We start from the raw sequence: 72,089 nt of genomic DNA, 5'->3' as shown, positions 1-72,089 counted from the left end.
ATTTGTGGGACACATATGTCCCTTGAACTTTAAAGGGCTAAGCTACAATAATAGTTCAACATGGCAGATGTGACAGAGGTACAGTCATCAAGTGTGACAGGCTTTTTGCAGCTTCTGAGAAGAAAATAAGTGTTTCTTTAAAGGTAGCCCACTTCTAATATCAAATTTTAAAAAATGAGTTAAGAAAACAGTTACATGCAGACTTTAATTATGTCATGTCAAAATGTCCCAGGGATAACTGCGGTGGGTCTAGTGTTAAAGTATTCAAATACCTGGCAATATTTTACCATATATATCTTCCTTACCCTTCTGCATAAACCCTGATCATTTTGTTTTTGTATTTGCAGCATGCTACTTTCACCTGCACTATTGAATGTTAGTGTAAGTTCCATTCCACAGGTACCGAGCATGTGTGTCAGATTTATTGAGCATCTGTTGCAAGTAGTGCAATGAATATAAACAATCTTCAAGTGTGTGGCTGGGCAGAAGAAAAGACCTGTACATATGAAAACAGAACCATTACGAAATCAAAATAAATGAAATCACAGCAAACAATGTGATACACACAGCCCATAAACTTAGTTATGTAAATAGCCTTATTGATTATTTTTTAAAAGTTTATTCCTGTGCTAATCTTAGCTGTTAGTAATTACCTTAAACCACTTCTACAATTTATTTTCTTAGCAGCAGAACAATTTCAATTGTAAAGTATAGCAACATGCAAGCGATCAATCAAACAAATTGTTTTTATCCTAAGGACAACTTTTTTCATTTAAATGGGCTGTGAAATAAACCAGCTACAATTTTTTTTTTTTTTAAATAAAAAATAAAACATTTATCGTTTCCCACACCAATTGCTGACTTTCATTTTTTAAAATCTCCCATCACATTTGCATAATGCACTAGTGCTGTTGAGTACTAAGTAATGAGGGGGAAAGATGCCAATCTTAGGGGTTTACTTGACATATCGTGTCATGCCGCAATCCTGCACAAGCATCATTCATTAATTTCATTAATTGTGCAAGTGCAACAGTTAAATACTGTACCCATACATTCATAATGGCAAAAGGGTAAAAGGCTGCAGTTATATTATATATTTATATAATATATATTATACATAATTAAAAATAATCAGCCATATTAACATTTCAATAATTGCAACAGACTAATTCACTAGCCTTTTAAAATGTGGCTCATGTCACATGTGAAATGTAGCACTCAGTGGACAAAGCAACCTGCCCATGCAGTTTGAAAAAATAAGATGTGCCTTAGTGATGTTGCACATTCACCTTGGCAAGCCGTTTCGGTTAAAAAACACCTCCATGCTGTGAAGGGGCAGAGTAATCTAATTTGCCAAGATATAATAGTGTACTTACTTGCACAGGAAACACATCATGCGGTTCTGTGACATGTTCCTCAATGCTCTTCACACAAACTTCACACAACTAGTCTGACTCTTGAGGACTGATCATCAACCTAAGAAGAGAATGCTGCCCAACTACAGACCTGCTCCACTTTTATTTCTTATGTCTTGGCTTCTTTCCATCTCAATATCTCAGAGCACCCGTTACAGAGGTCCAATTTTCCATTCGAAAAGAGGAGCAAAAAAGTCTAATAAGCTCCATTATTTCATATCTATTTCATGGGGTGTGAAACGAGGAGCAAGCTTTAAAGGACAGTATAAATCATTTTTGGACAGTCCACCATGGTTTTCTATTAATTTGATATTTCATTTTTAAAGGAATTAATTTAATTTCACCATTTCTGGCACTATCTACTACAGGATGATAGAGGCAAGCTGGGGTGTTTGGTTAAAACATGAAAACCAATAGATTATTGAAAACATTGCAGAGGCAGCAGCTCACATGGGTGCTTCCCCACCCCTGGAGTTGTTCATTTGCTGTTTTTACTTCATACTTCATACTTCAACAAAAGTTGTGTAACATGAGTATAATGACTGTACTGAATTGTCATAAGCAAGTGTAAAGCTACAAAGCTAAAACAGTGTTCATATTAAAAAAAAAAGTCTACACTCACAGTTTACCAAGAGAAACTTAGAGCTCTTTCTCATTTGTTCTTCGCCACCTTGTTTTAGGTCTTCCAGTTCTGCATCATCCTTATAGTGCATTTCAGAGCTGTCTCAGTTGGGATGTAGTCTTCCATGTGCATAACGTGACCCAAACAGTTCTATCTTCTCCCCTTCAAGATGAAGGTGAGGTCTTCTTGCTTTGTGGTTTGGTTTAGCCAGAATATGCAGAGTATTTTCTTAGTCAGGTGTTGTGGAAACTAGAAAGTTTGTTCAGATCCTCCTGAGTTGTGCACCAGCACTTTGAGCCATATAGGAGAACATGTGAATCAGATGTTTAACAAGGGATTTTATTACACAGATTGGACAAAACACAAACACAGAATCATCCTTATTTAAACTTGTAAGATAATTTGTATAAGAAAATTAGAGATAAACAATAAAGTTTTTGTATGATTTTCAGAAATGGCTTAGTCGGAATTGATGGTAGCCCTACTGTAGGATGGAGGTCGATTTTTTTTTTTCCCACTATAGCTAAAACTATGGAAACTTTTGGAATCAGACATAAAACTAAGATGTCTTTAATATGAAATATTATATGAATATTGTATTATATGAAGTGTTTATATTAATATTAATAGTACAAGCAAACTCTACAGTGATGTAATTTATAAAAAAAAAAAAAAAAAAAAAAATTTGGAAGATGAAGAGCCGTTTTGAAAAGCCAAACTGCGAAATCTCAACCACTTTCTTTTTCTCGTACTATGAGCAATTTAAAAAGGCAGTTTTGTTTGGTCCTTCCTGTTGAAGAAGGTCCAATTTAGGCTTTGGACCACCTTTATTGTTATTTTTTATTCTTATTTTTTCCTCAATTGAAAGCAAGGAAAATGACATATTAATTTAAAAATAATTGAAACTTAAAGGGTACCTGTACCCAAAAATAACAAAGCTCTCCCTGTGCTCCATATTGGAGCCTTTCAGGCAGCAACATGACATCACTGTTGATTTCAATAATAGGCCAAAAGTTGCGCTCATTGGTTGATGGGATACAGCCGTGAAAACCCATAGCATGCGACATGGTGGAGTGCAAAGCTTTCAGGTGCTTGGATAATAGGAGCAAAAATAAAACAAAAAAAAAGTTATTTTGTGTGCCAAAGCCTGTTAAATCAGAACAGGAGATCATAACAAAAACAATGACTAAATAATCTGAGAATGGGGAAAACATTGACAACCTTTCCTTTCAGTCGAAATTCTTTCATGTGTGAGGACCACTTTGAACCTGCATAGTACAAAAGGAACATGCAGGCAGAGCTTCTGGAGTATGAATGCAAGATGAGGTTAAAACCTGATGCAATGCCAACAATATTTCTCCACAAGAAGAAAACTTCACACAGCATAGGGTTGGAATGAAAAGCAGAAGACACGGGGGGTCCCCAGGACCGAGTTTAAGAACCCCTGGTTTAGCACAATGAAATTATCAAAAGGTAGGTCATTGTATATAACTCAGTAGAATTTATTAAAAATAAGAAATAAACTGCATCAAAGTGGGCAAGATAAATGACTAGACCAAAGGTCAATGTCACAAGAAGCCCTAAATAGTAGTATTACAGGCTTTTTATTGCACACTTTGATGTTCTTTATATTGTATCAGCTGTAGTTGTTTACAAAAGCTTGAAAAAGAACATTTGTATGAATTATAGAAAGAGCATTCTGCTTTCTCTTTGTTATCATCTTCCAGTTTGGAAATTGTTACACTTCAGTTTGTCACTGTTTTTGCGAATGTGCGTAGGCTCGCCTGCTGTTTTCCCTGTTCTCACTCTAGAGATTATCATTTTCTCTCTGTTGCAATTTTACTCTGACTGGAGTGATATTATTGCTCATTGTTATCTGTTGTACTGAAATAAGTGGTTTTTGTAATTTTGTACCAATTACAATGACTGTATTTTTAGGTTGAAGCTGCTTGCTTGTGTGTTTCCTCCTTTCTCTTTCAGGCCAGTACTTCTCCCTTTCTTTTAGACCCCGTTCACACTTGCAGTTTAGGCCAGCCCAGGGTAGCCTTATCTCACGTGTGAACGTTCGGAAAATGAAAAAGCGGCCCTGGGCCGGGTAAAATTTAGACCAGCTTTTTGATGCGGCCTAAAGTAGGCAGTGAGACCTCAGGGCTGGCCTATCTGTATGTGTGAACCCAGCTCAGGCCCTGGGCTGGTCTTATTGCGTCCATGCGGTGAAGTAGCTCAAGCCACTCCCCTACTAGGTCAAGCGTGGTAGATCAAACAATGTCGGTTTTAAGAGGTAGCAACTGTGACGATGCAGAAATTAACCCTTAGAGATCCATTTATTCAGCAGTTGTCAATGTGTCAGGTCCAATTTATTTTCACACGCACTGTTAATTTTACACGCGCTGTTTTCATTATTTTTTTCAGAGTAAAACAGGTTTAAAAGTAACTGAATCACAAAAGTACACTCAGTACTGTGTCTCCAGTCAAGCCCCACCCCTTGTTCGCTGTATTTTTTACATACCTCTTTATAGATGTAAACTCTTCAATAAGGCAATCCAAGTTATTATTTTATTCTATAACATCTCATCTTTGAGTGCTGGATGCAGAAGCAGCTATCTCCTTTATGTCTGTGTTATCTCTTTGGTGCAAGGGGCTATCAGATACGACCTTTTGCACATTTGAAACAATGCACATTTGTTTGTTTTTATTGTTTAATTATCACCCGCACCTGGGGATCATTAGAAATTAGGACCAGGTGCAGGGTTTAAATAGTCAGCAGCCAGTATACTCGGGGCTGCTGAGTAGAAGGAGGCAAAAAGTGTGCTTTGTTTGTTTATTTGTGTTTTTTGTTATGTGTCTATTAAAAAGTTAGCGGAAGCTCTGCAAAATTCTGTTTCCGTGTCTGGGTCTACGTTTTTAAAGGGGCAACGAACCTTGAGAGTTGCAGGATATATCACAATATATGTGATAGATCCTGCAACTCTCTCACAATATTATCAATATTAATAAATAATGCATACGACGTTGCATATTCAGTCACAATTAATATAATAATCTGTAATTGTGATTATTGTAATGTACACGTCTTTGTTTGCTGCATTTACATATGATCCAACACGATCGCTTCTTTCCACAGTAACCGACTGCACTGTCAACACATGCCTTTATTGTATTTTATGCAATAAGTACAGTACCAACAGTGTTGCTAGATATAAGATGGCCATATTTATGTTTGCAAATTTCCCAGCACAATCTCTTATGTTGACTTCTGAGAATTTGATGTTTACTTCACTGTTTGCATTCTCGACAAATACTTGGATGCAATTTAGGCTTCCTTCTCAGCCACATATGTGAAAGCATTCAGGCCCCCTAAAACCGCAACTGTGAATGGAGATTTGAGGTGGCCCAGAGATGGCCCAAGGCCGGCACAGTAAATGTGAATGGGGTCTTAGTTTCAGGTTAATAAACCTTCTTACTAAGTAGCCTATATAAGGCTGTAAACCCCAGGAGTTCTAAAAGAATGTATAGGGCTATAAACAGCTACTACTGATTATTATAATAATAATAATAATAATAATAATAATAATAATAATAATAATAATAATAATAATAATAATAATAATAATGTCTTGTCCAGTTACAATACAAAGTGATTTGTTATGTGTAGACTAAGTACCTTAAAGTACAAATCTAGAGTGATATGATATGGAGGTTTTGTATTAAAATAATTGACACACAGACACAAGTTAATGCAGCATTGTTTCCATAAAACACAATTACTACAAGTGCACGAAGTATCAATTTGGAACCACCTTGGTTCAGTTTTCTTGGATTAGGCTGGTTGCAGACTAGTCCTCTTATCCTCATTTGAATACTGCCTGACAAAGTTAAACTGGGGCAGTCAGACCTCAACGGTTCATATAAGTATCCTTCTATTTTACTTTTTTTCATCCACAATAATAAGATAAATGCTGTCACAAATAATTTTGTTAGCTGTGTTCGGAAATAGGGAAGTCAACAACCCAACATCATGTCCTGTGCACATATGAGAAACCCAATGCATAGAAGCTTAGCTTTGTTTTAATGCTTTTATATCATAAATTGGGGAAGCAGGGGCTTTAAATTATGTTAACAGTTTTCAGTCACGTGTTTTCTATTGAAACTATTCTACATTCACTACTACGGCAGATACCCTTTAAGGGAGTAGTCACACATGACCCAAAACCTGCCTGTCAACAGACACGTCAAAAGTCTAATTATGAGTGTCAGAGTCTATCTGCAAGCTTGCATCGTGTAGCCAAAACAAATACAGTAAAACTTGACAGATAGAAATTGATTGCAGGTGAAATGCACACAGCATCCCACCCATTTGGAGGTAACATTAGCTAATAACAATACAGTAGACCTTGGAAAGCATGACATAAGGGAATGTTTTTTTTTTTACTTTTACAACATTTCACGTAGGCTTAACCTCTAGACTCTTATTAAAAACCACCACTGATGTACACAGTTCTCTTACAGGACAATATACTTTTTTTTTGCTTTTCAACAAAATGTATAATTAAAAACAGTAGTCATTTACACAAGTCATTTTTTTCTTTGACAAAATCAAATGCAAATATTTGTATGGATGTATGCAAAAAAGCATGTTTTTAGAAAGTACTGTATATCCTTGGGAAATAATTTTTCATGGTGAGAAGTATATAAAAATGTGATGACCACAGCTTTGCTTTCACTGTCCTCCACTGAGATTATGATGGATTATATGATGCTTTTCTTACTTCCAAGTCTGATGTATTGCTTCCCACGTGGATTGGCTGTACAGTGTTGATATTGCCCTACTGGAACTAGGAGCTGATTCAATGCATTTTTTAATACAGAAAATTGCCATACTCGTTAAGATATCCGTTTGTACTCTTTGCTCGGCACAGTCTTATCCTGGACACTTTCAGTAGCATATAAAATATGCTAGGTTTGAAAGTGCATAGCAGATAATTAATGCATAACATATGTAAATATTGTGTTAGCTTCAACCACTTTAAGTTAATATATTGGGTCCAAAGGGATCTCATTCAACCAACAGTGGTTTAGAAGGAAAAAAAAAAGCACTTATGCATAAAATGAAACACAAATTCAACCTCAAACTGCAAAATTATTTTAGAAGGGTACATGTGTTGGAATAATCTTCTAATTGGAGTGGTCATGCTATCCATCAGATTAACTATGTTTATGTTGTTTATAGCCAATGTGGCATATTTTGGAATTTCACAGTTTCACAGAAAATAAAGCAGCCTCGAGTGGGCTTAAACTAATCTGCATAACTGTTAATTAATATAAACTTAAAACCAACTTAACATAATATGATAGTAGCTGAAGAGTTCCCTTCAGCTGAAAAAAAAAAGAAAACCTTTGGGAAGAAGAGTAGCATACAAAAGATTAATGGATTTGCCCATCTCAACCAATTTGTACTCAGCAATTAAATAGTTTTGATGGTTTCTAGAGCTTGTATGGCAATGGGGAAATATCTGCTATACATGTGCTTGGTTTGGTCTGGGTGAATAAAAAGGGTTCCATGGAAAACATCTCTATTACTGCGATAGGCGTGGTGCGTGATACTGGAGTGTGCTGCAACTTACCTGTCATTGGTCTGTGGAATAGATCTTTCTGCCCTATGAATTAGGCGCCGATGGCGTTGTTTAGATCTGTCACTGTTTACGTCAATTAAATAGACCCCATTATCTCTTAACTATATTGTTTAAAAACAATAATTTATTTTTGTTTCATAGATACATAAAATAAACAATAAAGCAGAGACTTGTATTTTGCTTCATTTTATGTTAATTTTATTCTTAGTGACTTTCAGAAACCAGTTTAAGATTCTGGGGCTATAAAGGTTATTAGCATGATGCTAACAGAAGTGCTGACAAGCAGTATTTGAAATAGAGGAAGGTTTGTTCTTAAATTATTAACACAACTACAAAGGCACAATCAGATGATTCAATGCATTTCTAGAGTTTAGGGATCAGATGCATGTTTTTCAACTTAATGAAATCAAAAGAAAAAAGAAAAAAAAATTAAACCTTCAGAGAACCTCAGTTTAAGGGAACTGAAATAACATATTGAATAAAAACATTTTAGTATAACTCTACACTTGTATTAATTCGCCACTGTCTGTATGGTAGGGGCAACTAGAATAATTCTTCATATAACTACAAAAACACACACGCACACACACAAATGACTTGTCTTAAAGGTGCAGGCAAACATTTTTCATTTTTGTGGTGCTTGAAAGGGTGATTGAATTATTAAAAATACTTGCAGTTTTAATAAAGTTAACGTTCCTGGCATTTCAAGGAACAGGCTTACATAAACACTAAGCTGACATTTTGAAATATTCCCATGCCTTCTGAAAAAACAACTGTAATTGCCAGAAATGTCATTTTTGTCACAGTTCTTGATATTTTACTTTTGATTGTGAAAAAGGATAATCTAATGTTAGCACACGTTTCCTTTCCAGCGCATGGGAAAGTAAACCAGTCAAACGTGTCTATTTGACTGGTGAGTAATTCCATTCTGAAAGCTTCTGATGGCAGTATTTTTATGTACTGTTTTTTTTTTTTTTTTTGGTGGTGGTGGGAGGGGAGGGGTCTTGAAAAAGAACACGCTATGTACGCTTGATAAAACTGATATTACCATTTAATTTGAATGCATAAAAAAATATACCAGTATGGTGTTGCCAGATATATATTTTTGCTTTGTTTCGTGTAACCCGTTCACTCACACACAAGCATCAATCAACCTACCATTGACCACTGTATAACTGTGAGACAGAGCAAAGGGTCTGCACATGGGGGTGCACATGTTTGTGTGATGGATAGCGGCCATCTTGGTGAAGGAACACTCTGTAACCAAGACGGTCACCGTTTGCACAGCCACGTGGTTGTTGATTGATTGATTGAATGATTATTTGCTTGTGTGGAAAAGTGTGGAATGTGGCCAGGGGTGATTGAATGATTATTTGTCAATCAACACCTGGCCACATGGTATAAAATGAGAACAAAAGAGTGTTTGTTTGAGTGTGTAGGAGAGAGAATAGAGTGAAAAAAAGGTTTGTTTATTTTGAGTTTTGTTTTCTAGTGTTTGTAGTGTTTTTTTTCAAAATGTTTAATTGTACCTGTGTTTTGTTTATTTGTTTTTGATATAATGAAAGTGTGCAGATAGCACTAAACTGCAGTTCCTGTGTCTTGGTCTAATATTTCAAAGGGCATAGACTAGCTTTTCCTGGGACACTACACCACAATCTGCAATGTATTTCAGAAAATTCCACATAGATTAGTGATGATATTTCAACTGCAATCTTCCTCTAAAGCAGACCTGTATGACAGCGTTTGTAATAGGTAGGACTTAAAAGACAACAGGCAGCGTACAGTGTTAAAATAGCTGCTCTTTAAACCCGTTCAGTTTCAGTTTTTCTCTGAGACAGAATTCGAACCACATGCAGTGGCTACAGCCTACAAACACAGCATAACCTTTTGCTAACACAACCCAGCTTCATTGCTTCATACATATCTATGAGTAAAATAAGAATAGCATCAGTTTGTGATTATCAGCATAGAGATTGACAGAGGTTGAAGTTATGTAAGTTAAAATTAACTTACATTTTAAAACAATCTTAGTTGTAGGGTGAACTGATCAAAAGACTATCATGGGCAGCATAATACACGCTTCCTTTGGAGAATTACTTGTTGGATTTATTAGGTCATGCAGAGCATACCTTGGATGATATCCTTGAATGAAAATGTATTGTTGTAAAGGATGAGATATCATAAATAGAGTTGATAGGGGCTTCTACAGAAAAAAAAGGGTAGAACAGTGAGAGTAGATCAAAGCATGGCCCTAAACTGTGTGATTCATTAAAAACACAAACACAACTTATCCCACCTGCATTCCTAATGTAAAGTTTGAATGTACAACAGAACTAATGTTTTTTTGTTTCCCCTGGAAATGTCACGTCTGATGACAGAAGAAGGTTAACTGCTGTAAATGCAGAGAGAGGCACCTCTTTAAAGGTCATTCAGAATCAATGTAACAATGGTTCATAAATGCTGAGATGGATAAAGGACAAAAATAGAAACAAAAAACAGGAAATTCTTCATTCTATGTACTGGCGTAATATCAACAGGATTCCATGAACTTCGTGGTGTTAACTAAAGTTCATCGTATAACCATGCTAATTATTATTATTATTATTATTATTATTATTATTATTATTATTATTATTAAAATGTTGGACCAGGTCTGACATTACAATTTTTCCTTTCCGGTCCGATGTCGCACTCTGTCCGACATCATCAAAAAGACATCAAGCACAGGTCCCTAGGCATTTTTTTCTCCGGAAGAAGCCAAGAAAAGCTTTCAATGGCTGAGTGAGGCCGATAGAAGCCGGAAAAAAGGAGGCGGATCTGAGCAATACGCATAGTCCCTTCACCACAGACACAACACGGACATAACCAAACAAGATAACTGCTTCCGCATCCAGCACTCAAAGAATATCACAGACATTTGCCAAGCTTTTTGAGATGTTATAGTAATAAAATAATGACTTGGATAGCATTATTGAGTAGTTTGGTGATAAAACAAGTGATCAGGAGATGATTTATCAGTATGCACTGCTATGAAGAAATATGTGTTAAATACAGTGAACAAGGAGTGGGCAGGGCTGGAGATGCACTATTGAGTGTCCTGTTGATATGCATTGCATTTAAACCTGTTTTACTGTGAATAAAATTATTTTTAAACAGCATGTGTAAAATAAACAGAGCGTGTGAAAATAAATTGAACCTGACGCGCCTGACAAGCACTGAAAAAATGGACCGCAAAGGGTTAATAGCCCACAATGCAATGCTCCTGGCATATGTTAATATGTGTGTCTTCTCACCTTGCACGTCTGCAGGCTTGATTTGTCAAAACCTGCTTGCTCGGGCTCCCAAATGATGCATCCAGTAAAGCACTCTGCATGGAGTGTAGGATGCGCTTTATAGTTTGGACGTCGCCAGTTCGAGTCCAGGCTATTCCTTTGCCGGCCGAGGACGGGAGCTCCCAGGAATTGGTGCTCAATTGGTCGAGTGCTGCCCAGGTGGAGGGAGGACTAGGTTGGCCAGAGTGTCCTCGGCTCAGTGCACACTAGCGACCCCTGTGGTCTGGCCGGGCACCTGCGGGCTTGCCTGTAAGCTGCCCAGGGCTGCGTTGTCCTCCGACGCTGTAGCTCCGGGTGGTTGCATGGTGAGTCTGCAGTGTGTAAAGAAGAGCGCGGCTGTTGACAGCACATGCTTCAGAGGACAGCGTGTGTTCGTCTTCACCACTCCCGATTCAGTGAAGGGGTGGTAGCAGGGGGGCTGAGCCTAAAAATAATTGGACATTACTAAATTGGGGAGAAAACAGTAAAAATACATGGCGACTACTAAATTTATTAAAAAAAAAAAAAAAAAGACAAAAACCTGCTTGCAACCGGAGTTGTGTTTTCCAATGGTGGATTTTTAGACATACTGCTATTCTACCAGGAACACCAACATGTTGGTCAATGCAGCTACTGGTCTAAACTATTTTATTGTTGTTTGAAAGCTTTCTCACATTGTAATAAAAACATTTTATCCAACATCTAACTTACTAATACCAAATGTATTTAATGACCTTTTAAACACAACTTAAAAAACATGCAAGTAATTGTTCATAAATCTACTTAAAAATGTACCAAGACAAACACAGCTGTACAAAAGAACACCATAAATATGCTAATGTTGAGTAAATGCACAAGGGGCATTGTGTAGTACAATGCCAAATGCATACACTTTCAAATTCTGATGAATGAAGGTGTAGAGTTTGGCACATTATTGTACCTGCTGTTTGAGGATTTAGACAGTCTCATCAGCCAGGGCAAATGCTGTCCCTAGAACGTACATGGCAAAAAATGATAAATGTGGATTATTGTTAAAAAATGATCTAGAGATACTTTTTTTTACCAGTTGGGGTTGGTTCTTAATGAAGTATTAACAATAATTTTGTGAAATGTGTTTTCTGATAACAGAAAGTTGATACAAATTACACTATTTGTATTTTGGGTATAATTTAAGATCATAGCTGCATGAGTTTTTTCCAGCTTTTAATGTGATTTTAATTAGACACATCTGTTTAACTAAGCATAACATGGATCTTTTGCCTCACAGTTTACCGGGAATAGCCCAGATAGCTAGTAAATGATTTTACAAATATATGCTTTTACATTTTTGTTCCATATAAATATTGAATATTGTGGAAGTACACTTTTCATTGCAAATGTGATTTATAAATTATATTCTGTGTTGATCCTACATCGATAATATAGATTCAGCTTCAGACAATGTGTAATCTTTAGACAACTTAACAAAATATATTTTAAGATGGCTCTCACAGACCTGAAAAGCTGATCATAGACAGCATTCCAAATTTCACAATGACTCAGTAAACAGACTTTTCTTAAAATGTCCATCCCAATTAAGAAAAGAACAGTCATGCATTTGCATCACAACACATTACTTTCCCTAGCCCTCTGCTTTGTTGTATGTATTCAGTGTAATTTTCAACATAATTGTGATTGTCAAAATGTCTTCTGAATTCATAACATTGGCCGCTAAAATCCAACTTGTTCAATCAGAAACATTTCATTGGTTACCGACTCCTCTTACAAAGTTCAGCATTTTGATTGGTTCATCAGCCCTATCTGCTACCTGCGTAGGAACAGGTTTATGAACATGCATGATAAGCCCTGTGTAATCACAGGATCTGATTTACAGACTCTGTCCAGTTGGAGCAAAGATGCAAGATGTACAAGGATGCACCTCCAAGCATACAAATATGCATCAATCAATCAATCAATCAAACAATATTTTATTAGTATTATTTAATCATTTATCAGACACTTTTATCCAAAGCGACTTATAGAGACTAGGGGGTGAACTATGCATCAACAACGGCTGATGCAGAGTCACAATAGGACCTTGGCAGGTAGGACAGATCAACAAATCAAAATGTTGGACTTTGGGAGAGATCAGGAACCAATTAAATGGGAAGATGAGCAATTAGACACAGAAATGTAAATTCTGCTGGTCTGGAGTCAGGTAATGGCTAATTAAAAATGTTTACATGCTTAGGTCTCAATAACGAAATGAGAGAGAGAGAGAGAGAGAGAGAGAGAGAGAGAGAGAGAGAGAGAGAGAGAGAGAGAGAGAGAGAGAGAGAGAGAGAGAGAGAGAGCGAACAGGATGACAGAAGAATTCAATCAAACCTAAGAATTTTTTTCTTCACCTAATTATCACATTCTATTTTGATGGATAATTAGTGGGACCTAAAATATTTGCTTGGACTAACAGTCTTTCAAAGGCTCCAACTGTAGCCTCAAAACATAGTGGTTTACAAGTATATATATATTTATCACAAGGGCCAGATCATGCATTAGTCTGTTTAACACTGCACAGAGGGTTTCTGCTTATATACTAGGACTGACTGAACTAATTTGCCTGATTATAATGGGTGTAAATGCAGCTAGTGAAATAAAATTGGATTTTTCTTAAAGCTATTTTGTTAAATTTATGAAATCCTATATTTAATTCTGTTAGAAAACCAATAGCACTGGCAATCTCTGGCATATAGATTGCACACTTCCCCTTCAGGCTTATCAACTCAACTGTGCAACTTCTCAGAGCAGGGACATGTTATATTTTAGGATTGGCACCTAGTCCCCAGTAGTAGATTAAACAAATTGCCGTAACTTTCCTGAACGAATAAAAGTAGGTGATTCTGGAAAATAAACAAGTGAGACTGCAAAGATTTAACCAAATCACAATCATACAAAACTTGTTAAAACAATATAACAATGACAAGACAAAAAATCAATATCCTAAAACACACAGGCATTTATATGTTAGGCCCCAATATCAAAATACGCCCCATCTAGGTTGGGTTGACTCCATCAGGTTGGGGTTAATTAAAATGTTTAGAACCCCGAAATCTTTTCATGTTTGGGGCGGGGTTGTCTTGAGAATGACCCCGTCATAGTGATGCAGAACATTCACTTAACTCAAACTCGCTCTTCCAATTAAAGCCACAATACACATTAACTGTGCAGTAGACAACAGAGTACCGTCATTTTTGCTGTATTCAGAATAAAATAACACGTGAAATAGCAACCTAAATATTCTGGATTTGTCTAATTCTAACAAATAACAATATTAATAAAATAATCTGAATAATACAACAACTCTACATTGTTGGAATGCATGTTCTATTGTTTTGGCCAGATTGCAATACTTAAATCAGTCAGTTAATTAACATATTTTTATATAGCACCTTTCATGCACACAAATACAAGTATAATGTCATAACTAAAAAAAAAAAATCATGCCTACAAACACTGCAAAGCAATTTACATAAAAAAACCTCCCTATTACCAAAAGCTAGGAAAAACAAATGTGTTTTTAGCAGTGCTTTACATTTCTCAAGAGAATGAGAGCCTCTCACAACTAATAGCAATGAGTTCCAAAGTTTAGGAGCACTGGAGAAACTCTGTCCTCCCAGCTGGTCAAGGGAACAGCCAGCAGCCTGAACTTGAAGAGCGCAGCTGACATGCAGGGATGCAGCAAGCCCGACAAATATTTAAGGCCAGTTCCCCAGAGAGCCTTGAAGGTCAACAGAAGAATCTTAAAAAATATCTGATATTTCCAAGGTATCCAATGTAAATTTTCCAAGACAATGTAAAGTGTTCAGTTTGTTTTGTACTGGTCAGTATTCTTGTAGCAGCAGCATTCTGGACCAGTTGCACTATTCAGATAATTTTATTAATGTTATTACTTGTTAGAATTAAACAAACATAGAATACATAGGTTGCTGTTTGATGTTATTTTATTATGCTGTTCTATGTACTGCCCAGCTAATGTGGTACTGTAGTTTTAATAAGAAGACAGATGAGCACTGTGACATTGCTGATCATTGCTTGAGTAAGGCTGTGTTTTCTGATGATCTTCTTTAGATTGGGTTCAGGTTAAGTGAATTGTCTGCATCATGATGACAGGGTGTCACAAAGACGACTGCAGTGGGTGACGTCAGACCAGAAACAGGAACCGACTCAGAACTGTAATGGTGAAGGCACTGATGGTCAGATTAATAATTAAACAGACAGAAAATAAAAGGTTTGTAACAAAAACAGCACACGTCACGTGAGGCCAAAATAAATAGACAAACAAAACAAGTAGATGCTAACAGAACAGGTTGGACGAATGCTACACAAAACAAATACAGTACTGGTACTTCCAGCACTCATAGCAATTGATATTTAAAGATACCCCCCCCCCCCCCCCTCCTCTCTCTCTCTCTCTCTCTCTCCTATTCTCGACTCTTGAACACCCAACCCAGAGTGAGGGAAAACATGCTGCTTTTATGCAGCTGTACCAAGACTCGATTGCTAATCAGTCATTCAATTGGAGTTGCGGTACAACTGCACGTGAATTAATAAAGTGCAATTCCCCGTGCTCACATATTATTACATTTTACTTGCACATGAAGTGCTGTGCAATCCTCGTGCCTAAATACAAATATATATTTTAAATACTCGTGTTACAGACCTGTTTATATACACAGGGGCAGGGCACTTTGCCATACGGGGTCATTCGCAAGACAACCCCTAGATCTATAAATAGATAGATAGTGCGGCAGAGGTAACTGTGCAGCTCACAGAATCAGAGGATATGCATTTGAATCAATGCATTCTGTAACACAAACTAATGCAGAGCTATAATATATTAATTTGGTAAAATATGTGTGTGTGTGTGTGTGTGTGTGTGTGTGTGTGTGTGTGTGTGTGTGTGTGTGTATATATATATATATATATATATATATATATATATATATATATACACACACACACACACACACACACACACACACACACACACACACACATTTTATCAAATTAATCTGAAAATACATTTAAGCAGCTCCAGATCTTAGGTGTGCATTTTTTATGTAAAATGTTAACTTTGTGGCATTTTTTATACATGATATCCACCACTGCATGGGATTTCTGCTGTGTAAAATACATAACATAGACACAGACGTCTGTGAGCAAAATGAGTCTATAACAAGATTTCAGATGCTCAAGATGATCTACCCATGGCAACTGACATCGGTTGGGAAACACAATATTGAATTATTGTATATATGAGCACCTTTACACATACTTACTGGCACTAGATTATGTTCTGGAGGAATTTTGTCTGTATTTTGCTTTGGTGTGGGTTTGTTTGGTTTATATAGCTGACTAGTTTATATAGTTAGCTTATTCAGTGTGGACAGGGCAAGCGGTTGAGCCATTGGCTGTTATCCTCCACTCCCAAACTCCACCCAATTCACATAGTTTGTAATTCCCTGATTTGCCCTGAACTTCCTTGCAGCTCCTCAACATCCTTCAAATGTATCCACTCTGGGGAAGTTTTTGACTTGCTCTCCCCAGTGGGAACAGTCTCTGCTGTCATTGTACATGCATCACACAATGCTGACAAAGTAATCACAATCCTGTATATCAAAATATGCTCTTTGCACTAAAACAGAACCACATAGTTTTTTTCTGCTTTTTTTTTAATTTAAAATTATACATGTGACTTAATGTCCTGAGCAATATTTAAAATTCTATTACAAAACTCTTAATTCAGAATGCACAAACGAAAGCAAAAGCAGTGGGGTACACCATTAGGAAGAAGATGGAATTAAAAAGTTGTTGGTTGGTATTTCATGAATTTGAACTGAAGGTCTCTTGGAATAATGGAGATCTACAATGTGATAGGGCTGATACAATACAAATCCCAGGCAGGTCGCTGTTAATTACAAGTACATTTTTTGTTTGTTTTTTAAAGTGACATTTTTACAATGGTTAGCCTGAATAGTTTAATTCCAAATGAAAATTAATTTTCCAGGAGTCTGATGGTAGGGTCACTATGGTATGATGGTAGTATCATTCCAGATATTGGAATCTGGATAAGATATCAATCTGGATAAGAATTTGTGTACCTATTATTTAATCAGCCTTCCCAGATTCCTCTCGAAACTCTTTCCAGCAAAATTATTTTTGGTCGCCACTTTTCATATCCTATGCAGCTGAATGAAATTACTAAATTATATTTCCAAGTTTATAATGTTATTTGTTTAGTATACAGGGGATAGTCCTTCCCTAATGCTAACATTAAATATGACTTTTAGTAACACTAATATAATTTATAAACATAATGTTTGATAAATATGGTGCTAAGAATAAAAATGAAAAGTTGCTGTAATTTATTAATAGAGTGCATTTATCATCACAAAATAATTCTGATACTTTAACTGTAACTTTGAAAATAAACTAACAATGCACGATACAGTCTTTCTGCACAATACATCTTTCATCTTCCCAGGCTTCATTTACCTTATAGAAAAGTAGACAATATCAACATGTTTACACATTACACAGGCGGTGGAAAAACATGGCTAAACAGAGACTAACATCTACAAATAAATTCAACACCTTTTATCAAATACGAAAATAAAACAACAGCAACTCTCCTGTACTAATCAGAAGATTAATGAAGTCTTAAACAGACAGCAGATACATTTCTAAGCATACATACATTCTGCTGTCACTGTTTAGAACCTGTTTGTATCTGACACTTAAAATTGCAACTGTAAAATGTCTTTTACATAGTAATAGAGCAAATACTTTACTCGACCTGTACTATACAGATCCTATTAAGAAACAGTGACCTGAAACCACTCTTTTGACAGTTAAATCCATTTTACATTTTCCTTTTTTAAAGGACCCATTTACATCTATAACCATAAAAGCATACAAGCAGTACCATAACTGAACTTGTACTTTAATTTGCTACAGCCAAAAAACATTAGATGCCATGCGGAGAACAAGAAACATATGGAAAAATTGCTGTAATAATACACAGGTTTTCAGGTTTAGCTTGGCAGTGGAATGAGAATCTCAGCACCATTTTGTGATTTTGATGCAGCATGGGCCTTGCCTCTTACCACATGAGCCATTATCCCATGTTAGCCTAAAACAGTTATCTAATCAGAGATTACTGAGATTCTAATGTTATTGAAATAGTAAATTGTTCATTTTACTTAGTCTCTTGGGCAACTCCAAATAAGGTATGAATGCACAAACCTTAAAGGTTAGAATTGTTTGTTTTGTTTCTTCACATCTTTACACCATCAAACTAAATGTCTTTAAAGCCTTCTCAAAGTTAGCTCCAAGGCTAAGAGAATACATTGTCCTCTCTGTTTCCATACAGGTCTGCCAGCTTTTTGAAGCGAGGTCCCCAGTCACTGAGGTAATCATAATTCTGGTCTGAGTCTGTGCTCAGTGACTCCAAGGAGCTGAGTGACTCTGCAACAGAGCCGCTGCCTTCAAAAGCATAAGTCTGCAGGGAGTCATATGGAGGAGCACTGGGATCGATGTCAGCTTCCTTTAGTCGATCCCATATAAACTCTCTAAAAATAACATTGTCTGGAATGCTTTTATATGAAGGTCTGGAGAAAAACTGAATTTCTGGAGTTACGTCTCTCCGTGTCTTGGTATCTCGTATGACGTTGAGGTTCCTCAGAGCAGCCATATCGAAAGCCTCAGTGTCTTCTTCCCCTCCTCCTTCGTCATCATAGCGGACAATGTTCTCTCGAATATCCCGCTCCTCATCAAATATCAGTGGTTCCTTCTTCCGCCTTCTCATTGTGACAATGAGCAGCACCAGAACTAAAAAAAAGAAAAATGAAATTACTTTCTAAATGACTGACCCATTACATTGTGGAGCACTCAATTTCAAATGTATCTCCATTTTCCCTTTCCCTGTTCAAAACTAGGATAAAAATATAATTATTGAATGTCCTTCTGAAAGTAGAATTAATGACTGCAGAAGCTATCTGTCTTTTGTAAAAAAAAAAAAAAAAAAAAAAAATCAACATTTCACAAGAGGTCTTACTTCATACTTGGTTTAGAGAACTAGCAAAGATAAGAACATAGGAAAGTTTACAAACGAGAGGAGGCTATTCAGCCCACCTTGCTCGTTTGGTTGTTAGTAGCTTATTGGTCCCAGAATCTCATCAGGCAACTTCTTGAAGGATCCCAGGATGTCAGCTTCAACAACATTACCAGGGAGTTAGTTCCAGGCCCTCACAATTCTCTGTGTAAAAAAGTGGTTCTTGTTTCATTTTTCAGGTCAAAAAAGTCCTTGTGTCGACATTGTCAATACCTTTTAGAATTTTGAATGCTTAAATCAGGTTGCCGCGTAGTCTTCTTTGTTCAAGACTGAATAAATTAAATTATTTTAGCTTGTCTGCACATGACATGCCTTTTAAACCTGGAATTATTCTGGTCGCTCTTCTTCGCACCCTTTCTAGAGCAGCAATATCGTTTTTGTAGCGAGGTGACCAGAATTGAACAAAATATTCTAGATGAGGTCTTACTAATGCATTGTACATTTTTAACATTACTTCCCTTGATTTAAATTCAACACTTTTTCACATTGTAATCCTTAAGCAGTTTTACAAAAACACAGCAGTATGTGATTTTTGTACTCATCCATTCTGGTGCTGAGGTCGGTACCACAAAGCAGTAACATATGAGACCACTGGCACTAATTCCCAATTATGGTAATATAATACATTTTGGGGTACAAACGTGACTTGTTTTCTTCTTGCTACTAATGACAGATGCTACTTAAGACCAGCAACAGGAATTATATTTTATCTTACAGCTAAGGGCTTGAAAAGTCGAAGCTTAAAGTGTAAATTATTTTGCTTATAAAACAACTACATTATAAAGCACTGTCATTTTAGGAGTCAACTGCAAACAGCAATAATTGAATAAATGGTGTTACATAATTAAAAATAAATAATAATTCTTTTTTTTTTTCTATTTGGCCAAAGAAGCATGCCAGGACTACTTTCAGCAGATATCAGTTAATACATAATTGCTTGGTACAGCCTTTAGTTATAGTAAAAATTCATGCAAGGTTATGTCACAGATGGGATATTTAGTACTGAAGTTTTGTGAACATATGATATGACTTAGTTATATATGGTTGTTATATGATAACAACTTAGTTTTTAGTCAATTTCCTCTGCTTTTTAGCGTGCAAAGGCAATTTACCCACCGTTATTAGCCATATCGTGTTTTGGCCGCGCACTTGCTATAGTGTGAGGAATGTGTGTGATATGAGCGTGCTACGTCACAATTTCACGGTACTGGGCGTGAAGACTAAGATAGGCTTGAAACAGTTTTTAACTTGAGTCGACTGACATAGGGCCCTATTTTCAAAGGAACTTCGTGGTGCTTACCATTGAGTAAGTGCGTTTTTGAGTACTTTTACACAATTTTTCTATTTTCAAAAGCATGTAAGTTGTAAGGTTACATGATGGTTTTCTGTGTAAATGTATCATACATTTGAATTGGTTATGTAAAATATTGTTGCTTTCAAGAACGTTTCTCAGGAAACTACACAATTATTTTTGTTAAACTTGTTAAAGACTATTAACACGTAATTGGCTTGTGTAAATGTATGCTCATGTGAATTTTCAAAGCAGACACCTATCTATCACAAAACTATCTGCGCTTACAGGTCTCCACCCTCCTCCACGTCTGGCTCGCCGTGATCACTGTCTTCATTTTCCTCCTCTGACTCGTCACTTTAAGAAAAATGAATTTCTTCTTCACTGGATTCTTCGAAATCTTCATCTAAACTACTTTCACAATCACTGATTTCTTCCCCCATCATCTCTGCAAATTCTTCAGGCTGCCGTGTCTTTCTCTGACATGATGCTCTCTCCAAGTCTGTCTCTGCACTTCTCTGTTCAAACGTCTATGCTACTGGTTTGACACAGGGAGTCAAAGGGGATTGAAAAGGTTCATCACAGTCACCAGTTAATAATAACCAACATTACTGAAACTATACCGAAAAGCAGCAACAAATCCAGGTACATTCTTTGCTGCTGAAAAACCCTTGCTGCAATTGACTGCACTCATGTGGCCTTTTGACCAAACTAGAATACCATTTTACAGGATTTTAGATCATTACATTTAGGTTGACCTTTATCTATTGTGTGCATTTCTGTGCCCAGGTCATTAACAATTGTAACTATTTGTCCATATTTTTTGTATTTGTTTTGTGGAATATCCAACTTTACTGCTGTTCTCTCTTTCTCCAGCTCCAGCAGGTTCTTTCTCCAATCTCTCCTCTGTTTACCTTAATAAAATACCACTTTCAGCTTATTGTAATATGTAGATAAGACTGCCCTGTTGTTTTCATGCAATGTACATCTTATGAGGTGGTCTATTATTTGGTCTACCAACCTACCTATTTAAAACATAAAATTGTTTTTTTGCTGTTATAATAAGCATGGAGTGCATGTATTAAACTTCCCATAAAATGGCACAAATACAGGTACTAGGAGTTACAAAATTGCTATTGCAGAAGGTAAGACACCCTGCTGATCTCAAATCCTTTAATAGGTCTTGAGCTTCCCAATGTACTGTACAGTAATATTCACCCTGCTCTGCTAAACCTGGTTGTAAACTGAAATATTAGATTACAGTGCATCTATTACAATTGTATTTTTTCTTTCCATGATTACCTTAAAAAGCCAATTAGCAGTGGTAAGGAAATGTGATCAAATGCAGTCTGCAGTTTATCAGAGTATTGAGGGGGGGCCTGTGACATCAGCTTGTCGTCTTCTGTCACTTTTTCCTGACCTTAAAATTCTCCACCTATACCCTGAGGGTTATGAATTATATAATAATAAGCCGTAAAATAGACACTAATCTTTATAATAACTGACATCATCTGAGACTTGTTTTCCTAAATTCCTTTGATTGCTCCTGAGCGTATGCAGGTTTTGTTCATTTGGGAGTGTGTGTGTGTGTGTGTGTGTGTGTGTGTGTGTGTGTGTGTGTGTGTGTGTGTGTGTATATATATATGGTATATATATATAAGATATATTATATATATATTATATATATATATATATATATATATATTATATATACGTTAATACATATTGTCATATTAAATACAAAGGCTTTAAATAATGAATGCACCCCTCCTAATTTGAAGTTTGTTCATGTAAAAAGTAAGGGTCAAAACTGAAATATAGGAAGTGAGGTTATCCAAACTGCTTATTAAAAAGATAAACACGCTACATCTCTTTTTCCAGTGCAATGCTCTGATATAAAAGAGCACCGGCATACCCCCAGGGCAGGATGTACTGGCCAAGAATAAAGTAATGCTATTTGACAGACTTTGAAATCATTTGAACCTTTATCATCCCAACATGTAAATGGTATCTGAATCAATGCAAAGGAGCCCAAACAAGCTGGAAGGGATAACTCAGCCTGTTTCTTGTGAGGCCTCACCTATCCCCTCTGACAGCTTATTCCTATACCTTTTGCAGTGCTGATTATTATTATTATTATTATTATTATTATTATTATTATTATTATTATTTATTATTATTATTATTATTATTATTATTTCAGAGAAAATCTTTTTTTTATATAACCCGTGGAATATACAGTATCTCTTTTTAATTTGTACACTTCTTATATTTAACAAAAACTCTATGCTTTTATCATGGAAGGTTCTGAAGCAATTGATACAATTTTCCTGAAGCATGCTGTGTTCATCATATTTTTTATGCATTGTTAATTAACATCTCCTTTATAGTTTAATGCATACGCTGTCGTATAGCACGTAGCATATCTGCAGTTACAAGGCTCTTATGTTTCTTTTCTTATATAATTATTCTTCCTGTTCCATATTTTGGATCTAGGAACACTATCTTCATCCACTCTTTAAGAGGACAGTTCATCTTTTATAAAATATGTTCGGTCAATTTCTTGGTGCTTTCAATTCCCCCTTCTTCCCTAAAGTCACATTATTATCCAATAATCCGCAGTTGCTTTACCTATACAACCCTACAGCAATGTCTATTTTGGTGAAGGACATGCTTAGCCCCCACTATTCTACTGTAATTCTCAGAATATAATACACACTGTGTATATAACATGCAGCACTGGGCTACCTTGAGTTACATTCCTTGTGTAACATTCACCTCTTGTATAGAGTGCACCACCTTGCAAGTTACAGTGATGCATGACTGTCAGTGTTATACAAAAAATCAATGGACAAGTAAAACGCTCAAAGTGTATGAACAGGATACCTACCTAGCAATGTTAGGACACAAGCCAGGATTGCTATAAGGGCACCAGTGCTGAGTCCGGCTGGTAGCACGTATGCTTCAGCATTGCACGACTGGGCTGTACCATCTGGATCACAGTCACATACTCTAATCGTCAGAGTATTAGTGCTGCTAAGGGATGGACTTCCACTATCCATAATAAAAATTGGCAACTTGTAAATAGACTGATCTTGTCTTCGAAAGCCGTTTCTTTTGGTCAGGATTGAGGCTGTATTATCTGAACAAAGAAAAGCTGTTTTAGCAATTATTAACATAAAAACATTCAAAAAACACAATAAGCATTTAAATATGAATATGTTAATATGTTGTGTGTAAAAAATTGTATTTACAATAACATTCTATGGAGAATTCAAGACTAATGATGCATGCATTAGTGTTACTGGCTTAAGGCAAGGTAATGTTATTAAGTACAGTCAGACCTTATTATTAAGTACCAGATCTAATAAACACGATTTTTCTTGATGCTGATAATTGTCTGCCATCTCTGATATTTGGAGTGTCTGACTCATACTGTACATTTTATGATTTAAAACAATAATTAATTTAAAATGCAATAGCAAAACTGGGAACTATAAGTAAGTCTTATTAATGCTATAGCATTACTAGAATAATTCCTATTGATGCATTTTTTATATGAAATCCAAGTCACTGCTGAAAATGTAACATAACTGTTGCACTTGACAGAGGTTGATTTACAGCATAGGCATACAGTACAATAAAAAAATGTGCACCATCTCTGTAATCATCAGCTATTGTTTATTACATTAATGTATTCAGTGTTACTGCGGTCACCTTTATGAAAACAACAAGCTCAATCCTATGTTTGCACAACGTGAGGCATAGGAAAATGTCAGCATGTGCACTGCCATTCACCCTAATTCAGATAAAGTGGCATAAATGCAGAATGTGAAAAGCTGTACTTAAAAATGATTGAAGCCCCTTCTGTTTTTCTTCTAGGTGTCCCAGTGATTTAAAGAGCAGTTCTGCAGTCATGACAGCTAATTCAAGTATAAAAATGACTTTGGCACTGATTGCACCTTAATTAAAGTCTAACTAGCAACATAACTGTTTAGAATCAACAGTAAATGTCTTTGAATAAGCTTTTCATGTCAGGGAAGGTAGTTCAGCTCAGAGTTATTTTATTGGAATGAATATTAAAGTCCCACCTTTGTTGTCTCGAAGGGTAAAGTTTAAATTGCTTGCTGCCTCAGGAGTCAGGGCAAAGTAAAATCTGTGACCACTGAGCGGTTCATCTTTATCAACAGCACTTACTGTCTGGATAACCTGAGAAAAACAGGAAATGTGTTTGTCAGTGTCATACAGAGAACTTGATGACTAGGAGAGTTTAATCCTCAGATTAGCTGGACTGAGCCACTGCTTACCTAAATGGCTATAGGCAGAATAAGAAAGACACAAACTCCACTGTTGCACTATAGCAGATTGTCCTTGGGATATTTGTGTTAAATCAACCTCTAAAAAAATCTCACAATAATCCCTGCAGAGCCATCAAATTTGAATTTATCAGCCATGCATCATTCCTGAACACCCTCTTAATCTCTGTTGAATCGCTTTCCTTTCCCCCCCGATCAGTCAAGAACTTGAGCTTCATCCAACCCTGAAAGTTGGCAAAAGCATTCTAAGAATGGGCCTGCACACAGATCATTACTGTCATCAATGGACTACTTCAGGACTTGTAATACATGTTGTATTGAATTAAAAATTACATTAACCTATACACACCTACAGTAATACAAATAAAATGTAATAAAAAAAATAAATAAAATAAAAAAAATCTACTACGAATTGTTCTCCATGCAACACTAGGAACAACTGGTTCATATTTCTTCTCATCAAGCAATTTTTTTTTAGCAATTTATACACATATGAACACATAGTTTCTCATTATATTTTTTTCAGAATACGCAGTAAGGTACAGTCAACATAAATTTATGTTCGAAACGCAGGAGTCTATTTTAATGATCTTAACAATGGGGGATCTATGTCCTGCCACCCTTTACTATATTAATCTTGCTGGTGTTTTCCCCAGGGTTGGTTTATTGACCCACTTATTAACATTACTAAACACATTAACAGTACAGAGCAATGAGGACAATAGACAATATATACTTTAAATTCTAATCTAATCTCTATAAAAGGAATAAATGGAATACCTGTCCAGGCTGAACATTTTCACAAAGAAAAGTTTCATATTCTATTGCAAACATTGGTGCATTGTCATTGATATCAGAAACAGAAATAATAGCGATTCCTCTTCCAACTAGCGTTGGGTCTTCTGTGAAAGTTAAAAAAAAAAAAAAAAAAAAAAAAGCATAAGATTAACAAAAACAAAACAAACATATATATTTTAGGTTATCTTTATGCTATGATGTATACATTTTGTAAGCTTGAGTACGCATTTCAATCCTCAGTGACACAGTTTATGCCACGGGACTGAATAGCAGAGAAAACTAATAAATAAGTACCGGTATGTAAAATACATAAATACATATAAATCAATACAATCAACAAGAGAACCATAATAGTTCAATTAAATGTATAGATACTAGAAATGTATTTTTTCCAGAGGGTAGGGTAGATACTGCATTCATTAACCTGCTTATTTTGTCTGTGGCATTAGAGCAACCTTTGAGAACACAAGAATGTATTTACTTAATTTGCGGCAAGCCATCAAAAACAGCAGCTCAAGCAACAGCTAGATCAACATTTCATTTTCTCGATTCTTCCCAAAGCTATGCCACGATTTTAAGTACATTGAAACATTCGTATAGGACTTCCTTCCAGCACACTTTGGCTAATTAGTGAACTCCATGAATTGGATCTGTTTATAAATGTTTGATATTTTCTTTTTTTAACATTTACTGCAGAGAACAAACAATACATAACTATTGCAATATAGTTTTATTAAAATATATATTTAGAATATATACTTAGTTGAAGCCATTGAATAAGACTTTAAGTCAAAACATTTGTCATTTGAATTTAAGTTTCTTTTAGTATTTCTAAATTCAGGTCTATTGAGTGTTTACTAGCTATGGATATTAAAAAATAAATAAAAAAATAAAAAATAAAAAACATTGATACAAACTAATTAAATCAACTAAATAATATATCCATCATTATTTACAAAGGACAAGAACACTTGAGCTGTACATCTCTTTTACAGGGTGGTACATGAAATGTAACCTTTAGAAATTATATGAATAGCTGTAAAAGCAACAGCATTCACAACAGTGGTAATATAAGTTATAGTGTAGCTCTGCCAAATCATTTTGCCAATATTCTGCCAACATACAGAGCTCATGTTGTGTACAGTAATATAAATACTGTGCACACTATTGTAATGAACATATTTGATTTATTGATGCTTTCCTAGTGGGCAGGAGGCAGTCAAATTAAATTCAATATGTATTACAAACATTTTAATTTAAAGCATTCTAATATTACCATGGGAGTAAGTAATAGATACTACTGCTGTGTTGTTGTTTTTTTTTTTCTCCTCACACTTCATTTAATTATGCAGGTACTGGTGCATGTGCTATGTTGCTTCACCCAGTAACCATTCATTGCTTATTTATAGTTTTTATTGAGTGAAAAAAAAAAAAACAAGAACAAGTTTTAAAATAAATTCTACTTTTGGTTTCCAGTGTTTATGCAAATGACCACGACTCATTTAAATCTACCACAGTGCAAAGTCAGATATATTGTTTTTTTCTTTACTTACGACTTTCCATTGCCAGAAGTGTGATATTATGAACTGCGTTCATTTCTCTGTCCAGTTGCTTAGCAGTGCTTATTACACCAGTCGTGGCATCAATGTTAAAAAATCTCTCAAGGTCAGTATTCCGATCTATAGAATACCTGTAATAGACAGTAAAACAGACTAACTACAAGAAAGCATTTATTAAACCAGGCTTAACCCCCCCCCCAGGATCAGCTTTCCAAACTGATATTGTTACATGGCATGATTATATCTTAGGAGAATAAAGAAATGTAAGCATCTTATAGCTGGATGACAACCAGTGCATCATGAAGTTTGGTTGCTCATTGACTAAAGTAATAAACCCATATTATTAGTACATATTATTTTTTTTTCCCTCCAGGCATGTTCTAAATGTTAAGGTCCAAAGAACAAATTCCAAGCAGCTAGATAGCTTCCTAATGAACACTATATACTAGGCATTATATATATATATATATATATATATATATATATATATATATATATATATATATATATATATATATATATATATAGTGGCTAAAGGAAGTATTCACCCCCTTGGACGTTTTCACAGTTGTTGTGTTACAACCTGAATTTTGAGGCATTTAAATGGGATATTTTTTTTCCCTTTGATTTTCACAACCTACTCAACACTTTCAATGTGTGAATACATTTTTTTCTGGGGGGGGGGGATGACAAATCAATTAAAAATAAAAACTTGAAAAGTCTTTTTTAGATAAGTATTCACCCCCTTTGCTATGGCGCTCATAAATAAGCTTAGGTGCAACCAATTGCCTTCAGAATTCACACAATAAGTTAAATGGAGTCCATCTGTGTACAATAAAAGTGGTTCACATGATTTCAGATTAAATACACCTGTCTCTGTAAGGTCCCACAGTTGTATAGTGCATTCAAAGCAAATATACTACCATGAAGACCAAGGAGCTTTCAAAATAACTCTGAGATAAAGTTGTGGAAAGGCACAGATCAGGGGAGAGGTATAAAATAATTTCAAAGGCATTGAATATCCCTTGGAGCACAGTCAAGTCAATCATTAAGAAGTGGAAGGTATACGGCACAACCCAGAATCTGCTTACAGCAGGCTGTCCTCTCAAACTGAACAGACGGGTAAGAAGGGCATTGGTCAGAGAAGCCAACAAGAGGCCAATGACAACTCTGAAAGACAGTGTTCCATGGCTGAGATGGGAGAAACTGTCCATGTGTCAACAATAGCTCAGATACTCCACAAATCTGGACTGTATGGAAGAGTGTCAAGAAGAAAGCCATTTCTGAAAAAAGCACTTGTAAAATCCCACATGGAATTTGCAAAAAAATAACTCCATGGTGAAGCATGGTGGTGGCAGCATCATGCTATGGGGATGCTTTTTATCAGCAGGTAAGGAAGCTTGTTAGGATAGAGGGCAAAATGGACAGAGCTAAATACAGGCAAATCCTTGAGGAAAACCTGCTTCTGTCTGCAAAAGACCTAAGACTGGGACGGAGATTCACCTTTCAGCAGGACAATGACCCCAAGCACACAGCCAAAGCGACACTGGAGTGGCTTAAAAACAATAAAGTGAATGTCTTAGAGTGACCCAGTCAAAGCCCGGAATTGAATCCGATTGAGAATCTGTTGCAAGACTTGAAGATTGTTGTCCACCAACGATCCCCATCCAACTTGACAGAGTGTGAACAATTTTGCCAAGAAGAATGAGTGAATATTGCACGATCCAGATGTGCAAACCTGGTAGAGACTTACTCCAAAAGACTCACAGCTGTAATTGCTGCCAAAGGTGGTTCTACCAAGTATTGATTCAGGTGGGTGAATACTTATGTGACCAAGACATTTTTTTTCTTTTTTTCATTTTTCATTAACTGTTGTTTCACAGTAAAAATTCTCTTGCCTCTTCAAAGTGTTGAGTAGGTTGTGTAAATTAAAGGAAAAGAAAATCCCATTTAAATGCATCAAGATTTGAGGATGTAACACAACAAACTGAAAATGTCCAAGGGGGTGAATACTTACTATAGGTACTGTGTGTGTATATATATATATATATATATATATATATATATATATAATATATATATATACATGTTGTGGTGATACAGTGGTTTGCAGAAGTATTCACCCCCCTGCAAAGTTTTCACATTTTCACATTTTGTTGGCACTTGAGTGTACTCCACGACGCTTTCAAATTAGACTTTACATGTAGAATCTACACAAACTACTCCACATTGATAAAGTATAAAAATGCATATAGACTATAAATATGTAAGATTTACAGAGAGAAAACATAATCTCAGTTGCATAAGTATTCAACATCTTTGCTACTGCAGCCCTAAATCTGCTTAGGTGCAAATGATTTGTTTGAAAGGTCAAAAAATTAGTGTGGACGAATAGAAGAATGGATGGTTAAAGTATAGGTGGATCCTTGAGGAAAACCTGTTTGAGTCAGCAAAGACTGGGGAGGAAATTCGCATTTGAGCAAGACAATGATCTGTAGCACAAAGCCAAAGCCACACTGGAGTGGCCGAACAAGAAGAGAATTAATGTTCTTGAGAGGCCCAGTCAAAGTCCTGACTTGAATCCAATCGAACATTTATGGCATGATTTGAAGATTGCAGTCCATCGACGATCCCCAACTTATCAGAACTGGAGCAATTTTCCCGTGAAGAATGGGCAAAAAATTCTGTAGTGTAAAGCTAGTAGAGACCTATCCAAAAAGACTGATAGCAGTAATTGCTGCAAAATGTGCCTCTACCAATTACTGACTTCAGGGGCTGAATACTTATGCAACCAGTACATTTAATTTTATAGATTTTCTTTGCAAACATTTAACCTCCTCATTATATAATAGTGTTCAGTTTAACCACTACAGCTTTGAATAAAAAAGTTAATTTGAGAAACGGTGTACACATTATTTGTAATTCAAGAAAATGTGACATTATTGGTAGGGGGTGAATACTTCTGCAAAGTACTGTATATGATTCAAAGCGGTATACCTAATTAGACTGTTGGAAGTGTCAGGGTCATGAGCAGCTACAGTTCCAATGATAGTCCCAACTCTAGCTGCCTCAGAAACCACCATTCTGTTAACCGCAGAAGTGAAAACAGGCGGTTCATCCACATCCTCCACAACAACCTTCACATTTGCTGTATCACTGAATGGTCCCAGGCTCAAAAACTGAGGGTCGATGTTTTTGTTTGTGGCATCTATTCTCAAGGTATAGCTTGCTTTAGTTTCAAAATCAAGCTCCTGAAAAATGCAAAAATGAATGTTTGTAACAATCAATTAAAACACAGTAGGCATGGCTAGAAGTGGTATTGCATTATATAAAGCTCTAAGAAAAACTTTTTTTTTTATAATGCCTTGACATTATTTCAAATTGGCATTAACAACAGATTATGTACTTTGTGTATTCATTATATGCTTTCATATCTATCTTCTAGGCTAGGTAGCAAATGAATGAAGACAATATGAACATAAGTTGTCACAAAGCAGAAGCACACTATTCCCTCAACAACTAATTCTAAATACCAAGTTGGTGTTTTTAATAATAAAAAATGAATGTGCAAAGGGTTTCACTGACTAACAGAATTACACAGATAAAACCCAGAAACAATACTCCCATAGCTCCTGCAATTGACGTGATTGTTTTGCAGCAGTGTTTAATGATGTTATTGTCTGATGTACAGCCAGAAACATTTTCTTCAGACAACAGACCAAAGCAAATATTCATTTCATAATGTGAAATGTAACAGTAACTAATAATAATAATAATAATAATAATAATAATAATAATAATAATAATAATAATAATAATAATAATATAGTGTAATCTTGATAAACTGTGAACATTGTTTTAGTATTCTGTATTAAATAATGCTAAATGCAACAATATCAACATCATTATTATAACTAGGGCCAATTATCTTTTATTTTATTTTTTACTTATTTAGGTAATTCAGTCACATTTATTCCCTTTATCTGGACTGTTGGTGAATAAGATTCTCCCAATGTTCCATCAAATTTCTTTACTTTAGTAATTTTTTAATGCACAAATAATTATATTATTGTTTATAGTTTAAAGAAATGGTCTCATTCTGATTTCTTCTCTATCATGTTGGTTTATCTTTACCTTTTCAAGAGTTATGACTCCCTCCTGTGTCTCTTTATCTGTAGAAACTTTGAACATCCCAAGGCCATCCCCGTCTATAATCCTGTAGTCCATTTCAGCATTTGGTCCCAAATCAGCATCTGCTGCTTTTATCTTGGCAACCACCGAGACCACTGGCAAAGACTCTGGTACATTGTATTGATAGGATTCTGTGAAACCCAACACAGTTATTGATGAGACCATTTTCAAACTGGTGTCCCTGTTTATTAAACTGCTGTAGTGCTTGCTTTTGTGGTTCAGAATTCGTGGAAGGTTTCCTTAATTCTCACATAAACAGGACATTCACAAGTGAAAGCATGTGCAATGTAGCTTGGTCAACCTTTTGCTTCCAAACATGGTTGTGTAAATAATTATAGATCATTGGTTAAAAACAGAATTGTAAATGGAGTTTGAATTCTTGGTTTAAAGTACATTTTTATCTACATATTTTCACCTGAATCCTTACCCCAACCACTACAACTCAATTAAAAATGCCTTTTCTGCTGAACACAAATATGTTATCTATCCAGAAATTCAGCAGCACATTTTTTTTTTTTTTAAGTATTTCTTATTGTTTCAATTCCTTGTCAAAGTAGGTATTATTTTCTTTCAAAATGCTAATTTGCTGAACAGTGTTTGCCAGCTCATAATCGTTTTGATGGCTTTTTAATATACCATGGAAAAAGTATTTCCTTTTACAAGTCCCACAGGCCTGAGCATGCTGTGATCCGCTGAGCAAAAAGCTACACCGAGACAGTGGTCAGGGTAGGCTTTGATAACATACTGATTCAGATGACAAACCCAAAAAGAATTTAACAAACTCATGTCTGCCAAAACTACTTACAAATAATTGCATCTAAAATCTAAAACCCACTTATTTGTGTGTGTGTGTGTGTGTGTGTGTGTGTGTGTGTGTGTGTGTGTGTGTGTTTTGTTTGTTTTGTTTTTTAATACACAGTACCTGGTAAACATTAGAAATGACTAGATTAGTATTAGAAAAATAACATTGACTCAGTTAACCTCCCACTGAAACAAAAGCTAACAAAAACATTACAGGTTATCTTTAATACAATTTGAGATGAGTCCTATTTGCACTCAAAGAGAAATTAAACAATCTATCAGAACATGAGTTCTGCATTAATAATGCAACATAAACCATGCATTTTTGCCAAAACGGTATAACAGTTGGTGCTGCCTAGTGCGTAATACTTGTACTGGGTACCACTAAAATACTTGCTTGCTTTTACTACAATAGCTGTCTAAGGTAGTACACAACTAATACATTACCACAATTTAGCAGCACTATTTGGTAAAAGAACACAAGACCCAACTTTGTATGCAGACTACACAAGCCGAAACACACCAGTGGTTCATGATTTTACAATTAGCAAACTAATTAAAACTAGCTGGATCTGGCCTGATATAATAGCACGTTTCCATGGTTACTACTATACTTCTAAATACACCCTTTTGACATATCATGGTTGTTTATACATTATAAGCTGAACATTCTGTTGTTTTATGAGAACAGCATACTGAAAACAACTCTGGTATTAGATGCAGTCTATAAAATGCCTAAATGTTTAATCTTTTGGCACTATGCCTTTGACAGTGGTCATAATTGAACAACAAATAAGCTCTGTTACACTGCCCTGTTCTGGTCATGTGAGTTCCTGCTTTGTCAATTTTTCAGAAAGGAGGGCCAGAAGTATGCAGTAATTTGCGGGTGTATTTTATACATTACAAACAGAAAGTTCAAATCAATAATGTATAAAACACAATTTAGAAATCTTCCTTATTTCAGTATACTTTGTTAAAAAACTAATTTGTAACATCCTCTGACAAATATATATTGTGTTACTATTAGTGACTGCTTTTAGATTAATCAATATGTCCGTTATTTGGCTGTAAAATGTATTTGTGACATTTATTTATCTGTACACCATGTGAAACTATGTCTATCCACAAATTTGTTTCAGAATACCAACATTTCGAACTATACACTGTACAGTTGTGACTGTATTTGTTCACATGTGAAACACAGATGCTGTGACAAAAACAGCATCTTTTTTTTTCTTTTTTAAAGTAAACTTTTCAAGTGAAAACATGCATTCATAATGCATTAAAGGCCCTTACTGCGTGTGAAGCGTGGTGGATTGTCATTCACATCAGTGAGGGTGACAGTGACTGAGGTTGTTCCAGATAGTCCTCCCATTTGTCCGACCATGTCCTTTGCTTGAATGACCAGAAGGTACTGATCCTTAGCTTCTCTATCCATGCTGGGAAGGGCAGTTCTGATGATGCCTGAAAAGAAGCATAGACAGCTACAGTCTATAGACAGTTATATAAACTGATGGCCCATTACAACTCCAATTAGCTGTCATTCCTATACTGCTGTTTTATGTATTTGTTGATTTATCGTCTTCATCCTATAGGTATAGTGCCTCCTAATGTTATCAGCCTCATCTTGATAAATATCAGCTTATGGATGTGTCCTGTAAAATATTAGTAGCAGTACAACAGGAACATCATTTGAGATAAAAGATAAAAACCTATTTTTAAATGTGTGTTGCTTTCCGAGCTAGTACAGAACTTGAAGAAGTTTATAACCTCCTGTTGTTGCAAGTAATAGCAGAAGCATATCTTTCACTAACACGTTATAAATTGACAAGCAGGTTTTGGGGGAGGGTGGGGTAAGCTCCCTTAAGCAGACAGTTCTTTCTGATAAAGTAAAAAACAGATAAAGCTATATTCTGGATATATTTTAAGATGATAAACAGACACCAACTGAATATAATTACGGGATACTGCAGCTTTAATATTATTAGCATTAACTGGAGTTTATCATTTGGAAGTACTGTCTCTCTTTCTTGTATTCTGTAGATCTTAAGTGAATTAAATTCAACCGGGGGTGTATTGTTGATCAATGCAAACTGACCCCTTAGGATATATCAGCAGTGACTCATTTACAGAATTAGGCAATTGAGTAACTATCTGGCTTTATTGTGCTAATCTTTGGACTGTGGTTCCTTTTCCTCTGAACTGAGAATGTTTTATCAGGATCGCTTATTTTGCTGATAAAATACTATTTTTCCGTATTAACTCAAAGACTGGTGCAGTGATTTTGTGCTCATTAAGTTATAAAATGTCTGAGCAGGAGATCTGCGACTGGCATGCTGTCAATGTCAGGTTTCTTCTTCAGCAGTACACGCATTCTTGTCATTGACCCACTGAAGCAGCTCAGCCCTGACCTTCATAAAGGTGTTGTCCTTGCAGATACTGTTTGCTCACCATTGTATTCAGACTAAACTGGTACCAATATGTTGGCTGTCTATAAGAAGACAGTCTGAGCTTCACCTTTTTGAACCTAGGCCATATGCTGTCATCAGATTGAAACACAGTGGACTCTGATCTGAAACCAGGTGTATCAATGGACATGAAATAAATAAATAAATAGCAGTCAACATAGTGTATGTACTCTTTATTTTACAAACCAAATTTAACATGCTGTACAATTTGGAGTAAAACTAAAGAGTTTATGTATCCTAATATGACATAAAAGGAGTGGACATCACATTATATAGTTTTTCAGGGTGTTTAAGAATCAGGGGTTTACCTGTCTTAGGCTCCACTGAGAAGTAAGGCTGTCCCTGTAGAATGCTATAGACAACTCTGGCACTGTTTCCATAAGTAGGGTCATCAGCATCTGTGGCTGTCACTTGCACAACTGAGGTTCCTGCAATTCCAAATCGTTGTGTAAATTATCATTTTAAATAACAGGGCACAGAACCATAACCTTCAAATCAGGTACTTTTAACTCTCACATATTAATTCAATGCTTTAGTTAATGGGGTAATAGGCAGCCTCTTCAAAATCAGAATACATAAGAGCTATGATTTTAAGATTTAATAATGTACAGTACTTTTGGTACAGATTTTTGCATTATGGCCTAAACCCATTACATAATAATACATTATTGCTGTGTTTTGTTTGATTTTTAGATACATACTAAAACATGTGTTTGTGTTCTAGCTGCGCTGTTTGAATTCAACATGTTATAGGCCTATATATTAAAAAACAAACAAACAAAAAAAAACACTGTCTTAAAAATGCAGATAACTAACTAACTAACTAACTAACTAACTAACTAACTAACTAACTAACTAACTAACTAACTAACTAACAGTTAAAGCATATTGTCAAGCATATGCTTCAAACAGATTTTTTGGGATTGCAGTATTAAAAGGAGTAAGCTTTCAAACCTCCAATATCAAATGAAAATTTTGCTCAGAAACCTCTGCTTTAGTCGGTACAGCTGTTTCATGCCACCTGGACCCAGAAGAACTAAATGACAACAGTCTGAAATGTGACTATATTTTACAGCTGCAGAAAAGCTTTATTTATTTAAAAACCCTTTCTTTAAGCAAATATATTTAAATAGTGTTGTTAGTTGTTGTACCAGATTTAGTTGATAAAATCAACTTTGGGATAAATGCCAAACTGTCCCATATTGCTTCACAATATACCTGCCAAATATACAAGCATTATAGCAAGGTACTCTACTAACATACAATGGATAACACATCCTTCTGAGATTTGTACTGTCTTGCATTCCATCCTGTTGATATTCCATGAAATTTAGTTAGCATCTGTTCATTATCAACCTCAGTAGAGTGTGCTATTCTATGTAAATAACAAGGACATCATAACTAAAAAATACAGTAATCCCTTGCTAATACAGACACCATTATGCCATGGATTCGAATATACCACACACAACGCATGTCCCCAGTAATAACGAATTTAGTGTAATGCTAGGTCACTGTGAAATGCATGATCCAAAGAGACTAAAAATCTAAATAAAAAAGAAAATGGTTGTTTTACTGACACCAAAGGCAGGACAAAAATAAATGGCACAAGCAGTCGACTAAATCGTTAAAATGAAGAACATAATTAAAAAAAGCAGTTAAACTCATACTCTAGAGTTTTAAAAAAAAACTGACTAAATGGTTGGAAAAGGACGAGAAGCTTTCAGAAATTCCATAGCAGGCTTGGTGGTCCTGTGGTTAGAGAAAGAGGCTTGTTACCATTGCATGCAGTTCAATCTCAGCATCTGACTCATTGTGGACCCTAAGCAAGTCTCTTACCATCCTTTTGCTCCATCCTACTGTGACTCTGCAGCAGCAGTTGTGATGCATAGTTCACCCCCTAGTCTCTGTACATCGCTTTGGATAAAGGTGTCTGCTAAATGACTAATTAATAAAATAATACTGATGGAAAGTGATGTTTGACATACCAACAGAAAACAAAAGTAACTGCAGGCTAACTTCACTATAACGAACCCTTGTTTTAATGATCCCAACAGCAAGAACCAATTTTTTTAAATGCAAATTAGCCCTATTATAACGATTACATACAGGAGCGATCCAGATACAATGATCTCAGTACAGACTGACACTGAACTTTCTCCAGTGTCAAGTGTGTTATTCTCACAAACAAAACAAAGACCATGGTTGACTAATTTAAAGATAACGCTAATTCATACATGACCTAAAATAGTACGAATCCTGTCAGTCATCTTCACACAAACTGCAACCAGGCAACAGGCGGGCGTGAGAAGCAATCTATGCTGGATAGTTTTTTTCAAGAGAAAGGACAAGTAATTACTGTATTCAACATGTAAGTCTATATTCTTTCCTTTTTTATTTCTTTACTGTTTTCTTTTAAACATACCACTTGGGGGGGGGGGGGGGGGGGGGATTGGTGTATAATGTATATGTGGAAACGGGTTTGTTTTGTGTGCTTTTTGGAGTTGTTATGTCTGATCAAATGATTGCTTGCAGACATGCGCTCGATTGAGGCTTGCTGCCTGCCTGTCTCCTGTATTGTGTCCTCTGTGCGTACCATTGTTGGTAGCGTCACATGACCCGTTTGTTTACTTTCTGTTTTGTATTTAATAAATCCTGTACCAGTGTTTCAACTCCAACTCCTCTGTTTTGCAATGCAGTTACCCACACATGTGACATGAGTACCTTGTCACAATACCATTTAAATGTTGATCAATGTGAAGGAATCTTCATAAAAGTATTCTATTGATGTTCAATTCAAATTTGCCGTGTTGTCATTATTCTGATACAGAAAAATGCCAAACCCTATTATAGTGAACACCCTGATATAACAAACATTTCTCCAGGTCCCAGGGGGATTCGTTATAGTGAAGTTGGCCTGTATGTGTTTCACTTGAAGCCATGTGCACATTGTAACATTTTCAATGTCAATTTTATGTATGTAATGTATTCATCTAAAGTGTGTGCTATATATGTACTCTACTGTATAGGACATGATATGTTAATGTGGCACCATGATCTATTTTGTGTTATTTGTGTAAAAGGAGGCTACGGTAAAAAAGAAAATCCGCTAAAATCATTTAGTTTCAATTTAAAATAATATTTTATTATTTCTACATTGTACAGTAATGTGTCCAGTGCAGCAGCATGATTTATTTTGTGTTACAGGTTTGTATTTGTACATAATGTAATGTGTACACAAAACACATTAATGTTATTTCAGCACAATGAATTATACATTTACAATGCATTAAGAACTATAAATGTACGTGTGTGTGATTTTTTTAATTACAATTTTTTTTAAAAACGGTCATTTTGTTATTTCAGACAGACTGTCTCCAGACATGTCCATTTTAGCAAGGGACTACTGTATTATTCATTGCAATGCACTGTTAAAGTGACTTCCCCGGCCATGGAATTCTGAGATAATATGTAGCCTTGTCTCTGTAAGTAATGTAGTTATTTTGGCTGTCTGACTTGCAACTCCTAACCTGCCCATCGAACACAATCAACCTGTTCCAAAAAGAATACATTTCCTTCGAGCATATATATATATATATATATATATATATATATATATAATATATATATATATATCTCTCTCTCTCTCTCTCTCTCTCTCTCTCTCTCTCTCTCTCTCTCTCTCTCTCTCTCTCTCTATATATATATATATATATATATATAGAGAGAGAGAGAGAGAGAGAGAGAGAGAGAGAGAGAGAGAGAGAGAGAGATAGATAGATATATAGATATAGATATAGATATACGTATGATGCTTCTACTCCAACAAAAGAAATGGACAATCAAACATTCCCATATTACAATGTGGGGTTTAAGCAGTAAATTCAATGTTCCTCCTTTTTCAATTCCCCATTCTACTTCTGTTATGAACCACTGTTAATTTCACTCGTAAGAACATCTTTAAATAATGCATCCACCCCTGGTTCTTCCTGGTTATTAGCCACCCTCACCCATGAAATAAACACTGCTCTAGGTATAGTATACTGTGGGATAGTACAGTAGAGAATTGTGATATGATGTGGCAGGTTGTAGAGTTAGATCAGGTTACTCAAACAGGAACACCATGCTAACATAAACTGCTATTAGGACTTAAGACAATTTACCAAAGTTCATTATGAATACAATTTTCCCTCATAAACGTTACAGTAGCATGATTGAATTGCATGTCAATTTTGTAGCTGTGTTATGTTTGTACTATCACTATACTACAGTATACAACGTCCATACATTTGTGTGCTTGCCATGCTTTCATAATGCTTTTCTCCACATGCTTTTATTATGGCAAACTTTAGCTGCTGTTGCAGCAAATTCTGAGGGGAAAGTACTTGAACTTCTATTAAAATACTTGGTTACCCTTTGATTCATAAGTATGCAGGCAGCAATATCCATAATTATCTGTTCCCTATTTTACAGTCTATGTAACAGCATGAGTGTTTTCAATGTGCTGTGGCTTACTTCAGTAGTTTAATCTGTGGGAATGCCTGGCCCATCCCATTGAATGGGATAATTATCTCTGTACTAGTGGATCTAAAGCCTCTTTCAATTGAACCCTGTAAAAGCACTCAGTACTTCAAATGTCCATTGCTTTAATCTCCTACTTATTATGGTAATATTCAAATAGCAGTAATTGTATAAAAAAAGGCCAGAATTGCAGATCTAACAAGTCTTATATAACATTACATTCAAAACCTTTTTGATTGTTGAAAATCTGAGATGATATCCGAAATCTAATCTACAGTAATGTGGGTGATATACCTTTGAATAAAGAAGCACGTTCAATCACTTCTAAAAAGAACTATTGTGGGGGGGCAGAAGTAACTTAAAACAACATACCGATAGCAGTTTCTTAAACACAAGTGAATTTGTACTGAATTCCACTGCCTATTATGAAGTTTAAAAACAAAAACGTAATTGACCTTTTTTTTTTTTTTTAAATAAATATTAAGTATTTTTCTGACTTACCCACTGGAGACATTTCTGGAACTCCTGCTGTGTAAGGCCCATCCAGAAACGTTGGCTCATTGTCATTAATGTCTTGTATTTTAACAACAAATTCAGATTCAGGTTCAACAGGCCTGTTGGTGAGCCGGTCGACTGCCTGTGCCCGAAGGGTGTAATAGGCCTGCTCTTCACGATCCAGCCTCTTTGTAGCATGAATATCCCCTGTATTTTCATCAATAATAAAGATGGAGGTTGCCCCCTCGCCTGACAGGACGTATTTGATGTTGCCACCTCCTTTGTCAACATCAGAGTGAAGCTGGTGAAAAATGAATGCAAGGCAAGGTTAACTCACACAAATGTCAGACCTGTCAAAAATTAGGAAGAAATAATGTATGTGTCATAATCTGTAGCGTACAATTTTACTCTCTTCAGATAAGACTGAATTCCAAGCAGTTTTGGAGAATTTTTAAAAGCATAAAAAAAGTCATCAGTTAAAGTGAACTTCTAATGTAATTAGTATGAATTAATGTAAATTTCTGAATCCATTTCAAGCTCCATTTGAAACATGAAAGGAACAAAAACTACTAATTGTAATATTTTAAAGGTCTATGTAAAATACCATGTAACTGTATCGGCCTGTTCTGATGGAGAGTAAAGCCTGAGATCCTTTGAACAACATTTCAAACTCATCATATTAGTGCATAAGCCATTTACTGAGCTTCAGTGATTAATGTTGCTTACTGCTCATATAATGCGAAGAGTCACAGAAAATATATTTCTTCACTGAGCAATCATAAATCCAGATTCTCAATGTATCATTACAATGTCAAGTAGGGATACACTGTATTCTCAGCTAAATTCCTAAATAAGACTATTTGTCCTATCGATACCTGGTTTCTAAAAACATGATCTAAGAACCACTTTCAGACAGCCATTGAAGGACTCCAACAACATGGCAGGCAACCAGTTCCATGTACCACCCACAGTGTAAAAAAGTGCCTCTGTTCCTGAATCTGCCAGCACTAAAATTTTAAACGGATCTGCTACTTGTCTCTGCGCTAAATTTGAAATGGCGACTTGACTGACTTTTTTGACCCCTTTAAGAATTATAAAAAGCCTTCTATTTATCCCCTGATAGGTTATGTTCCCTCAACTTATTCTCAGAACTCACATCATGTAGCCTTGGGATTAGTCTAGTTACTCTTGTCTGGTATCTCTTCAAAGCCACATTGTCATTTTTGTAGTGTGGATACTAAACCGAACACAGGATTCCAAGTGTGCCTTCACTGGGTTATTATACCACCGCATCTAAAGCCCCCTTTTTGACTTTATTACCAAAGATTCTTTTGTCGTTTTAATTACCACCCCACATTGCCTTGATGTTGACAGTGCCCATTGCAACGGCAACATCTTTTTCATGGTGTGACTAGTTCAGAACCACTCATTTTGTATTTGCATCCTACATTTTTATGGCTGATATGCAACATTTTATTGTCAATTTGTTGACATTAACCCCCTCTGTGGTCCGATGTCGGACCCAGTCCGACACCATGAAAAAGGCGTCATACACAGATCTTTTTTCTCCGGAAAAAGCTGAGAAAAGCTTTCAATGGCCAAGAGAGGCCTAAAAAAATGGAGGCGGATCTGAGCAATAAGCACAGTCCCTTCAGCACAGACACAACACGGACATAAACAAAGAAGAGAGCTGCTTCCACACCCAGCGCTCAAAGAAAATCGCAGACATTTGCCAAGCTTTTTGAGATGCTATAGTAATGAAATAATGACTTGGATAGCATTATTGAGGAGTTTGGTGATAAATTGAGATGATTTGTCAGTATGCACTACTATGAAGAGATATGTGATAAATACAGCAAACAAGGAGTGGGGCAGTGCTGGAGATGCAGTACTGTGTCCTTTTGACATGGAGTACCTTTTACACCTGTTTGACTGTAAATAAAATTACTTTAAAACAGCATGTGTGAAAATGAATTAGACCTGACACGTCTGACAGGCGCTGAATAAATAGACCGCAAAGGGTTAAGGTGTTAAAATATAGCAATAATGGCAGCTAGAATTCACTTTTAAAAGATGTTGACACAGAAGTGTTTTGATCTGGTGATGGCCCCTTGGATCCTATACCCAAGTATTGACAATTTATATTATACTGTTATGAAGACAGCCCTTTTAAATTGTTCAGTGGGATCTAGCCAGTCAATCTATGTCAGAAATAGGTTACTGAAGAGTATTAAAACAATGTGGTATTACAACCATCGTTACTGTAAAAATAAAACTCAGCTATAATATTTGTTCATTCACAATAAATATATTTCTGGCTAATACTATTGGTGCATTTCAAAAAATGAGTTTGTATTTCACAATTGTAGAATAAGCTAAACTATCTGGTATTAATTCAGTGTTGTGTCAACCTATCAGTCTTGTATTAAATGCATACTAAGACAGCCATGTAAAACCAAATATTACTATGGAAATCGTACTGTATGTTACTTACCAGTAGGCATCAATTACATGAAAGGCCAAGGGAACCCTCTTTCTATTAGCTGTTGGCTGTCATTCTAATTAATAGACCTCCATAAAATATTGAAATTAATATTTAATATATTTCAACACTGTATATTTGACATGAGCTTTCAATCAGTGGTGTAGTGGTAAATTAAAAAAATAAATAAATAAAAAAAAAAGTGGGTAAATGTCTGTGGCAGAGCACGAGGTCTGCCTGTAAATAGTGTGTGTGTTTTGGTGGTGGTTGGCAGGGATGGGGTTAATTCCTGTCCCTGCTAAAAACATGTGAGAATGTGGCTGCTCGCAAATAGAATAAATGGTGTTTATTGGGAGTAACCACATGGTATAAAAGGAGAGCCCAGAGCTCTGTTAGGGAGACGACCAGGGGGCTGTTGCTGCCAGACAGGGAGACAAGGAGGTGTTGCAGAGAGAGAGAGAGAGAGAGAGAGAGAGAGAGAGAGAGAGAGAGAGAGAGAGAGAGAGAGAGAGAGAGAGAGAGAGAGAGAGAGAGAGAGAGAGAGAGGTGTTTTTTTTGTTACTTTTGATTTATTAAAATAAACTTGTCTCCTTTCTGCACAGAACACTCACATACACACACACAAACAGAACATGCAGTCCAGTGGCCAGGTCGCCTGTCTCGCACGCAGCAACACAACACAGACGCTCACTGTTAAATTTGCACATCATAGGAGAGTAGAAATGAGTAAACTCTGTATCCCTTATATGAGAAGCAGACTTTTAGCCAAGTCCTTAAACCTCGAGTCCGAGTCTGCGTCCGGGTTCCGAGTGTCGAGTCCGGGTCATCAGAATCCGAGTCCGAGTCATCATGGTCTGAGTCTGAGTCACAAGTCACGAGTCACAAGTCCTTGTCTTCGAGTCTCAAGTCAGAGTCCTTGAAACAAACTCAAATCAATGTTCATTCAACTGGTGGTAGTATGGGGGGAACAGTTTACCTAATGAACGTTGTCTGATATCCCTCAGGAAAAATGCACAAATAATAAAAAATACAAATACAAACAATTACTTTCGATATTTTTTTTTTTTCTAGCTAGATTATTCTATTTGCATGCCTTTTTCAACTTGTCTGTCACTATCTTCTTTTCTTTTGGAATTGGTATACTGTTTGAATGTACCTAAAGTTTATAGAAAAGCTCGAAGTTCAAGTTGCGGATGTGGTTTTTCACTTTGATCTGGACTATAATGTTAGAAAGGTACATCGTCAGAATGTGGTATACGTACCACAACTTACTCATGTAAAGGCAGAAAGTGGTACAATGTCATATTTTGGTACATGTGCAATCAATCAATCATGAGAAGTCCACCTCAAAGTTGCACAAGTAAAGCAAAATGCAAAAGACTCAATGTATTGCACGTGATAAATATCCACATACAATATCAAGCATCAACATAAACTTATCACTATTATAACACATTTATTTAAAATAAACAAAAAAAAAAGGTATATAAATAATGGACATTGACAAAATGTTTTTTTTTTGTTTTTTGTTTTTTTTTAAATCACTCGACCATGACATTGTTGAGTGACTATGACTGAAGCATATGCATGTAATGACCTAATTAGTGAGACAGTTGATTTGATACCGGACATGGAGTGATTTCAGCTGTTGAATTGCAAGCTTGAATAAAAGCAATAAAGAAAATCAAAAAAAAAAAAAAAAAAAAAAAACAATATGCCATGTCTGTCAAGAGAGCAGCGCCTTCATGCAATCGGCATGTTGGAGGCTGGGCCAGGGCAGCGGACTGTGGCTTGCCGTCTTGAGGGCAAGCGAACACTGTTAACCAGCCACCCCTGGTATTTCCCCTTTGTGTAGTTTCATAATGTAAAAAAAAAAAAAAACATGAAACACAAGGCAGATTTCTAGGTTGACGCTGTACAGCATATTGCTAATGTGTTTTTCCCATATTCATAATAAATCATTTTCATTTTGTAAATTAAGTTGTATTAAGTCATTCTGTTGTTCCTTTTTTGCTATCAATCAGTCCTTAGTCCTTCTGTCCTATCAGTCTGATAGATCTGCCTATTTAATGGTAAACAATTTTCGACTGAATTTGCCAGGTGCATTGACGTTGCTTGCAAACAGTGATGGCATTTGCTGGGAACAAGTGGAGATTAGAAGCAAAACACAGAATATTTAATCACACAGAGACTTTCTGATATGATGAAGCTCTAAACGTATGATTATAACTAATATGATTATTATTATTCATTTGTTTTTGTTTTCAGTAAACTCAAAATTAAATTAGGTATTTTTCAAGAATGCAGTTTTAGAAGTGTATTTCTACAGTGCTTAAAAAACTTAGAACATGGTTTAAAGTAATAAAGAGAAATAAGTACTTACTTGTTTAATGCTGACATAATTTATAACTTATAGAACTTAATGCAAAAGATGGGAAAAAAAAGGTTTTGTGTGGGGGTACGTTTTACAGCCAGTTGGATTTGAGAGGGTGTGTGTGTACAATGCAACCAGTTTATTATTCTTACTATGATTGGCTGCAAAGACAACAGGGCTGACCTGTGATTGGATAATGTTTTGTTGGGTGGGTTTTTATTGTGCATAAGTTTCCTAGTAACTGTAATATTATTTGTGTAACAGAAAATTGAAAAAAAAATGACTCGTTGTTAATATCTCTGAGTCACGGGGCCCAATGTTCAAGTCCGAGTCCGAGTCACACAAGGTTGAGTCCGAGTCTTTTGCGGCCGTGACATGAGTCCGAGTTAAGAAAAATACGACTTGAGTCAGACTCGAGTATGAGTCCCAGACACGAGTCCTACAAGTCTGATGAGAACTGGGTAAACTGGCTATATTGTCCAAATTACTTGCGTATATCCTCGGCTACACCACTGCTTCCAATACCATGTTATCAAACACTAACTATACTCTAGAACAGGGGGTGTCAAACTCGTTTCACTTGGCGGGCCTAATCCGATACCCTGGCGCTTGGCGCGGGCCGGGAAGCAGTTAATGAATCCCCTTTGCATAAGCAACACAAATTGTCATGTTGCTGTGATTGCTGTCAATTGCCGACCACGTGGGTGAGGCAGCAGTGTGTCAGCTGGTTCGATTAGACGACACCAGTAATACCAGAACAAGGTTCTGTAGTGACAAGTGTCATTGTGTCTTTATCCGTGAAGAGAAAGGTGGAACAAAAGTGCTGTGTGTTTCAAGAGACTATGAAGCAAACCATGGCAGGAAATATGATACATATACAGGAACGGTACGTGAATATAAATACTCTGAATTAGCATAGCCATTGAAAAAGCAGCAATTGATGTTTACTAATGCTTGTAGCATAAGTGATGCTGCTGTTAAGACAAGCCATGTGATTGCTCACAAAAAAATGTTTCTTCAAAACCATTTTCTAATGGAGTTTTTGAAGAATTGATGCTGAAATAGTATCTTGAGAAGCAGCAATCTTTCTCCGTCATGAATACCAATAAAATGTTAATTCTCAACTTAACTCGATACTCAAGATATCCTCAGCCCAGTCATTTGATCCAGATGTTGAAGCGCTGGTTCAATCAAAGGTTCCAGGTATCAGGAGCAGCAATAGGAGCCACCAATGTTCTTTGTCTTTATCTTTTCGCTGAGTGCTAAATAAAAAAAAACAATCCATATCTATCTATATTTTGTTTTGTTTTTTTGTGCCGGGACGAACATGGAATGTTCATGTTTGGATATTCATTCAAGATTTAGATATTTGTTCAGATAATTCGTTTTAAAAACCTTATCAAAGCCATTATATGTAGAACTGTGTCAAAGTTTAAAAATATTCCAGAATTAAGAAGGGCCTTACTTTAACCTTGGGAATTAACAACAAAACAAAGAAAGCAATACAGTAGTTAAATTGTGTGTGTATTTCAAGTAAAAAACATTTTTTTTTTTTTTTTTTTTTAAATAATCCCTGCCCTTGTTGTGTCTTGGCAATAAACAAAGTGGTCATAGACGTGTTTTTATAAAGTAATAACATTGTTTTTTAACTTGAATAAATAATTAAAATAAAAGCACACGTTAAATACAGCGTTGTACAAAATAAACAATATTTACTCACTGTTTTATTTATTTTTTTGCATTCCACTTAACTAACAAACTAGGATTGCATCATGAAAGAAAATTAAAACGTTGATTAATATATGAGTTTTGCAAGTATGACCATAATATTGCAGACAGAAACGGACCCCGATTGTAGCAAAGGTAAGAATCCAAGCTTCCAAAAGCTATTTTATTTAGCAAGAGTGAACAGCAACGCTCGGGCTGATCTTAGCTATCAGTCAGCGCGCACCAGGAGAACGCCCCCACTGCTCCATGCCTGCCAATGGGGCACCAGCAGCAGCAGTGAGGGAAAGCGAGTAGCGGCTCCAGCAGAGTAAATCTCACTGCCGGCTTCCGCAACAATATAAAATCTCACACAGAGAAAAGAATTTCTGACAGATACAGGCATTTGTTTTTTGCCTTTAAAAACATGTGAAAAAACGTTCGTTCTTTTACGTTTGTCCCAGCACTATTTTTTTTTTTTTTTTTACCAGTGTTCTAGTGAATAATAAAATTATATTCCTATATTTCGCGGGCCGGATGACATCACTCTGGGGGCCAGATCCGCCCCGTGCACCATATGTTTGACACCTCTGCTCTAGAACTTTACTTGTGTTCTACCATGTAATGACTATTTGTAAACAGTCAGGTTTTTTTTTTGTTTTTATATGATAACATCTACTTTTACTTTACATTTTTGACTAAAGAGGTCTGCAAACAAGTTCATGAATGGTTAATGATGATATACAACTGGAAGATTATATTTTCTACAGTGTGTTTTATGACAATTTATTACATCCCAATATTTTCTTAAACCTTATAAAAGTTGATTAGGATCCATTGGACCATATTTTCAAAGCGTTTGTTCCAATTATCTCCTATTTTTGAAAGAGGTTAAATCTCTTTACAAAACTACAATCAAACCAAGTAAGCTAAATTATCTTAAGCACTCTCAAGGTGTTTGTTTCTCATCTTGTTAAATTAAGATAAATTTTTCTTCTTTCCAAAAATGAAGGAGTTAAAGATTAAGTAGCACATCGCATTACAATATAGCATTACAGGTCTCACTTTTCCTACAGTGACTTTGAGGACAGATCTCAAACTCCAGTGCAGTAGAGTGACCTTTTTGTAAATAACATTGAAACAGACTTTAAAGTTATAATTGTAAAAAGTAAACAGTGAAAATAAAAATTGCCTGTGCATTATTTAAAAACTTGTAGCAACATGTGGGGATGTATAATGCTATTTTTTTTTCTTACTCTTTAGTTAAAATGGAGGAAGCACTTTGAAAATATGGCCCACTGTGTTTAAAAAAGATTATTGGATTCTCTAACAAAGCTGTACAGACCCTAATCAGAAACAGGCCGCCCATAGGGATAATACATACAGCAGTACAAGTGAGAAATTAGTCCTGCAGGCAAATCTATGACACACCAAACAGAAAAATCCCGCATCCTAAAAGAAAATGAACGTTCCCATGAAGCATGGAAATGATAAAAGTTTACCACGGTATATTTATACAGTATTTTTTTTTAAGCTCAAACCAAACAAACCAAACATACTTGGACAAGTTACACTATGGGAGACAAACCACTACAGACTGTTCTTTTATGTAGTGCATTTGCATGTGCTTTTGTTTTTTGCAACCATAAAAAACAAACAGAAAAAAAAACCCTTGCAGTTAGGTACAAGTATGTACTGCACATTCATACAGCATATATCAAAATAAAGCCTATTCATTCATCACCACACACACATATCCACCACAAATATCAATGCTTATGGTCATAAAAAGTGGCTAACAGTACTTACCTTTCCTACATAGAGTGGATCGTCGCCTGTGTACTCCTCCAACACAAAGAATTGATTCCAAACCCAGCTGCGCTTCAACCTTCGGGGGGCCTCTTCTGTTTGGTAGGACTTTAAATTGGACCCTGACAGTTCAGACAGACCAATCCCACAAAGACAACTGAGGATAATTATTGTCTCCAGCAAATTATGGATTTCTGATGCACCTGGCTTCATTGGTTTCAGTGTTAAAATAAAAAGAATACAAAAGAAAAATATGTTGATACTGTTTCCTAAATACTTTCTGGTTTCCAGAAAAAGCTTGTGGCACAATTGCAGTCAGGAGCCGTGGATTGGAAGAGGTCACTGCTGTAGACTTCACAAGCAGAATGGTGTAATAGGCACCTATCAGAAAGAAAGACAAGGACTGATGTCAGTGAATAACCTTAGTGAGCACCATTGTTTCATTTAAACAAGTGCTGTAAGAAGCATAGCTGTGGCTACACATTTATAACATTTATAATACAATAGTTTTATTATTATTTAAACAGCCAATCTTCAACTTTATTTTATTCCTGCAAGTGTTTTTCCTCAGTTATGATCAGCTGACCTCTGTAACTGGGGGTGGGAGCAAGGGGTTGTTCTGGGGCAGACTCAGTAGTAGGGCAGCTGCATCTGTGGTAAATGGTCAGATGGTCTCCCCGAGATGGGGCGGCATGTACCTTAACTTTGAACTGACTTAAGACCAACTATCGAGTCGAAGCTTCCTTCCCTCGAGAAAAGCTATAGTACCATTGAGGAGTGTTTCGCCTTAAAACGGGCAATTGAAACACTTCAGTTCTAAACCCTGAGCTGGCATTTCACCCTTGTTGCGGACCATGACCCCTTGAAGCGGCTCTACCGGATGTGGAACACCAACGCCAGGATCACAAGTTGGCACCTGGCCCTGCACACCTTCAGGGTTGTCCATCAAAGAGGAAAGTTGCACCAATAATGCAGTCTTCTTCTCTTTGGAAGGCACAGGGTTGGAGGATATTCCAATGGATTGTTAGCGCCACTCTGAAGGGAAGGGTGTTTAACAGGGATTGTGTTCCATCACTGGCTTCTCAGGCTCATGTGTATGTTTGCAGGAGAGAGAGACGCTACGCCTATTACGCACTACCAGCTGTGTTTTGTTTACAGGAAATCGGAGCTGAGGATTGGTTGGCTGCAGTTCCAGCAGGACAAGCAGCCCTAGATACACCCCTGGGCTGAGAGCAACAACTTAAACTTAAAAGTTTAAGTGTTTCCAAACACAAGTCACTGTGTGTGTGATACTGGGATTGTGGTTTAATTACTAAAAGAGTGTGCGATTAGTTGCAGCGGGGCCTCTTTTTTTTTAGTATGAGCAGTGCCCCGCTGTTTTCACGATAATCTTTTTCATTTAATTTACCTTTTTAATTTTTTTATTTGAATCTGTGTTTTCTTTTAGTTTTTGTATTATTACACTACCACGTGTTGTACCCAGCTGTTACCATCGTTAGGACCAGCTGTGGTTTCTTGTGTGCTGTTGAGAAATAAATCCTGCATGTCTGTGTGGTGTGACAATGTCAGCCACACCTCTTTGTGCGACCAGCGGACAACCCAAACCTACCCCTATCACAACCCCCTTAACAGCATCATTAAATACAGAGAACAGTGTTTTGTAGGGCATTAAATGCATTCTAATATGAAAGAAAGTCTACCCTTAAAAAACAAAACTGAATTCATTGACATTTGGTCTAAGTATTGTTGCAACAGTTGAAAGCCAGTTATGTTTTGTTAACCTAAGGAAGATTTGCACTGCTCTGCCACTGATGCTTGAATACCAAAACTGACTAAGTCTTTGAGGCTTACCCATCCCTGACAGACTACATCATATCACTATTTTGTAAAATGAGCACAATAAAGGGATTGTTTGTGAAATAAGAGTACATTTTTAGCATGAAGTACAATGTTTCAGGACATGGAATCTTTTTAGAATTTAGATTATTCTCCAACATCATGCATTTCCTCTAACACCACATGGAATGCAGCTTCCTTCAATTCTCATTAGTCCTAATGATCTGACCATGCCCGAGGGGAAAGCATGGTTGTCTGCAGATAGTCATTTAAACTGTAAGGAGCATACAGCTTGTTCTATTAAACAGTAATTATTTTGTGCCTTCTGCTTATACTGTTGTGGTCTCATAGAGACTGCTTGCAAGGGAATTGCTTACCCTCTGATTCCTGTTTTAGTCTTTTCTTTATATACTGTTACCAGTATTCAAGTTAAACCAGTATGATATTATCTAATCAGGGTCTAATTTAGATCATGAAAAGGTGTGGTAAAAGATAATTAAAAAAAAAAAATACATATGAATCTATTTAATCTACATTACACAAACACAGAAGTAAAATACGACAATTAATTGAATAAATGTGTATAATAAACCCTTCACTGTACAGCTTCGTAAATGTTTCATTCTGTCTCATGTGTAGCAGGTGACCACTGGTGGGCAACTTGGTAAAGTTAGTCATATCTGTAATTTATATGGAAAATCATTTTTTGAGAAAAGATTCTCTATAAAGATTATAATAAAATACTACCAATGCACAACTTAAGCAGTAACGCCCATGTTCTTTTGTCAGTAGTACTTAATAATTATAAGAAACAATGCAAATGAGAGGAGGCCATTCGACCGATCTTGCTCGTTTGGTTGATCATAGCTTATTGGTCCCAGAATCTTATCGGGGAACTTCTTGAAGGATCCCAGGGTGTCGGCTTCAACAACATTACTGGGGAGTTGATTCCAGACCCTCACAATTCTCTGTGTAAAAGATAAAGTTTTCTGTTGGGAATGCCCCTTTATCTAATCTCCATTTCTGAACCTTGGTCCTTGTTTCTTTTTTCAGGTCACAACCAGGAATAATTCTGGTCACTCTTCTTTGCACTCTTTCTAGAGCAGCAATATCCTTTTTGTAGCGAGGTGACCAGAAATGAACACAATATTCCAGATGAGGTCTTAACTAATGCATTGTAATGTTTTAACTTTACTTCCCTTGATTTAAATTCAACACTTCTCACTATATATCTGAGCATTTTGTTGGCCTTTTTTATAGCTTCCCTACATTGTCTAGATGAAGACATTTCTGAGTCAACATAAACTCCTAGATCTTTTTTCATAGATTCCTCCCTCAATTTCAGTATCTCCCATATGATACTTATAATAGTACTGGGACAAATATCCGAATATTTAAACTAATACTTTTTGACATGTACTCGGTTACAAAAATTAGATGTTTGTATTTGCTACAAATAACAAAAACACCATGCACTTATTTACCGCCTCATCAGAATTAGCGCAACAGTTTCAAAAAATGGCATTTCAAAGCCGTATGCCAATGCAAAACAACCCACAAGCCCTGGAATGTGTTAACCTGCTTATAAAACGGATATAATAATACATAGAAAAATAAACTTTTTTTATATGTAAAAAAAAAAAAAAAAAAAAAACACTGAACAATTTTATAGTATATTCTTCTGCTTTGGAGAAAAAAATAGTCAGACACAGTTACACTGGAAGTTTTCAACATTCCCAACAATAAATACAATAATAAAATACTATTTTGATCCCCAGTAGGGATCAAAATAATTAATTGTTGCCCTGTCCAGCTACTTACCTCAAATACCTGAAGCTGGTTAGAAGGAGAGTACACGCAGCCGAGAATGTGCTAGACCCAGGGGAAGGGTGAAATTTAGTTGCAGTCTTTGCAAACCGCTAGGCTGCGACGGGGGATAACTAGCCAAAATGGCTAAAATAACATTAAAACACGGCTACAATCTTAGCGACTGTAAATTATATATATATATATATACACACACACACACACACACACACACACTGCTTTTAGGGAAAATGATAGAGAAAAACAAGTAATAAGGCACAATAGTGTAGAAAAAATATATATACTTAGGCTCTCTGTTGCGAGTTTACTATGTTGTATATTGATATTTTCTTAATCAAACTCTAATTAGACAAAAATAAGTTCCGTCGTGCATTAAGTAAAGTATATGTATGCATGGTTTAAAATTCCTCAGTGGCCAATCAGCATGCAGCATCCAAGCATTCCGTTTTATAAGTACTATTTATTTCGGGTATAAACAAAACAACAGTTAACTTGAACTGTTATTTGGCATTGTGATGAGTCAAAGGGTTTTCGGTCTGTGATTCAGCCTCCCGACAGTAGATGGCATCAAACCAACTCGGGACTTCCCTTACCAAGATCTCGTGACCATGGCAAAAGTCATCTTTGAGGGGCGGCACCTTGGTGAGGGGCGGAAGTACGAGTATGTAACTTCCAGCCACTGGAGTCAAGTGAAGGAGAAGGACACGTGTCGGTTGGGGATTGGTGTTCCACTGACTACAGAGGCGGGACATTACATACTAAAGGGAACGTACTACTGTGTTCGGGGTTGGTCCGAAAGTAAAGTAGGAGGAGTAACGGGTGGAGGGAGAGTCTGGTTTTGTGCAGCGGGATTTTTTGAAACACTAACATTTCTTTTGTCTTTTTTTTGTTTATGTATGGTCACCACGAAGACAAATTAAAGACGAGTCATCACAGTTTGTTTTGGATTCCACCCCTGCACTCCTTCCCTCACACCATTTTGTTTTTCGTTTGTTATTTAATCCTTTTGTTGTGTATAGAAAATAAAAATAAATTATTTTATTTCTGTACACATAAATTACTGTCTGGACATTCCATTTAATACACTCTCGCCTCACAGGCATCCTTTGTTTTATAGTTATTTCACTAGGGTAATGTAAGTCCTACATGATTTCCATTACACAAGAGTAGATGTTAAAACTTCATGCTGATTAGAACTCAGCTCTCGCCAAGATACCAACTAAGACGTAGCTTTACAGTAAACTAATGTGATCCATCTACATTTCTTTCCATCTGTTGATGTAGATAACCTTCTGTCTGGTGTTGATGGCTGAAGTGTAATGCTGGCTCAGCTTATTTTGCCTCCCCAGCGCATCAGTGCATACAAGGCTGCGATGCTGGCTCCAGGGATCAACCACAGTGCAGTCTCCCCAGCGCATCAGCATGACAACCGTCTGGATTGAGCTAAGTAGGATACATCTCTGGGGTCTTCAAATAGGCAGCTTCTGTCCTCTGTTTCGTCGACTAGCCCATGACACCTCAAGTGGGCTCGACAGTGATTTTCGCATCCCAGCATCACCCCCCTCCGTCCCTCACTCAACTCAGCCCAGTTTACTTACCCATAGATCAGCTTTGCTTTCTTTCTATTGTGCTTGAGATCCCCATCCAGAATCTTTCCGTCTCAACCACAGCCAGTTGCTGCTCCTTTCTGCTGCTTCAGAAAAGTTCTTCACTCTGCGACGCAACTCTTGGCCACTGAACTTGATATCTCTGAGAAACCGGATTGTAAAATATGCCACAAATCCTCGACAACCCACCTCCACTGGGTAAATTTGGACTCTCCATCCTCGCTGTTCCACTTCAGCAGCTAGTTGAGCATACCAAAGTTTGTTCCTCTCATACGCCTCATCCACAGCATCTTCCCATGGCACTGTTAACTCTACCAGATGAACAAGGCATGCTGACCCAGACCACTAGACAATGTCTGGTCGCAGGTCAGTGGTGGCAATCTCAGCTAGAAACATAAGCCATTGACCAACATCTGGCAGCATTTTCCAGTCTCTAGCAGTTTCCAGTTATCATGGGTGAGGCTTGGTTTTAACACCTTTTCTTGGTGGTTGCTCTCATGGATGGAGGAATATTGTCTTTTGTATGTAATGATTTGATGGAACTGGCCGCAACTTATTGGTCAGGTTATGCTTGTCTTCCAGTGCTAAGGCCAAACATCGCAGAATCTGGTCATGGCGCCAAGTAAACTGTCCTTGGCTAAGACCCACCTTATATCCTTTCAAAATGTGCCTTAATGTTGCAGGTGATAAACACAAAGGACATGAGGGATCCTCACCCACCCAGAGGTTTAGGTTCTGTGGTGATGGGAGAACATCATATGTTGATCTGACGAGGGCCCTGATCCTGCTCTGTTCCATTGTCCATAGGTCTTGTCAGCCGATCTTGCATTGTTTCACACTCTCCCATCTCATCCATTCTCCCTGCTTGGCCTGGGAAACGGCCTTTACACACCCAATCCTCTCCTCTTGCTTTTGCACCTCGTTGACTACTAGCTTCCTCAGTTGAGCTGGGGTTGCCATGTGCCATGTAGGAGGAGCTGAACTGAGACCAAGACCCCCTCTTCCATGCTGAACTTGATAATAATATCACCAATTCGAAGAGCAGCCTTAGCATCTTCCACAGCTTTCTTTGGTGCCCATTTTCTTCCAGTTTTCAACACAGGTGCTGCCCCCCTTACGCATTTGTAGTAAAAGAATCTACTAATGTAATTTCCAGTCGGACTTTGGCGCACTTAAACTCCTCGGTTAGAGCAGAGATTGGTAGCTGCAGTATTACTTTACCATAAAGTCCCACTCTGCTGAAGCAGCGTGGAACTCCCAACCATTTCCTGACGTATGAACTGATTAAAGCTTCCAGCTTCTCAACTGTTGTCAAGGAAACCTCGTACACAGTCAATAGCCACAGCAGTCTCGGAAGTAGACCAAACAGAAAGCACCAGAGTTTCGGTTTGCCCGGTAAAGCACTGCTGTCTATGTCTTCAACACTTCCACTGCTTGTTGTCTAACTTCTCCCACACGAACGGTGTCCTTTAGATCCCCGCTGTACCATCTCCCTAGACTTTACACTGGCTTCTCCGACACTGTTGGTACTGCCTCACCATTAATGTAGAACCTTTTATCTACTACTTTACCTTTAATTATAGAGACACTCCTTGATTTAGTGTGATTGAATTGCATTCGTGCCCATTCAAGGTTATTGGTTAATTTGTGCAATAACTGATTAGTGCAGGCTACTGCTGTAGTCATTGTTGTCACGTCAACCTTGTATGCTCGAATTGGTGGTAGTCTCATACCAGAAGTCAAGCGCTCTCCTCCCACTACCTGTTTTGATGCCGTAATAATTACTTCCATTGCCTTGGTAAAAGCCAGTGGAGAAATGGTACATCTCTCCTGCCATTACTCCAACCTCTAGGGATTGCCACGTAGTGTTGAATTCTGAAGTTGAAAAACTAAATTGCAAATCTTCAAAGTAGGCTTTCACTAAATTCGTCAAAAATCAAATGCTGCCCAAAGAAGTTCATGTAGCACTGAACCATATGCATTAGCCAAATCCAGGAATGTCACATGGAGCTCCCTCCTCTCCTTTTTAGTGGATTGAATTTGTTGCCAGATTACGCTGATGTGTTCCAAGCATCCTGGGAAACCTGGAATGCCCACTTTTGTACTGAAGTAACTTATTCTTAGTCTTGCTGTAAAGTAAAGGCACACACACAGAGGCCACGGCCATGCTCCCCTGCTGTTATGCTGTCTCTGCCTGCATTCAGCACAATATAATGGCATTTATTACTTTTTGAAAAAGAACAAATATCTGAAAGAACATTTAAAATATGAGCAAATATCCGAACATGAAAATACTGTGTTCATCCCAGTACTTATTTATAATGGACATTTTCATTGCCTGCATGCAGTACCTTACACTTTTCTATATTACATGTCATTTGCCATGTGTCTGTCTAGTTCTGAATGCTGTCTAGATCATTTTGAATGTCCTTTGCTGCTGCAACAGTGTTTGCCACTCCTCCTATTTTTGTGTCGTCTGCAAATTTTACAAATTTACTTACTATACCAGAATCTAAATCATTAATGTAGATTAGGAATAGCAGAGGACCTAATACTGATTCCTGTGGTACTCCACTGGTTACCTCGCTCCACTTTGAGGTTTCTCCTCTACTCGGTACTTTCTGTTTTCTACATGTTAACCTTATCCCTAATCCATGTGCATGCATTTCCTACTGTGTTCAGTTCGAGAATTAATCTTTTATGCAGGGCTTTGTTTGATTATCTGTTACATCAAGTAACTTAAATCATCACTGCATTCATTCATTCTCTTTGTGTTTCTACCACAGGTCCTAGCAAGGCTTATCCTATAGCTATAACATCATCAAAGCCAGCAGACTAAAGCTTGTTAGCTGCCACTGGCATATGATACTGCAACACCTCCATGCTGTTAAGCGGCCTTAACATTCACATGGGAGAAGTTTGCATCTGGTTTTCAAACAAGGGGTCAAGACAGCTCTAAGCATATGGCATATCTAACTTAATATATATTAGGGCTGCAACGAATGGGTATGTTTTGACCATTGATGGTTTGGTTCATTGAAGGAAGGTTCGAAACTTCAATGGTACTCATTTGCATAATTTATTGGTGATGTCATCATAGCTACTTGTTTATATTTGATTGAAAATCCTATTTTAAGGGTAATCCATATAAATGGAACAAAACATTCACATGTAGTTTAAAAACACATTATATAAAACAGTAATCATGTTTTTATAATTTAAATAAAAATAAAAATACATGTTGTTTGTTTGCACGTGATTGACGCTGCTTGCGATCTATATAGTAAACTTGCATTGCACCAGTACCAACTGCAGTGGACAAAGCTTTATTTCACAGTTACCGTTCCAAGCAGGTTATCAGTCTCATTTTACTACTACTAAAAACACTAATAATACTAACAACAACTTCCGCTTGTCAAGTGACCCCAGAGATTAATTTTGCCTCCATGATACGAGTCGCTTGCACAAATTGCATTCAACATTTTTTTTGGTCGTCTGGGCATTTAACCCAAAAAATCCCAAACAGCAGAGGGGTTTCGAGACATTTCTTTCATTGCAGCTTACGCTATTCAGTGCTTTGCTGTCAAGATGGCGAATGAAGAAATTTGCTTCTGGTTAACACGATCTGGAGGGGCATTTCGAAATTAAAATTGTTAGTGTTACCATATATTGTGTATGTTTCAAACATATTCTACCATAGCACTTCTCTTACACTGTCTTGTACACTAGGTATTCAGTACATGTTTTACTGAAGCAATACAGCTACTAGACCTACGAGCCCACTGCTTTGGATACTATACCCTGCTCCATACACGGCAGCGGTGCCATATAGAGTTGCTACGTATACAATTTGGTAGCAGATTTTAATAACAACTTTTGTTTACGTAATATGCATTATACAAATCAAAACATGGAATTTTGCATGCGAATGACATTTAATGTGTGATTTATAGTATTCACACATTGTTAAGCAGTTTCTGTTAACAGAAAAAAAAACAAAAAAAAAACATACAGTGCGTGAACCCGTCTGACGAATCTTCGAAGGTTTAAAACAATATTCGAGTCCCTGGCTAGCGAATTAACCTTCAGAAACAGTGGCAGAGCAATAGCAGGTGCAGCAGGTGCAGCTCCACACGGCCCGCGCACTCAGAGGGCCCCGGAGGGGTTTGAAAGTTTTGATTTTTTTGGTTTTATTTTTAACAGTGATACTGTCCTTTGTGGTTTACATTGGTATCACCAGGAATCACTATTGTCTTAATTATCCTAACATTTTCTCCCCGGTGTTATGCCAAAAAGTGTCATCGGCAGAAAAGTGTCATTTCTGTAGTTTGTGCGCATGCAAATTCATCTGCGCATGCCTACTGTAAAGTTGTCGTTTTCATTGCCAAATAGTGTCAGTCTTTAAAAATGAAAGAACCTGTTGCATTAGAAAATGTTTAAAAATGTTTTATCTGAGGGTAAATTCTCTTAAAGAAGTATACGGCGGTGCGGTAACTTAGAGATGTTTGGAAATCTGCCGTCAACATACCTTTAGGGATGTTTTACTTAATTCAGCTACATATTTTGACATTTTAAGACTGGATGGTCATGTTTTAAATAAGTAAAACAGAACTTATTGTAAACTGTCATAAATGAGTTACATGTTGTGCTACAGACATCTTGCAACTCGTATAGCCTAATATAGTTCATAAACTATCTTGTTAATTAAAGATGCAACCAAACGGAATAGTTTTTGACGCATAAAAAGCAGATTTATGGAGTACACTGTTTACTTGGTTTAACTTAAAACAGACAACTAGTACTGTAACGAGAGCCAGTAGATCACCCATAATCACACTATTATTACATATATATTTTCTAATATGAAGTGCATGTACGTTAGTATGTTACATTATAATGCATTACGTGTTTCACAGTATATTGTGGGCATGTAATCTGTGAAGGGTTGATTTTTATTGATAGTGTCACTGCCAGATAGTGTCTCCATTTAAATAACGATGTGACACTATTTGGCAAAGTGACACTATTTGGCATCTATAGGTGCTCAATAGTGTCACTGCCAAATACTGTCTCCAGTCTGGTGATTCTATTTGGCAGTGACACTTTTAGGCATAATACTGGAAGCTGGTACGAGGCACGTCTTCATGGAAGCTTTTCAGCACAGACAATTGCAGTTATATTCTATGTGCACGATTCATCCTGTAGTTTAGAAAGAAGCTGTTGGGTGCTGCTGCGGGCACCAAAATAAACTACAGCAAATCAACATGCCAGCATTCTGAATTAAAAATAATAATAATTAAAAAAAAAAAAACGGTTTCCTATGTGAGTCAATTTCTGCAAATGTCGTGTCCAGAATCGTGAATTCTGTAATCGTTTCTGTGATCACAGAATTGGGGAATCCTGCTGTCCAGGATTGGTGACTAAACCTGTTCGTTTATGATTAAAAAAAGTGTACTGTTGGATCTAAAGATGTATGCAAAATAAAATAAAATAGGAGAGTAAACTTTCTTATTACGTACTGTTTCATTCTGACAAATAAATATAGTTCAATATTGAACACTTGATTTGGTATGTTTGATGTTTATAAATAAGTGTTAAATTAACGTTTGGGGAGGGTGGCCCACAATAAAGTCCTGTACCGGGGCCCATATTCCTCTTCCTCCGCCACTGTTCAGAAACTGCCTTAAATATATATGGTTCTCAAAAGTATCCCCCCCCCCCCCCCCCCCACTTGGACTTTTCCACATTTTATTGTGTTACAACATGGAATCAAAATGGATTTAATTAGAAGTTTTTGCCAGTTATCAACACAAAGTGAAAAATAAAATCTACAAATTGTTCTAAATTAATTACAAATATAAAACAGAAAATAATTGATTGCATAAGTATTCACCCCCTTTGCTATGACACACCTAAATAATTAATATAATTAATTGAATGGAGTCCATCTGTGTGCAATTAAGGTGTTTCACACGATTTCAGGTTAAATACACCTGTCTCTGGGAGGTCCCACAGTTGGTTAATACATTTCCTAACAAAAACTACATCATGAAGACGAAGGAACATTCAAAGCAAATCCGGAATAAGGTTCTTCAAAAGCACCAATCAGGGGTAGGAAATAAGAACATGTCCAAGGCATTGAATATCCCCTGCAGCACAGTAAAGTCCATTATTAAGAAATGGAGAAATATGGCACAACTGTGAATCTGTCTAGAACAGGCCGTCCTCGAGTATCCGGGCGAGAAGGACACTAGTCAGGGAGGCCACCAAGAGGCCTATGGCAACTCTAAAGGAGTTACAGTCTTCCACGGCTGAGCTGGGAGACACTGTGCATACGGCAACAATAGCCCGGGTGCTTCACAAAACTGGCCTTTATGGGAGAGTGGCAAAAAGAAAGCCATTGTTGAAAAAAACTCACATCAAATCTCTGCTAGTTTGCTAGAAGGCATGTAGGAGACTCTGAGACCAAGTGGAATAAGATTCTATGATCTGATGAGACCAAAATAGGGCTTTTTGGCCTCAACGCTAAGCGCTATGTTTGGTGCAAGCCCTACACCGCACATCATCCTCACAGCACCTCCCTACAGTGAAGCATGGTGGTGGCAGCATCATGCTATGAGGATTCTTTTCTGCGTCAGGGCCTAGAAAGCTCATGAAGATAGAGGGCAAAATGGATGCAGCACAGTACAGAGAAATCCTGGAGGAAAACCTGCTGAAGTCTGCAAGAGACCTGGGACTTGGGAGAAGATTCATCTTCCAGCAGGACAATGACCCCAAACATACAGACAAAGCCACACTGGAGTGGCTTAAAAACAAAAAGGTCAATGTCCTGGAGTGGCCCAGTCAAAGCCCGGACCTCAATCCAATTGAGAATATGTGGAAAGAGTTTAAAATTCCTGTTCACCAAAGGTCCCCATCCAAATTGACGGAGCTTGAGCAATTTTGCAAAGAATTTTGACTTACTCAATCAATTATTTTCTGTTTTGTATTTGTAATTAATTTAGAAAAATTTGTAGATTTTATTTTTCACTTTGAAATTATGGACTTTTTTTGTGTTGACCAGTGGCAAAAACTCCTAATTAAATCTATTTTGATTCCATGTTGTAACACAATGAAATGTGGAAAAATCCAAGGGGGGTAACTACTTTTGAGAGCCACTGTGTATATGTATATATATATATATATATATATATATATATATATATATATATATATATATATATATATATATATATATATATATATAGATAGATAGATAGATAGATAGATAGATAGATAGATAGATAGATACACACACACACACACACACACACACACACACACACACACACAATATCTAATATCAGGGCACAATGCCTTTAGATTGAAGTTTGGAAGAGGTTATCTACAATCAAAATGGTGCTATTTAAATGACAAATTACCTGTTGCTATATCAAAATGTGTGTGTGTGTGTGTGTGTGTGTGTGTGTGTGTGTGTGTGTGTGTGTGTGTGTGTGCATATATTATCTATCTATCTAGATAGATAGATAGATAGATAGATAGATAGATAGATAGATAGATAGATAGATAGATAGATAGATAGACAGATAGATACATAGATAGATAGATTTTTTGATGCATGCAAAGAGAGGGAGACTTAAGATTTATATTTGCATTACTTGTTCCTCAGTTATTGTATTGCTCAAGCCCAATCCATACATACATATTGAATATACATTAAATCCTAAAAATTTTCATAATGAGTGACAAGGCAGAAAAGCCCATATTCGCCACTCTTTCACCTTCCCCCAGGCACTTCAGGCTACTGTACCCGTGGCAGTCATTAACAAAACTGTAGTATGTATTTCTTCCCTAACTACTGGCCTGCTTCTCCTTGTAGCTGGAAAGGCCCCCATTCAGTGATCAATATCAAAGACAATCTGGGTGCGTAAATGATAGCTTGTAGTGTTGGCTTCCTTCCTTTGGCCAGTACCTATGCCACCTAGTGGCAGAAAACAAAATTAGACTTTAATGTATTATTTGGGCCACTGTGTGGGTTACTGTGAGCACACCGCTTATATAAAACAAGAAACTTCAAAATTAGAAAACTGTGTACATTAGCATTAATATCACATAGCAGTAAGTCAAATATTGGAAATAATTCTAAACTTTCCAGACACCCTCACTATAAAGTACACGTAAACCAGGACAAAAACACATTTTTGTGTCTTAATTGTGCTATTTGACTGACTTGTAGATCTAAGAACAGAGGTAGAACAAATACTTAATAGAAGTATTTAGAAATCTGTCAGGATTAAGAAATTCTTGCAGTTCCCGTGCTAGTTATCTATATTCTGTACATTGTAGTGCTTGGAATTATTAACAATGTGCTTCTCAATGCCAGACCTCTATACAGCAGTTAAACCAATCGATGCACAACAGCAAATCAACCCTTAAAATGAGCCTTACTAAGCAAGAGATTCCCACGAATTAAGCATTTATTGTAGTCACATAATAAGCTTGTATCAGGACTGAATGCGACATCACAGTAGTTATCATTAAAAATAAGCATCGATTGTTTTATAATGCAGAATTGACGTGATAGCTACTGAATAACTAGTAGAACTGTATAACGATGATAGTCAATAAGCTCACCCAACATTTCAAAATCTCCGGACGGCTTTCGATGCTTTGTCAAATGCAGGTGCCTGTTTTATACCGGAGCTATATAGCCTATTATGTGCGCACTCTTCTGCATACAGAAATATAAAAATAATTGTCGTGCCGGTATTTAAAAAGACCACATACGATTTGGTAATGATCCTGCACACTACCAGTCTTCGTAGATTACTACATTATGGGGAAACACAGATATGCCAGGGGTCAATATCAGACAGAACAGGCACTGCAGAGCGAACCTTATCATATGAATACTAATTAAAAACTAAACTAGGGACCTCAACACTTCAAACATCCAAACCAGCATTGATAGCATTAGAAAGCAGAAACATGCAACTGTTCACATCAGACGAACTGTTTGTACACTTAATGATTTTTAAATTTCAAGCAGTCAGACTTTTTTTTTTTTTTTTTAACTGAATACCATACGCTTGGAATCGCTTACCGTTATATTTCATGCCCGGTATATCACACTCGCTCCGTCACTGTTATTTACTACTGGAGGGTTGCAGCTGCAAACATTTACAACTTTTATTTACGACTAATAAAACTTTTTTCTATTTGTTTCGGGTTTGAGCAGCGGTCACTCAGACTTTCAATTCATTTTGTTGACTACTCTACCAGTACTATCGCACACATTTTGCACTGATTTAGACTAGGCACAGCACGTTTCCGGCGCAAATTAATTATGATTATGGCACTGCAATATACTGTACATCAGACCTTTATTTAAGAAAATGGTGTATTTCTTACCTCCCTCTTGCAGTCGTTTTAACTTGGATGCTTCAACGGAATTAACCTAAGCAGAGCTCTGTATCACTGGCATATGTGTAGCTGTTGTTAGCTCCTCCAGTGAGAACTTACACTTAACAGCAGCTTTGGGCAAATTCGGCACAACTTGCAGGCTCACACAGCGCAGTGAACTGAGGGTCTCTGGAGCTCCGGACTGCTGAAAGGTAATCATGCTCAGTTGCCTCAGCTCCTAATGCCACTTCATCTGAGACTAACAAAAAACGAGATGCGAGATTCTTTTATTTTTTAATTTTTACCACCCTGAGATGACTATGTGCTATTCAAGAGACCCACAACAGAGCTCCCACATGACAGTATCTATAGATTGAGCTTCACGAATACAAAGAAGAATAAAAAAGCAGGAGCGATCTTAAAGGGGGCGGGGCTGATGCAAATCTAACTCGTGGCGAGATATTTGCATTTCAAAGCTTCAAGATTGAGGAGTTTTCTTTTCTTTTTTTCTTATTTTTTTTTTCTTTTCTCTTTTTTCTTACTTTTTTTTTTTTTTTTTTACTCGTCAAGAAAGCTGTTATAAAGTGGGCTGCTGAGGCTTGCAGGGAACCTCATAACACTCATCAGAATTTAATTTGCGTCGTAATTTCACTTTACATGAATTGCCTTAAATCCGGTATTTATCCAATTAAAAAATAAATAAATAAATAAAAAAATAAAATAACCCACGCCTGCCCAGCTCCCTAAAACTCCCTAGGTATTACTTTGACTTGGTCAGGGTGGTCACTGTCAGGTTGCATACAGTCCTGCATTGTAATCCTAATCCATACATTAGGATTACAATGCATTAACATTGCAGTCTTCAAATTCAGACTTAAAATTCAGACAGTTCATTCTGAATATTTCTGGGAAAATACAATTGTTTAAATATGATAAATGTCGATTTTAATTATTTATTTACATTAGCTGCTATGTGCTGTATTACAAGGACACATTAAAAAGATGAATTCAAAACAACAGAATTATTATAGTGAAAAAGAATAAATTCATGTTTTTTGTGTTTTCTGCAACAGACAGCCATACATAAATCAAGATTTCCTGACATGTTTCCAAATATTTAGTTTGAATACTATTAGCAGTTCTGTCAAGATTGGTTGACAGCTGTGCCTAGGACACTAGAGGAAGAATTAGAAAACACTCAGAAAATTATGTGTTTTCCAGAACTATAGGTCTCAGTACCTCAAACCATGTCTCTTTTTTGTGTGATCACCTGATGTTCTAAAGAAAACAGCAAAGATGTATACCAGTCGTTTCACTCTTGGACTGTATCACAGCAAGCATGTTGAGATGGAGAGAGCTTTAAACTGTGAAACAGGGCTCTGGCAACAAAGCGCTAAGTATGTAGGAGATGATGCAAAGCCATATTCAAACAATGGTTAAAGAAGGACAAGCTAATGCTTTATGCTAGGCATTTGCTTACAGTGGTGCTGGAAATAACATACAGTGACAGGTCTATTCCCACAGACCAAGGGGCAAGGTCTATGATGAAACATGTCCCTTTGGGCTATAAGAATAAGGCACTGGTGGTTAAGAAGAATCTGCTTGGACACATTGCACAGTCATACCGATCCACTAGAGCAGTTCTGCAAATTGTCTTCTATTCTGGTCCAGTTTTGGAGAAGTCTGTTAATTGATTTTAAGTATACCAATGCTATTTATTTGTGCAGTGCTGGGTAGCAGTCTAAAAACCTAAAGGCGTATGAAGTGTCTTTATAGTTAGGAGATAAAGTTACAAATACAAATGATTGAAAAACGGAGCCCTTAATGTAAAAAACATTCTAAAAAGTATGTATTAGTAACATGTAAATATGAATAGAAAACCTGTTTACATATTATTGTTTGTTTGTTTGTTTTGTGAATGGGTACTTGTGGCAAAGTGCCCCGCTCCTGTGTGTATTTTGTGTTGTATGCTGTGTGTTAATGTTGGTGTGTAGTCACTGGTACACGGGATATAAATGGGTCTGTGCAACATGAGTGTTTAAAATGTATATTTGTATTTAGGCATGAGGATTGCACAGCACTTCACGTGCAAGTAAAATGTAATAATATCTGAGCATGGGGAATTGCACTTTATTAATTCACGTGCAGTTGTACCACGACTCCAATTGAATGATTGATTAACAATCGAGTCTCAGTACAGCTGCATAAAAGCAGCATGTTTTCACTCATTCGGGGTTGTGTGTTCGGTGAGTAGAGAACGGGTGTGGGGAGGAGAGAATTAAAAACGAGAAAACTAAACAAAGTAAACTATATAACCATTGTTTTGACTCACCGTGTTTGTCTGTTAGTCCACTGTTTTTTTTAAGTCTGTTTTGTGTGTCTGTTTATTTTGGCCTCACGTGCCGTATGCTGTTTTTGTTACAACCTTTTTATTTACTATCTGTTCATTTATTAAATGCTGAGCGCAAGGAAGTGCTCAGCTTCCCCAAAACTCCACCTCTTTGTTTATTTCCTGGTTCCTGTTTCTGGTCTGACATCACCCACTACAGCCGTCTTTGTGACACATGGTGTCATCGTGAGATTACCAGCGCCACCTAGACGCAGACCAGTGCAGGAACCGCAGTTTCTTATTTAAAAAACAAAACAAAAAAAAAGTCAGAAGACGGCGTCAGGCTGAGGGAATGGATCCATGACAATGCTGGGCTTGAGGCCCAGTCCATGCCCATAGCCATCCGGGTCCTGTGGCTGATGGACAGGGAGCGATGGGAGGCGTATGAGAGGGAACACACCCCAAACTCCCTGGAGGAAGGTGTGGAGTTGGTCCTCTGCTACCTGGAGGCAGCTATAAACAGAACAGCAGCCCAGGTAGCAGGGTCTCCAGCACCCAGGCAAGGGGACTCGAGAGTCCAGCGCCCAGACGGGGGGACCACGAGAGTCCAACGCCCAGACAGGGGGACCGTGGGATCCAAAGCCTGAGAGGGAGCTGTTCCCACTTCCACCAGCAGAGAAAGAATGCCTGCTGGGTCCCTATCCACCAGCAGAGGGTGAATGCCTGCTGGGTCCCCATCCACCAGCAGAGGGTGAATGCCTGCTGGGTCCACGTCCACCAGCAGAGGATGAATGCCTGCTGGTATCACTTCCCCCACCAGCAGAGGATGAATGCATGCTGGTATCACTTCCCCCACCATCACGAGGAGAGGAGCTGGAGCTGCCACTGCCTCCATCACCATCAGGGGGAGAGGAGCAGGAGCTGCCTCTCCCTTTGCCAGAAGGACCAGGACTAGATGCTGGCGGTCCTATGTACTGGCTGCTGAGGGAAGCACTGGGAAGAACCGCCCGGCTGCAGTGGCCGAGAAGTGGGCTAAAACCCGCATCCCAGCTTGTCCTGACTCCCTACACATCTTCGCCCAAGGATGCCTGCCTGGCATTGCCTGGGGTTGCCAGTTGCTCCACATTGCCTGGGGTTGCCAGCTGCTCCACATCGCCTCGGGTCACTGGATCTGCATCACCAGAGGTCGCCGTCGGCTCTGCTTGGCAGCAGGGGTCAGTGTGACCAGGGCCCCACCAGAGGGAGCTGCTGGCTATGCAAAAGGGGGGAGAGGTCAGTAGACCACCTTTCCCCGCAGCAGTTTAGCTGCTGAAGATCTTGGGGGAGGTCTTGAGACCATCGACCCCAGCAGCCTTTCCGCTGCTGGACTTGCCCTGGCTGAAGAAGTCAGTCTGGGTGCTGTCAGCAGATGTGCTGTACCAGTGGTACAGCGGGAGGAGAGATTCGCCCCACTGTCAGCACATCTGCTGAGAACATGGCCAGTAGCAGCCTGGCTACTGGCAACACTGCCACCCGTCAACCATCAGCAGCATCTTTTCACTCACTCAAGGTTTTTTTCTTTGCTTAAAATAACTCATTGTAGGTATGTTTTGCTTTCTGGCAGTGGTCTTTTAATAAATAAATACACTATCTCAGATTTAATGGATTACATCTGTGTTGATTGTGAAGATGTTTAGGCCAAAATGAATGAGGACTGATAACATGGTATTGTAGTACTGGATTTACTTTATTTCTTGCATGTGTGTGTGTTTACAACATTTTCAACTGTATTACAGAACAGCCTGTTTTTCAAAAATTATTTATGTAGCTTTTTAAAATATTTTTTTATTATTCCTTACCAGTGCTGCAGATAAGGTTTTAGGTCATTGAACAATTTACTCTCATTTAAACACCATGTGTGTAAATTGTATTTTGTGTGCGTGAAGCTCAGCATACACAAGGAAACATGTTTCCCGACTAAATGTTTTCTCATTAGGGTGGATGTTTCCGGGTTTCCAGAAACAAGGCAACATGTTTCCCGGATTAGACCAGGGTTCTACTTTTGAGAAACATTTTCTCAAACACTCTCCTCGCGACTCAGGAGCCACTCCCTCGTCCACACGATGCTGTGCTTTCCCCTTCTTTTACAAAGTGTTAGTGCCATTATATATGCAGCACAGCTTATCTTACAAAGTCTAAATAGTAAGTGACTTGGTGGGTTAAATCAGTAGATTTAAGTAGCCTTAAATAACTTGAATTCCTGTTTGCCCAAGCAATGTAATGAGGAAGAAACAGTTTGTGACTGGGATGATAAGCGATATTGGTCACTTGTATGCTTTAACTTGTATGCAGTGAGGAAAAGTAATCATTATGGATCCGAGGCGTGGGAATCAATTTATTTAATGATCCAACCCCACAGTATGGAAAGAGGGGTGTAGATGTGTTGTTTTTTTTTATTTTATTATTATTTTTTTTAACCTCAAGCTCAAATCTTCATAGACTATCACTGAGCTCAAAAGAAGTATGTTTACCAACGGTATCAAACAGCTCTAATTGCAAGGCACCAGAGATTACTTTTTGTTGGCCTTTTTTAATGTATTTTTTCAAAATCCTATAATATGGGTTTATCCCATCAGTACATAATCAGAATTGGAATTATCCAACAGAAAATTACTTCTTTGGAGCCAGTCTGCAGACAAAGGGGGAATTCTTGCTCTATGTGTGGTCACATGCCTGGTGGTTTATTTAACTGACAATGAACTATAATGGATAAGCTGGAGGACTTGTGGTATATGTAGATTAAAGGTGTCTTTTCTATTGAAATAGTTTATTGTAATAGTACTGTACTATATACTATATTGTATTAAGTAATTTTTGTACACTGCATTTTTGTAGACTAGTGTTCAGTTTAATTGAAACTTTTAAACCCATTACACTGTAATAAACTGTAGCTCCAGTAAAATACATGTGTGACTACAAAATAAGCAGTGTACAGTGCTGTTACTGATATTTATGTACATCACCACCTACATTACCACTTCATAAGAGACAGCAACATTGGGGAGGCTGAAAGCTTTGCATTAGTAGATAGATGCCTGCCAATGCAAAAAAATCTCCCCACTCTTTAATCCTTGAGGATTTTTGTTCTTTATTATCACAAACCTTTGTGTGTGTGTTATATAAATATTTTGTTTGTATGGGGCTCCCGAGTGGCGCATCCAGTAAAGGTGCTCTGTGTGAGTGCAGGAGGCACCCTATAGCCTGGACGTCGCCGGTTCGAGTCTGGGCTATTCCACAGCCGACCGTGAGTTTCCAGGAGGCAACGTTCAACTGGCCAAGCATCGCCGGGTGGGGGGAGAGTCTAGGTTGGTTAGGGTGCCCTCAGCTCACCACACAACAGCAACCCCTGTAGTCTGGCTGGGCGCCTGAGGGCTTGCCTGTTAGCTGCCCAGGAGCTGCGTTGTCCTCCTACCCTGTAGCTCCTGGGTGGCTGCATGGTGAATCCACAGTGTGTAAAGAAACAGTCAGCTGACAGCACACGCTTCAGAGGATAGCATGTGTTTGTCTTCACTGCTCCTGAGTCAGCAGGGGTGGTAGCAGTGAGCTTTGAGCCTAAATAATAATTGGGCATTTCAAATGAGAAAATAACAGCAATAATAAAATAATTGGGAACTAAATTAATTATATGTATATATTGTTTGTTGTAACCAATGATCTGATAAACCTGTATGATTTGTTTGTGCTAATCATGGATATCATTTTGGGCATTAATACAGGAGTAGCACAAACAAAACTAATGCAATGGAAAATATAGGATATAATTTTTTCAATAAAGCATTCATGGAAGTTTTCAGAAAGACCACCAATAAGGGTGCTAGCTCCAACTTCTTGAAGTGCTGCCTTGATTGTATAAGAGGATCCCTCTCCACAGTAACAAAAAGCACTTGTGTTATTGAGGAATAAGGAGAAAGAGAAACAATGTGTGTCCTTTGTTGCTACTCATGGAAAAGTGTCAGCTGAAAGGAAGCCGGAAGACTTTGATCATGCACCATAGACTCCCTTAGTCTAGGAGGCATATCCTATAATATGTAAAACTTCACTTCTTATGATTAGATGAATTATAGCATTTTGTCAGTACTAAAGTTACACTTTTTATCAGGGTAACTAATCATAAGGTGTGAAAAGGATCCTTGATCAAGACCAAAAAATATACATTCACTACATGTTAAAGCATGTAATGTAATTGTTTGTGGTAGTGGAAAAATAAAATGCATGACATTCTTCTTTTTAGTATTGATTTGGTATGCAGTATTTGTAAAATTATATTAAAAGTGCTTTGAATTGAACAAGTGCTTACAGACATCGAAATTAAAACAGGTAATACCCAAGGTGCTGTGAAATAACAAGTATGGAGATACGTTAAAAGATTTGTTTATACGTGCCAAAGAACCTGTCAAGTACTCTCAGACGTGGAAAGAATAGATGCCTGACTGAAACAAAAATAAGTATTCCCTTTTGAGTGAGTTTATTAAGCTTTATAATTAGATGAGAATCTATTTCCCCTCGATTGCCTAAAGCAAGAAGTTCTCTGAAAAGTGTTTAGACTGACAGGCAAAGAAAGGACCCAACAGTCCAGTGTTGGGAAAACAAGAACATAGCTTTACATTCTAAAAGCCTTTTTTTTCTGTTCAAGTAAAACTGATGGTACTGTGACTTTGAAAATATATTGTCCATAATAAGGGTTGGACTGAAAGGCAACAGATGCTGCTAAGATTCTGGCAGGTCTTTCTTGTTTCCTGCTTCATTTTCTAAAGAGAAAGAATGAAGAAAACACTTTAAATCACTGGGCTATTCTGTACTCAAGCAAATCTGTTTCCACATGCTTGAATGGCCATACAGAAAAGGCCTGACCTGTTGCATTCAGTCTGAGGTCAGACCTGTATGCACTGTTTAGTGGCCCACACTCCTCCCACACTGAGCAGCTGCATGCTGATTGCCAGAAAAAATTGAGGTGATTCAGACTGCTAGCAGGGAAACAGCACAGCCTCTATTGACAAGAAATTGAGGGAAAATCTTAGAACAGGACCAACTGGGGCTGACCACAATACACCGTAGGATTGGATTTGATACACTCAATATTAAGACATGCTCCTGCTGAAAAGTAAACCCTATAGATGTAAAGAAGTTCACAGTAGTAACATTAATGGGAACAGGAAAAGATTAGGGCTGTAGCATTTATTGAGATACACTTAATTATAGCATTAAAATGGGTGGTAAATAAGCCGCAAGAATGTGAAGTGATCGTTAAGCCTAAAATGTAAATGCTTACAATAATCGTTGTGATGTGTTATTACAGTTAACGAGTCTATGGTATTAAATATACACTGGAACAGATTTAGTAAGTTTTTCATCGGGTGCGTTACTTTTTCCTAGATTAAATTGCAATCAGCTAATGTGTCTTATTCACAAACTTTAACTCATGAGCTATTTAAGGAATGCGTTTTTAAAGTTTGTTTTCTTGAACAAAATACAGCTTGATATTAAAAAAACTGAAGAGTTTATGAATATTAAACTTCATTTTATTCATAAAGACATACTTTGAAAAAAGCACTCCTTAAAGCTTAGTGACTGAGGCCCAAAGCTTCACGAAAAAGAAATTACATTCTAAATTCCTTTTTTGCCAGAATACTTATATTTTCGTCAGAATAGCTGTTTTTTTTTTTTTTTCGTGAGAACAATTCCTTTTTTGTGAAAAAAGTAGCAAAAAAAAAAGTCAAGATTAGATCCTCACGAAAAAGGATATTTGTTGCCAATTCCTTCTTCGAGATCAAACATCTAACTGCAAGAGCTGTACTGAGCATGCTCAGAACCAAAATTTAAAATCCCTATAACTCAGGAATAGATTAATATTTTTTTCACCAAACCAGAAAAAGGCACTAAAAGGCACTATTCAAACAAAAATTCAAAATCATTTTGGAGCTGGAGACTGACAAAAAATAAATACGTTATTTATAATAAAAATAAATAAAACACACAGATTATTTTTTATTTTTTTTTTTTCACTATCTCAATCTCGAATCCGCATATCCAAGCAGAACAAAATGGCCCATATGAAGAGATCTAACTAAAGGAACCACACATCCAAATGTTCAAATCCATTGAATGGCGTCAAAGTACAGAAATTGGGGGTTTTAACGTTAAACTGCCTACTCAACCCTATATATATATATATATATATATATATATATATATATATATATGTTTTGTAGACTTTGTTAAGTAAAGTTCACGTTTGATATCACTGTTTCACTAGTATTGTACAATACTCATGTTCTGCACCTTTATTTTACTATCCTCTAAACCTGCTGCCTGCATCTCTTCTCAACAGTTTAAGTTCTCCAGAGTTTCAGTGCATCAGTTGAACCCAGACAGGAGTGTCACTAATCAATCAACCTCATCAAAACTGCTCACTGAATTATTATAATACACTGTGACATCTGCAATTACTGTAATGTACTCAATTTATATACTGTATTCTTGAAAATCTGAACCAAGGTTGTTTTTCTTTTCATTCGCAGTCCCTTCGTTGTTAAGAACCTGCAGTTTGGCTAAATTTCGTTCTTGTCTTCAGGCACTATCACCATGACGGAAGAGATTGAGATTTTCAGATTTTAAAGAAATCCAAAGAAATCAACTATTATTTAAAATGCTGAATGTACAGTATAAGAAATCTAATGCTGCCAGACGTGCTTTGATCTTCAGAGGTGGTGAGCCTATAACCTGTAGTGAGACCATTCATATTGCACAATCGTGATGTTGTTCAGCTGCTCATGTTATTTTACTTATCCAAGCCATTTTATAGTGTATTTTTAACTTACAGGTAACTAGAAAGGCAAAGGTTTACACCCAAACAACTTCAACCAAACAAAGCAAAACAATAACCTAGTATGGCGGCATCTTTTTTCATTAATAGTACCTAAAAGATATTGTTCATTGAATTCTAAAAGTGATAGACCTCCCCCACCTTTGCACATTAGAGGAGGAAAGCATGCTTAGTCTGTAAAATACATAACAGAAAATGATGCTTTATTAAAATATCCTGAGGAAACACTTCTCAATGAGAAATGAGTATCTAAAATTGTCTTATTCCCATATCAACCCACTTCTTCA

General features: G+C 37.0%; 1 protein-coding gene across 1 annotated transcript; it reads right to left on the bottom strand.

Moving 5' to 3' along the window:
• Positions 1-16,726: 16,726 nt before the first annotated feature.
• On the bottom strand, positions 16,727-62,982 carry LOC121314180 (cadherin-7-like). Its single transcript, XM_041247188.1, has 12 exons — positions 62,621-62,982; positions 47,940-48,320; positions 39,577-39,871; positions 34,863-34,982; positions 33,383-33,550; positions 31,229-31,416; positions 30,092-30,345; positions 27,089-27,225; positions 25,518-25,639; positions 24,513-24,630; positions 23,312-23,563; positions 16,727-18,847 (listed from the first exon to the last, which is right to left on the bottom strand). Exons 2-12 carry the CDS (start codon positions 48,150-48,152, stop codon positions 18,354-18,356), a joined length of 2,361 nt encoding a protein of 786 aa, XP_041103122.1. The 5' UTR covers positions 48,153-48,320; positions 62,621-62,982; the 3' UTR covers positions 16,727-18,353.
• Positions 62,983-72,089: the final 9,107 nt, after the last annotated feature.

This window comes from Polyodon spathula, chromosome 4, assembly GCF_017654505.1.
Source record: "Polyodon spathula isolate WHYD16114869_AA chromosome 4, ASM1765450v1, whole genome shotgun sequence".
Classification (NCBI taxonomy): Eukaryota; Metazoa; Chordata; class Actinopteri; order Acipenseriformes; family Polyodontidae; genus Polyodon; species Polyodon spathula.
This window is presented reverse-complemented; position numbering and strand designations above follow the sequence as displayed.

Coding starts and splice junctions, on each gene's coding strand:
- LOC121314180 (XM_041247188.1), bottom strand. CDS start 48,152: ATGAAGCCAGGTGCATCAGAAATCCATAATTTGCTGGAGACAATAATT. Junction 34,983..39,576: donor TCCAGAAATGTCTCCAGTGG/GTAAGTCAGAAA, acceptor TTGGAATTGCAG/GAACCTCAGTTGTGCAAGTG. Junction 23,564..24,512: donor TACCCTTCGAGACAACAAAG/GTGGGACTTTAA, acceptor TTCTTTGTTCAG/ATAATACAGCCTCAATCCTG.